The sequence below is a fragment of the Somniosus microcephalus genome, chromosome 13 (genome assembly GCF_052327205.1).
Source record: "Somniosus microcephalus isolate GS21.2 chromosome 13, FLI_Smic_1.0, whole genome shotgun sequence".
NCBI lineage: Eukaryota > Metazoa > Chordata > Chondrichthyes > Squaliformes > Somniosidae > Somniosus > Somniosus microcephalus.
The window spans coordinates 83,228,900-83,300,988 of record NC_140999.1 but is presented as its reverse complement, the minus strand read 5'-3'; the positions used below and the strand labels follow the sequence as shown (position 1 = coordinate 83,300,988).

At 49.7% G+C, this 72,089-nt stretch overlaps 1 protein-coding gene across 1 annotated transcript; it reads left to right on the top strand.

The window, feature by feature from the left end:
• Positions 1-54,114: 54,114 nt before the first annotated feature.
• LOC147108452 (uncharacterized) lies at positions 54,115-70,135 on the top strand. The gene is made up of 2 exons (XM_086005100.1): positions 54,115-54,257; positions 59,221-70,135. Exon 2 carries the CDS (start codon positions 59,549-59,551, stop codon positions 60,581-60,583), a length of 1,035 nt encoding a protein of 344 aa, XP_085861226.1. The 5' UTR covers positions 54,115-54,257; positions 59,221-59,548; the 3' UTR covers positions 60,584-70,135.
• Positions 70,136-72,089: the final 1,954 nt, after the last annotated feature.

The window sequence follows — 72,089 nt, the reverse complement described above, 5'->3', positions numbered from 1 at the left end:
ATACCGCCAGCAGCGCACCTACCTCAACATGAGTGGCGCGAGATGTGTAAAAAGGCTGAGATTCCGAAAGGAGGTGGTTGCAGAGATCTGCCATCTGCTTCGCAGAGATCTGCATCCAAAGCTCAGGAGCAGGACGTCTCTGTCGGTGGAGGCGAAGGTGACGGTGGTCTTGAACTTCTATGCCACCGGCTCCTTCCAATCCGCTGCTGGGGACATAGCTAACATATCCCAGTTCGCCGTGCATTGCTGCATCCGCCAGGTGACCGATGCCCTTTTCAGAAGGAGACGCCAATTCATCTCCTTCCCCATGGCCCTGGAGAGGCAGCATCAGCGTGCACTGGGATTTGCAAGATTCGCGGCCTTCCCCTTGGTGCAGGGCGCCATTGACTGTACGCATGTGGCTTTGCGGGCACCTGTGGAGCATGCCGAGGATTACCGCAACCAGAAGGGCTACCATTCCCTCAATGTGCAGCTGGTGTGTGACCACAAGCAGCGCATCCTAGCTGTCAATGCCCGCTTTCCAGGCAGCAGCCACGATGCCTTTATCCTGCGGCAGACAACTGTGCGTGACATGTCCCAGCAGCTCCACTCCCCTCCGACACTTCCTCTAGGCTCTCCTCCAGGGAAGACGTGTCCACTACTTCGGCATCTGCAGCCGCACCTGACTGCTGCCCTGATGGTCCGCCTTCCTGTTCCTCCTCCTCCTCCTCCTCGGAGGGGCTGTCACTGGCAGCTTCAGGGAGCTCCTCGTCACCAGCTGAAAGCAGGAAGGCACAAGAGTAGCTTTAGAGTGAGGAGAGGGCGTCAGCGAGGGAGGCATGACTGGTGGCATTCAGTGCATTGGTCAGACAATAGCAAAGGAGGTAGATCGGATGCGCAAGTGCGACGAGAGAGGTCCAAAAGGTGATGTCCATACCATTGTGGCCCAGAAGAGGGTCGGCATCTCCACAGGCGACAGGCCCAATCACCCGGGGTCCCATGAGGCGACTCACGTGCTCCTCCAGGGGAGTGAGCTCCTGGATCTGGGGGCGGCCTCCCCGGTCTGCTCCTGGTGCCTTCGGTTGTTGGCAAGTTTAGCCTGCAAGAGAAAGGACGGCCTGTAAGTATGGTGTGTAGCCCTGATGTGGTGTGCGCTGCCTCCCATGGTGGAATAGCTTGGCCAGTGTGTAGCCCTGATGTGGTGTGCACTGCCTCCCATGGTGTAAAGTGCAGAATGTGCAATTGATGTTCATGACTGTCCCATAGCTGCTGGCTGAGGGCTGGCCATTAGGGCTTTCAGGTCCCTTTGCCCATCATGTCAGGTGTACATGCAAGGATGAGGAGGAAACTGGAAAGGGTACTCACCCTGACAATCCTGGTCAGGTCATTAAACTTCTTCCGGCATTGGACATTGTCCCTGGGGGCGTCGCCGGTGGCCGACACCCAGCGGGCGACCTCCCTCCAGGCTTTCCTATAGACGCTGGTGGGAGGCTTCCTGCCAGTGTCCGGGAACAAGATGTGCTGTCTCTTCTCCAAGGCCCTCACCATCACCTTCAAGTCATGGGCTGAGAAGCGCAGGGCACGCTCACGGGCCTTCTGTACCGTTGCCATGGCTCCTTCTGATCACCAGCAGTGTTCAGGCCTAGCTGGAAGGCTGCAGTGTGCAGGCCGTTGCAGCAGAGCAAGTCGATCCTTCCCCCTTTAAGAGCTGGCTGGCGCCACGGTGTCTGCTGTCAATCAAGAAATGACCGCACCTGCGCTGCGCCCGGCCTCGGCGCTATCCCTCTGCACCGCCGGCTTAGCGCCTAAAGATAGGCGTGCAATGCCAGTTTTAGCGCTCAAGCAACCTCTTAGGGCGAAGCTACTGAATATCGGCGAAGTGCCATCGACTTTGCGCCGGGCGCAAACTTTAGCGCCCGCCCGACTTTACCGCCCCAAAAGTGGCTATACTGGATTTCTAGGCCAATACCTGACCCTCATAAATCAAAACACTTGATCCTCATAAATCACAACACGAGACCCTCATAAATCACAACACCTGACCATCATCAATCACAGCACATGACGCTCATAAATCACAACACATGACCCTCATAAATCACGACAACTGACCCTCATAAATCACAGCACCTCACCCTCATATATCACAACACATCACCCTCATAAATCACAGTACCTGACCCTCATAATTCATAACATCTGACCCTCATAAATCACACAACACCTGACCCTCATAAATCACAACAATTGACCCTCATCAATCACAACACCTGACCCTCATAAATCACAATACCTGACCCTCGTAAATCACAACACTTGACCCTCATAAATCACAACACGAGACCCTCATAAATCACGACAACTGACCCTCATCAATCACAACACCTGACCCTCATAAATCACAATACCTGACCCTCGTAAATCACAACACTTGACCCTCATAAATCACAACACGAGACCCTCATAAATCACGACAACTGACCCTCATAAATCAAAAAACCTGAACTTCATAGATCACAAAACCTGACCCTCATAAATCACAACACCTGACCCTCATAATTCACAGCACCTGACCATCGTTAATAACAACACCTGTCCCTAATAAATCACAACACTTGACCCTCATAAATCACCGCACTTGACCCTCATACATCACAACACCAGACCCTCATAAATCACAACACTTGACCCTCATAAATCACACTTGACCCTCATAAATCACAGCACATGCCCCTCATAAATTACAACTAGTGAGCCTCATAAATCACAACAGCTGACCCTCATAAATCACAACAACACCTGACCCTCATAAATCACAGCACTTGACCCTAATAAATCACAACTCGTGACACTCATGAATCACAACACTTGATCCTCATAAATCACAATACGTGACCCTCATAAATCACAACACCTGAGCCACATCAATCACAAAAGTTGACCCTCATCAATCTCAACATTTGATACTCATATGTCGCAACACCTGACCCTCATGAATCACAACATCTGACCCTCATCAATCACAACACTTGACCCTCATAAATCACAGCACTTGACCCTCATAAATCACAACACTTGACCCTCATAAATCACAGCACATGACCCTCATAAATCACAACTAGTGAGGCTCATCAATCACAACACTTGACCCTCATAAATCACAGCACTTGGCCCTCATAAATCACAACACCGGACCCTCATAAATCACAAAAATCTGGCCCTCATAAATCACAACACTTGACACTCATAAATCATAGCACATGACACTGATAAATCACAACAAGTGACCATCATAAATCACAGCACTTGACCCTTATAAATCACAGCACTTGACCCTCATAAATCACAACACTGGACCCTCATAAAACACAGCATTTGACCCTCATAAATCATTACAACTGACCCTCAGATATCACAACACTTGACCCTCATAAATCACAGCACATGACCCTCATAAATCACAAGTGACCCTCATAAATCACAACACCTGACCATCATAAATCACAATACCTGACCCTCATAGATCACCACAGCTGACCCTCATAAATCACAACACCTGACCCTCATAAATCACAACGTGGCCCACATGAATCACAACACGAGACCCTCATAAATCACAATATTTGACCCTCAGAAATCAGAGCACATGACACTCATATATCACAACACGAGACCCTCATAAATCACAACACCTGACTCTCATAAATCACAACACCTGAGTCTCATAAATCACAACACCCTCATAAATCATAACACCTGACCTTCATAAATCACAACACGAGACCCTCATAAAACACAATGGGCTAAAAATTCGGTATCGCCGCGCCAGGTCTTTAGTGCCCGAAATTTTGCGCTCGCCCGGATTCCCGTAGCGCCCGCCTGAAATTCAGTTGCGCCGCCCCAAGACGGAGGCGGGCGCTATTGCAGGGTTTGGCCGCCTCGTTTGGGGCGATGAAAGTCAGTTTCAGGCGTCCAGCTGCCGCTGCGGCACTCGATGCGGTGCGGCAGGCTGGGGTACTGCAGGCCTCCTCCTTCTCTTAAGGAGGAGCTGCCTGCAGCCGTGAGATCGCCGCTGGATTCCCCCGGCAAATGAGCCCGGCACCACAGAGAAGTGCCGGGCTCGCGGGAGTCAGACACCAATGCCGCGGGGGGTGGTGCAGGAGTCCGGGGAGGGAGGTGCGGCCAGGCGGCCGCCGGGAAAGCGGCCGGCCGCCCCTCCACCTTTATGCGCCGGCCTCTCGGAGCTGCAAGGCACCGTTTTTCAAACGCTGTTTGCGGCCGCTACGGGCGAGGCGGTCGCAGCTGAATTTGGCCATCGGCACGGAATAGCATTGGAACCGGGGCGCTGCGCACATCGATGACGTCATCGGTGCCGGCGCAGCGCTACCGGCTAACGCCGATGTTAGGGACCAACTGAATTTCAGGTGCTAAAAAACTTCCGGCGCAAACCACTCTATAGCCAATAAGTGGGCGCAAACACGACTGAATTTCTAGGCCAATGGCCTAGAAATTCAGTTGGTTGCGCCAGCCGTTAGCGCCTTAAGAGAAGTGAATTTCGGGGGCTATGCGTGTAGCGTCCGGGCGCAGTGCGATCTGTGCCTCGTCCCAAATTAAGTACACATTTAGCGCCGGCGCAAAGTTTAGCGCGCGCTCACCTGCGCGCGCAGAAAATGACGTCATATCCTCGTGCAACGCCCTTTGCGCGCCCCGATCCAGAACTTCAGTGGGACCGCCCCATTGTGCGGCCGGCGGCCCGCACGCTTGTTTAGTGGAACGCAACAGAGCCGACGCGGGACCTGGGGAGCGTAAATTAAAGGGCACTTACCCTGCACTATAAAGGGCAGCCATTTTGCAGCAAACACTCTTGTGCAACGGATTTCTGGAGAGAGACCAAGGAAGACAGCTTTCTGGTTTGGGCCCACACTAGCTCAGGTATTTTTGGCTTCAGGCCAGAGCGTTGCAAGTGGCCTCTTGTATATTTGACTGTTTGGCAGCATATTATGGGGGCTGCATGGGGTGCCAACGCTAAGTTTCAGCGTCATGTCCGTAGGGCTTGCAGACGAGGTGTGAGAGGGGCAGCCCTGGCTAGACGCAGAGGGGGCAACAGGCGTCGGCAACATAGGCCTTACCCAGTCAGGGCATACCGCCAGCAGCGCACCTACCTCAACATGAGTGGCGCGAGATGTGTAAAAAGGCTGAGATTCCGAAAGGAGGTGGTTGCAGAGATCTGCCATCTGCTTCGCAGAGATCTGCATCCAAAGCTCAGGAGCAGGACGTCTCTGTCGGTGGAGGCGAAGGTGACGGTGGTCTTGAACTTCTATGCCACCGGCTCCTTCCAATCCGCTGCTGGGGACATAGCTAACATATCCCAGTTCGCCGTGCATTGCTGCATCCGCCAGGTGACCGATGCCCTTTTCAGAAGGAGACGCCAATTCATCTCCTTCCCCATGGCCCTGGAGAGGCAGCATCAGCGTGCACTGGGATTTGCAAGATTCGCGGCCTTCCCCTTGGTGCAGGGCGCCATTGACTGTACGCATGTGGCTTTGCGGGCACCTGTGGAGCATGCCGAGGATTACCGCAACCAGAAGGGCTACCATTCCCTCAATGTGCAGCTGGTGTGTGACCACAAGCAGCGCATCCTAGCTGTCAATGCCCGCTTTCCAGGCAGCAGCCACGATGCCTTTATCCTGCGGCAGACAACTGTGCGTGACATGTCCCAGCAGCTCCACTCCCCTCCGACACTTCCTCTAGGCTCTCCTCCAGGGAAGACGTGTCCACTACTTCGGCATCTGCAGCCGCACCTGACTGCTGCCCTGATGGTCCGCCTTCCTGTTCCTCCTCCTCCTCCTCCTCGGAGGGGCTGTCACTGGCAGCTTCAGGGAGCTCCTCGTCACCAGCTGAAAGCAGGAAGGCACAAGAGTAGCTTTAGAGTGAGGAGAGGGCGTCAGCGAGGGAGGCATGACTGGTGGCATTCAGTGCATTGGTCAGACAATAGCAAAGGAGGTAGATCGGATGCGCAAGTGCGACGAGAGAGGTCCAAAAGGTGATGTCCATACCATTGTGGCCCAGAAGAGGGTCGGCATCTCCACAGGCGACAGGCCCAATCACCCGGGGTCCCATGAGGCGACTCACGTGCTCCTCCAGGGGAGTGAGCTCCTGGATCTGGGGGCGGCCTCCCCGGTCTGCTCCTGGTGCCTTCGGTTGTTGGCAAGTTTAGCCTGCAAGAGAAAGGACGGCCTGTAAGTATGGTGTGTAGCCCTGATGTGGTGTGCGCTGCCTCCCATGGTGGAATAGCTTGGCCAGTGTGTAGCCCTGATGTGGTGTGCACTGCCTCCCATGGTGTAAAGTGCAGAATGTGCAATTGATGTTCATGACTGTCCCATAGCTGCTGGCTGAGGGCTGGCCATTAGGGCTTTCAGGTCCCTTTGCCCATCATGTCAGGTGTACATGCAAGGATGAGGAGGAAACTGGAAAGGGTACTCACCCTGACAATCCTGGTCAGGTCATTAAACTTCTTCCGGCATTGGACATTGTCCCTGGGGGCGTCGCCGGTGGCCGACACCCAGCGGGCGACCTCCCTCCAGGCTTTCCTATAGACGCTGGTGGGAGGCTTCCTGCCAGTGTCCGGGAACAAGATGTGCTGTCTCTTCTCCAAGGCCCTCACCATCACCTTCAAGTCATGGGCTGAGAAGCGCAGGGCACGCTCACGGGCCTTCTGTACCGTTGCCATGGCTCCTTCTGATCACCAGCAGTGTTCAGGCCTAGCTGGAAGGCTGCAGTGTGCAGGCCGTTGCAGCAGAGCAAGTCGATCCTTCCCCCTTTAAGAGCTGGCTGGCGCCACGGTGTCTGCTGTCAATCAAGAAATGACCGCACCTGCGCTGCGCCCGGCCTCGGCGCTATCCCTCTGCACCGCCGGCTTAGCGCCTAAAGATAGGCGTGCAATGCCAGTTTTAGCGCTCAAGCAACCTCTTAGGGCGAAGCTACTGAATATCGGCGAAGTGCCATCGACTTTGCGCCGGGCGCAAACTTTAGCGCCCGCCCGACTTTACCGCCCCAAAAGTGGCTATACTGGATTTCTAGGCCAATACCTGACCCTCATAAATCAAAACACTTGATCCTCATAAATCACAACACGAGACCCTCATAAATCACAACACCTGACCATCATCAATCACAGCACATGACGCTCATAAATCACAACACATGACCCTCATAAATCACGACAACTGACCCTCATAAATCAAAAAAACCTGAACTTCATAGATCACAACACCTGACCCTCATAAATCACAGCACCTGACCATCGTCAATCACAACACCTGTCCCTCATAAATCACAACACATGACTGTGGTAAACCACTGTTTGTATTCCACTGTGTACATGCCTGGACATGCCTCGGCTGACTCCTCCCACAAGTCCTAGTATAAAGGTGACTGCTCCCCAGCCCTTTGTATTTCTGGACCGGTCGACCACTCGAGGCAGACCTTCATTCTTTTGTTAATAAAAGCCTTTAGTTACTCTCTTAACTCTCAGTCTTTTATGAGTAATTGATAGCGCATCAATTTTATTAACAAAATTTTTATAATGTAGAAGATCCTCACACCAGCATGCCTGGACTTAGATCATCGGGAGGCGGACTCATCCACCAAGTTTACTCACTGGCTTAAGTGTTTCGAAAAATTCCTGACCGCCTCCGTAGCAATCAAATCGGACGAGGACAAACTGGATGTCCTGACCTCCAAAGTGAACCACCGAGTGTACTCGGTCATCCAAGGCACGACCTCGTACGCGGACGCTATCAAGCTCCTCAAGGACCAGTACACGCGCCCAGTGAACGAAGTGTACGCCAGGCACCTTCTGGGGAGTCGTAAACAACAACCTGGGGAATCGACCGTGGAATACCTTCAGGCACTGTCTGTGCTTGGCCGGGCCTGTGGTTGTAAGGATGTAAAGGCCGCCGTGTACACAGAGGAACTTATCTGGGACGCTTTTGTAGCGGGCCACAGATCCAATTACACCCAACAGCGACTGTTGGAGCAGAGTGACCTCGACCTCAACAAGGCCTCTGAACTCGCACTATCATTGGATGCAGTCTACCGGGGCATGGATGCCTACTCCTCTGCACCGTGGACGCCGCGGGGAATGACAGCCTGGGACACGGTAGGACCGCCTCATAGCGCCGTGCCACCCCAGCCACACCCCAGCAACGGCCCAACTACCGCAGCAGTGTCCCAAGGCCAGACAGCAGTGCCCCAAGGCCAGAAATGCTACTTCTGTGGCCAGGCAAAACACCCCAGAGCGCGCTGCCCGGCGAAAAACGCGATCTGCTCGGGCTGCGGGAAGAAGGGACACTACACTAATGTCTGCAGGGCCAAAGCCACCCCGAACCCCAGCAGCGCCGCGTGTGGGCCATGCGGGCCGCCATCCTGGGCCTCCCCGGCCATGTGCGAACCACCGGTACAGCAGCCATTTTGGACGCCTCCAGCCACATGGGGATCATGGACGCCGCCATCTTGGATGACAGCCGGAACGCAGCAGGCCCCCAACACCGCCTCATCTGATACCCGCAGCGACACACCGACCCCTACGCTGGCATCCGTTACACTGGACCAAGCGAGACCGCACCAGCTGGCCAGTTCCACAATGGACATTAAGGTAAATGGCCACGATACAATCTGCCTTTTTGACTCTGGGAGCACGGAGAGCTTCATCCACCCCAACACGGTGCGGCGTTGCTCTCTCCCAGTCCTGCCTGCACACCAGCGGATTTCTATGGCCTCCGAGTCCCAGTCGGCGGACATCGGCGGCTACTGCGTAGTGACGCTCGTAGTAGACGGGACCGTGTACGATCATTTTAAACTTCTGGTCCTGCCCGACCTCTGCGCTGCCGTCCTGCTGGGGTTAGATTTTCAGTGCCACCTTAAAAGTGTTACGATGGCGTACGGTGGACCCCTACCCCCACTCACAGTCCGCAGCCAGCAGCTTCCAAATTGCCCGCCGTGCACCAGGTGCAACCTCTCCACACTCAGAGTCACCCCCCCACCACTGTTTGCTAACCTCACCCCCGACTGTAAGCCCATCGCCACAAAGAGCAGGCGATACAGTGCCGGGGACAGGGTTTTCATTAAAACCGAAGTGGAGCGGCTCCTGAAGGAAGGGATTATTGAGGGCAGCACCAGCCCCTGGCGAGCCCAGGTTGTGGTCGTTAAGACCGGCGAGAAGCAGCGCCTGGTCATCGACTACAGCCAGACAATAAATCGCTACACCCTGCTGGACGCCTACCCACTCCCCCGCCTAGCTGATATGGTCAACCAGATCGCGCAGTACCGCGTCTTCTCGACCATTGACCTGAAATCAGCGTACCACCAGCTCCCTATCCGCCCTGAGGACCGCCAGTATACTGCCTTTGAGGCAAACGGCCGCCTCTACCACTTCCTTAGGGTTCCCTTTGGCGTCACCAACGGGGTCTCCATCTTCCAAAGGGAGATGGACCGGATGGTAGATCAAAATGCGTTGCAGGCCACTTTCCCATATCTGGACAATGTGACCATCTGCGTCCGTGACTTGCAGGACCATGACGCAAACCTCGAAAAATTCCTCCGCACCGCCCAACTCCCGAACCTGACATATAACAAGGAGAAGTGCATATTCCGCACAAACCGCCTCGCCATCCTTGGCTGTGTTGTGGAACACGGAGTCATCGGCCCCGACCCCGACCGGATGCGTCCCCTTATGGAACTCCCACTGCCCCACTGCCTCAAGGCCCTGAAGAGGTGCCTAGGGTTTTTCTCCTATTATGCCCAGTGGGTCCCCTACTATGCGGACAAGGCCCATCCGCTGATCAAGTCCACCTCTTTTCCCTTGACGGCAGAGGCCCGCTTAGCCTTCCACCGTATCAAGGAAGACATTGCCAAAGCCACCATGCACGCAGTGGACGAATCCATCCCCTTCCAGGTGGAAAGCGACGCGTCCGACTTTGCCCTGGCCGCTACCCTCAATCAGGCGGGGAGACCCGTGGCCTTCTTTTCACGAACCCTCCAAGGCCCGGAGACCAGACACTCCGCTGTTGAGAAGGAGGCCCAGGCGATTGTGGAGGCTGTGCGTCATTGGAGGCACTACCTGGCCGGAAAACGATTTACCCTGCTCACTGACCAGCGTTCAGTTGCTTTCATGTTTAACAACAAGCAGAGGGGCAAAATCAAAAATGACAAGATCTTGAGGTGGAGAATCGAACTTTCCACCTACAATTACGAGATCTTGCACCGGCCCGGGAAGCTCAATGAACCCCCGGATGCGCTATCGCGTGGCACCTGCGCCAGCGCGCAGATCGATAGACTGCGGGCCCTCCACAATGACCTCTGCCACCCGGGGGTCACCAGGATCTTCCACTTCATCAAGGCCCGCAACCTGCCTTACTCTATTGAGGAGGTCAGGACCATGACCAGGAACTGCCAAGTCTGCGCTGAGTGCAAACCGCACTTTTATAGACCAGACAGGGCCCACCTGATAAAAGCCACTCGCCCCTTCGAGCGCCTGAGCATTGATTTTAAAGGGCCTCTCCCCTCCTCCGACCGCAATGTGTACTTCCTCAATATTATTGATGAGTACTCCCGTTTCCCATTCGCCATCCCCTGCCCGGACATGACCAGTGCCACGGTAATTAAATGTCTGAACGACCTCTTCACCCTGTTCGGTTTCCCCAGCTATATCCATAGCGACCGGGGCTCATCGTTTATGAGCGACGAACTCCGTCAGTACCTGCTAACTAGGGGTATTGCCACAAGCAGGACCACCAGTTACAACCCCCGGGGGAACGGACAGGTGGAAAGAGAAAATGCGACAGTTTGGAAAGCCGCCCTGCTAGCCTTAAAGTCTAGGGGCCTTCCAACCTCCCGCTGGCAGGATGTGCTCCCCGATACGCTCCACTCTATTCGGTCACTGCTCTGCACTGCCACTAATGCCACCCCTCATGAGAAAATGTTTGTCTTCCCAAGGAAGTCCACATCGGGGACATCGCTACCGCCATGGCTGACGTCCCCAGGGCCGGTCCTACTGAGAAGGCACGTGAGGACCCATAAAACGGACCCCCTGGTCGAGAGGGTCGACCTCCTCCACACCAACCCCCAGTATGCTTACATTGCATACCCGGACGGGCGGGAGGACACAGTCTCCATAAGAGACCTTGCACCCTCGGGGGCCGCAGTAGCCCACTACTCACTACCACCCCCCCCCCATGATCCGATATCCAGCCCCAGCAGACGGCAGGCCTGGGCCCCGTGACCCGCTCGACATCTACGAGGACGACACGCCTGTGCCACAGCCCACGCAGGACTCGACGCCGGAAGCTCCACTACCCCTGCCGTCGCCACGCCGATCACAGCGGCAGACAAGACCTCCGGAGAGACTCCAATACACTAACCTTTAATACACTTCACCCCGCCGGACTCAATTTTAAACAAGGGGTGAATGTGGTAAACCACTGTTTGTATTCCAATGTGTACATGCCTGGACATGCCTCGGCTGACTCCTCCCACAAGTCCTAGTATAAAGGTGACTGCTCCCCAGCCCTTTGTATTTCTGGACCGGTCGACCACACGAGGCAGACCTTCATTCTTTTGTTAATAAAAGCCTTTAGTTACTCTCTTAACTCTCAGTCTTTTATGAGTAATTGATAGCGCATCAATGACCCTCATAAATCACAGCACTTGAACCTCATAAATCACAACACCGGACTCTCATAAATAACAAGACTTGACCCGCATAAATCACACTTGACCCTCATAAATCACAGCACATGCCCCTCATAAATCACAACTAGTGAGCCTCATAAATCACAACAGGTGACCCTCATAAATCACAACACTTGACTCTCATAAAACACAGCACTTGACCCTCATAAATCACAATACTGGACCCTCATAAAACACAGCATTTGACCCTCATATATCACAAAAACTGACCCTCATAAGTCACAACACTTGACCCTCATAAATCGCAGACAATGACCCTCATAAATCACACCTGACCCTCATCAAGCACAACACCAGACCCTCATAAATCACAACACCTGACCTCAAAAATCACAACACCTGACCCTCATAAATCACAACACCTGGCCCTCATAAATCACAACACCTGACCCTCATAATTCACAGCACCTGACCCTCGTTAATCACAACACCTGACCCTCATAAATCACAGCACCTCACCCTCATATATCACAACACATCACCCTCATAAATCACAGTACCTGACCCTCATAATTCATAACATCTGACCCTCATAAATCACACAACACCTGACCCTCATCAATCACAGCACGTGACCCTCTTTAATCACAACACCTGACCCTCATAAATCACAACACCTGACCCTCATAAATCACGACAATTGACCCTCATAAATCACAACACCTGACCCTCATAAATCACAATACCTGACCCTCATAAATCACAAGTGACCCTCATAAATCACAACACCTGACCCTCATAAATCGCGAGGCCCTCATAAATCACAACACGAGTCCCTCATAAATCATGACAACTGACCCTCATAAATCAAAAAACCTGAACTTCATAGATCACAACACCTGACCGTCATAAATCACGACAACTGACCCTCATAAATCAAAAAACCTGACCCTCATAAATCAAAAAACCTGACCCTCATAAATCACAGCACTTGACCCTCATAAATCACAACTCGTGACCCTCATGAATCACAAAACTTGATCCTCATAAATCAAAATACTTGACCCTCATAAATCGCAGCACATGACCCTCAAAAATCACAAAACCTGAGCCTCATCAATCACGAAAGTTGACCCTCATAAATCTCAACATTTGATACTCATATGTCGCAACACCTGACCCTCATGAATCACAACATGTGACCCTCATAAATCACAACACTTGACCCTCATAAATCACAACATCTTACATTCATAAATCACAGCACTTGACCCTCATAAATCACAACATTTGACTCTCATATGTTGTAACACCTGACCCTGATGAATCACAACACTTGACCATAATAAATCATAATACTTGACCCTCATATATCTCAGCACCTGACCTGCAAAAATCACAACACCTGACCCTCATAAATCACAAAAACCTGACCCTCATAAATCAAAATAAGCTGACCCTCATAAATCACAGCACTTGGCCCTCATAAAACACAACTAGTGAGCCTCATAAATCACAACATTTGACCCTCATAAATCACAACACGAGACCCTCATAAATCCCAATTTCTGACCCTCAGAAATCACAGCACATGACCCTCATCAATCACAACATCTGACCCACATAAATCACAACACACGACCCTCATAAATCACAACACCTGACCGTCATAAATCATTACACCTGACCCTCAAAAATCACAGCACATGACCATTATAAATCACGACAATTGACCCTCATAAATCACAACACCTGACCTTCACAAATCAAAGCACTTGACCCTCATAAATCACAAAAGCCTGACCTCATCAATCATAACGCCTGACCCTCATAAATCACAACATCTTACATTCATAAATCACAGCACTTGACACTCATAAATCACAACATTTGACTTTCATATGTTGTAACACCTGACCCTGATGAATCACAACACTTGACCCTCATAAATCATAATACTTGACCCTCATATATCTCAGCACCTGACCTGCAAAAATCACAACACCTGACCCTCATAAATCATAAAAGCCTGACCCTCATAAATCACAACACATGACCCTCATCAATCACAACACCTGACCCTCATAAATCACAAAAACCTGACCCTCATAAATCACAGCACATGACCCTCATAAATCACAACAAGTGACCCTCATGAATCACAAAACTTGATCCTCATAAATCAAAATACTTGACTCTCATAAATCGCAGTACATGACCCTCAAAAATCACAAAACCTGAGCCTCATCAATCACGAAAGTTGACCCTCATAAATCTCAACATTTCATACTCATATGTCGCAACACCTGACTCTCATGAATCACAACACCTGACCCTCATCAATCACAACACTTGACACTCATATATCACAACATGTGACCCTCATGAATCAAAACACCTGACCCTAATAAATCACAACACTTGCCCCTCATAAATCACAACACTTGACCCTCATAAATCACAACATCTTACATTCATAAATCATAGCACTTGACCCTCATAAATCACAACATTTGACTCTCATATGTTCTAACACCTGACCCTGATGAATCACAACACTTGACCCTCATAAATCTCAACACGTGACCCTCATAAATCACAACACCGGACCCTCATAAATCATAATACTTGACCCTCATATATCTCAGCACCTGAACTGCAAAAATCACAACACCTGACCCTCATAAATCACAAAAACCTGACCCTCATAAATCAAAATAAGCTAACCCTCATAAATCACAGCACTTGGCCCTCATAAAACACAACTAGTGAGCCTCATAAATCACAACATCTGACCCTCATAAATCACAATACCTGATCCTCATAAATCACAACACCTGACCCTCATAAATCACAACACACGACCCTCATAAATCACAACATCTGACCGTCATAAATCATTACACTTGACCCTCATAATTCACAGCACTGGACCCTCATAAATCACAACACCTGACCCTCATAAATCACAACACCTGACCCTCAAAAATCACAACACTTGACCTTCATATATCACAACACCTGACCCTCATAAATCACACCAGACCTTCCTATATCAAAAACAACCTGACCCTCATTAATCACAACACCTGACCCTCATAAATCACAACACTTGACCTTCATATATCACAACACCTGACCCTCATAAATCACACCAGACCTCCCTATATCAAAAACAACCTGACCCTCATTAATCACAACACCTGACCCTCATAAATCATAGCACTTGACCCTCATCAATCACAACACGTAACCTTGATAAATCACAACACCTGACCCTCATAAATCACAACATTTGACACTCATATGTCGCATCACCTGACCCTCATGAATCACAACACTTGACCCTCATAAATCGTAACATGTGGCCCTTATAAATCACAACACGTGACCGTCATCAATCACAACACTTGACTCTCATGAATCACAACGTGACCCTCATTAATCACAACACGAGACACTCATAAAACACAATACCTGACCATCATAAATCACAGCACTTGACGCTCATAAATCATAACGCCTGACCCTCATTAATCACAACATCTTACATTCATAAATCACAGCACATGACCCTTATAAATCACGACAATTGACCCTCATAAATCACAACACCTGACCTTCACAAATCAAAGCACTTGACCCTCATAAATCACAAAAGCCTGACCTCATCAATCATAACGCCTGACCCTCATAAATCACAACATCTTACATTCATAAATCATAGCACTTGACCCTCATAAATCACTACATTTGACTTTCATATGTTGTAACACCTGACCCTGATGAATCACAACACTTGACCCTCATATATCTCAGCACCTGACCTGCAAAAATCACAACACCTGACCCTCATAAATCACAACAACTGACCCTCATAAATCACAAAAACCTGACCCTCATAAATCACAACAAGTGACCCTCATGAATCACACCACCTGACCATCATAAATCACGAATCTTGACCCTCATAATTCAGCATACTTGACCCTCTTAAGTCACAACACCTGACCCTCGTAAATCACAACATCTGACCCTCATATGTCGCAACACCTGACCCTCATAAATCACAACACGAGACCCTCATAAATCACAACACTTGACCCTCATAAATCACAACAATTGACCCTCATAAATCACAATACCTGACCCTCATAAATCACAACACGAGACCCTCATAAAACACAATACCTGACCCTCATAAATCACAACACTTGACCCTCATAAATCACAACACTTGACCCTCATAAATCACAACACGAGACCCTCATAAATCACGACAACTGACCCCCATAAATCAAAAAACGTGAACTTCATAGATCACAACACCTGACCCTCATAGATCGCAACACCTGACCCTCATAATTCACAGCACCTGACCCTCATAAATCACCGCACTTGACCCTCATACATCACAACACCAGACCCTCATAAATCACAACACTTGACCCTCATGAATCACACTTGAACCTCATAAATCACAGCACATGCCCCTCATAAATCACAACTAGTGAGCCTCATAAATCACAACACCTGAGCCTCATCAATCACGAAAGTTGACCCTCATAAATCACAACATCTTACATTCATAAAGCACAGCACTTGACCCTCATGAATCACACTTGAACCTCATAAATCACAGCACATGCCCCTCATAAATCACAACTAGTGAGCCTCATAAATCACAACACCTGAGTCTCATCAATCACGAAAGTTGACCCTCATAAATCACAACATCTTACATTCATAAATCACAGCACTTGACCCTCATAAATCACAACACCTGACCCTCATAAATCATAATACTTGACCCTCATATATCTCAGCACCTGACCTGCAAAAATCACAACACCTGACCCTCATAAATCACAAAAACCTGACCGTCATAAATCAAAAAAACCTGACCCTCATAAATCACAGCAGTTGGCCCTCATAAAACACAACACCGGACCCTCATGAATCACGAAACTTGACCCTCATAAATCACACTTGACCCTCATAAATCACAGCACATGACCCTCATAAGTCACAACTAGTGAGCCTCATAAATCACAACATCTGATCCTCATAAATCACAACACCTGACCCTCATAAATCTCAACATTTGACACTCATATGTCGCAACACCTGACCCTCATGAATCACAATATCTGACCCTCAGAAATCACAACACACGACCCTCATAAATCACAACACCTGACCGTCATAAATCACAACACCTTACCCTCAAAAATCACTGCACTTGACCCTCATAAATCACAACACCTGACCCTCATAAATCACAACACCTGACCCTCAAAAATCACACCAGACCTTCCTATATCAAAAACAACCTGACCCTCATTAATCACAATGCCTGACCCTCATAAATCATAGCACTTGACCCTCATCAATCACAACACGTAACCGTAATAAATCACAACACCTGACCCTCATAAATCACAACATTTGACACTCATATGTCGCATCACCTGACCCTCATGAATCACAACACTTGACCCTCATAAATCGTAACATGTGGCCCTTATAAATCGCAACACGTGACCGTCATCAATCACTGACGCATGGGTGCATTGATTTCGGAGAGGCTTGGGGCAAACTTGGCTAAGTAGTTAACCATGCCTAGTACTGTCTCTAGCTCTGCGCGGTTCTTCAGCGGCTGTATCTTCTTGATGGCGGAGATTTTCTCTGGATCCTGCTTAATGCCATCAGTTGAGAGGCGATGCCCGAAATAACTGATCTCAGTGGATCCGATTATGCTTTTCTCGGGGTTGAGCCGGATACCTTTCTCCCGTGATCTTTGTAGCATCGCACGGAGGTTCTGTTGTGTATGTAATATGTGTGCTACTTTAAACCTATGGACAGGACTGCACTACTTGTAGGGCGTAGTGATACGCAGTACCACTCCTGGCCATAGGGGTATAAATAGTACTGTGGGTACTGATCTCCCCTCAGTTCCCGCCTGTGGGCATGAAGTAAAGACCTACGTATAGTCCCTACCTCCAACCAGTAAAGACCTGTTTTTATTGTTACTCATTAGTCTGTGTCTTAATTAACTAAATAATTCACAGACTTAACACTGGCGACGAGTCAGGTTCTTACCCTGCGGCAGTTATTCCACGGCGGTTGAAGAGAGGTTTCAAACCACACCACCCCACTGGAAGCGACAGGCATTAGGACCCTGAAGCCTCCATCAGCTTGTGAACCGGAGTAGAAGACAGGGCTGGGAAAGACAGAGGTACAGGGCGATAGCGATCGGCAGATAAGGGCCGGGCCACTTTGAAGTGAGGGGCGCAGCCGGGCCATCGATTGCAACCACCGATAAGGGCCGCACTCGGGCTGAAAGGGCAGCGGCTGCAGAAATTGAAGGCGCGAGAGCCGCGGTGCACAGCGCGGGCCATCGATCGCGATCGGGAGATAAGGGCTTTGGAGTGCGAGGCGCAGCCGGGCCATCGATCGCAAGCACTGATAAGGGCCAGACCGCTTTCAAGTGCGATGCGCAGCCAGGCCATCGATTGCATCCGCTGATAAGGGCCGCACTCGGGCGATCGCGGCGAAGATAAGGGCCGCACTCGGGGGCTGAAGGGAGACGGCGTCGGGGGACGGGTGAAGACCGCCAAGCGTGGGAAAACCGCCATTTTGTGGGCGGAGGACGACGGCAAGAGCGGGAAGCCGCCATCTTTGATAACAAGTAAAGAAAATAAAATCTGAGAAATTGCAAATCTACAATGCCTAAACACGGGAATATTAGCACCTTTGATAGTGACCTCGAAGATTGGGCCATATATGTTGAAAGAGTAAAAAATTATTGTAAGGCCAATAAAATTCGTGACCAAGATAAAGCTCTAACATTATTAAATTTAATGGGTGCGAAGACATACGGGCAATTGAAACACCTGTTATCACCAGATGAACCGGCGGATAAGACGTTCGATGAGATTGTTACTGTCCTGAAAGATCATCTAAACCCCACGCCGCTGATGCTAGCGGAACGATTTAAATTTTACGACAGAAGGCAGCTACAGCATGAAAGCAATGCTGAATATTTGCTGGAATTGCGTAAATTAGCGAAATATTGCCAGTTTGGAACGGGTCTGACAGATGCACTACGAGACAAATTTGTGTGTGGTTTATTTAAACAGGATACACAAAAGCGACTGCTCGAGGAGAATGAGCTGACGCTTGAGAAGGCGGTCACTATGGCAGCAGCACACGAAGCCGCAGCGAGAGGCACGGCAGTAATGCAGCTACGGTCACCGGAGCTCAGTGCACACAAATTGGGTGTGAGTCCTGGCAAATGTTATCGTTGTGGAAAGACAACGCATGATCAGAACCAGTGTTGGTTTAAAAACCAAGAATGTAGAACTTGTGGTAGGCTTGGACACATAGCTAGAGTATGCAGGTCAGGGAAGAAGACCAGCAACAAGAAGTCACCGCAAGGAAAATACGCAAAAGTACACAAGGTGGCCGGACAGGAGTCCGATTCAGACGCTAGCAGTAATGAACTGGCTGTCTTAAGCAGTATTGAACTGGCTAGCTTAAGGGTACTCAACGTTGGTAGGGGTGCAGACCTCCAGACAATTTGGGTCACTCTTCAGATAGAAGGACTCCAAGTAAAACTGGAATTGGACACTGGATCGGCATTGACGGTCATAAATAAGAAAGATTATGGAAGGTTATTCCAACATATTCCCCTACAGGATACGGAGCTCATATTGAAAACATACACGGGGCAAAGAGTGTACCCCATCGGGAAAATTGAGGTCACAGTGGTCCACAAGGGCGAAGAAAGTCAAATAATGGACTTATATGTGCTATCTGAAGGAGGTCCTCCACTACTAGGACGGGAGTGGATTAGGAAAATGAATATCGACTGGCATTTCCTACAAACACTAACGAGTGAGAACTCGGTGAACATAATCAACCCAGACTCTGGAACTGATGATGGTAAGACCAACCCGTGTGCAAAAGACAAAGTTTCAGCACAGAATTCCACTGAGATAGAGAATTCTGAGTCTGTCCAGTCTACTGACATGCACATTTCTGAGGGACACCGGGCTCGAACTCAACTCCATTTCAAACTGCAACAGCAATTAGAACAAATGATTCGCCGTTTTGAGCAAGAGATGAATGCGACGATAGAGTTCTTTGATATAGAGTGGGAACATCTGGAAAGACAACAGAAGCAGCTGCTGGAGCAAATGGAGCAGGAGCACACAAAACGTCTGATGTCAGAGGAGTTAACGGTCAGCCAACTCCTGCATATGCTGAAGGACAGGACTCTGGAATGGGAAAAACTTGAACACGAACTTCAATATTCAAACGAAAGGGGTTCGGAGCTCTCAAAGGTTATTGGAAGAGCTGAGGTGGCAACACAGACTGAGATGACTGCAACAGAGCAGCCCTTGGATGCCAAAAGTACGCTGACTCACGTCAACGTAGAACAACAGACCGCTGAAACAGCTGCTCCGGTAGAGAGATTGAATAGTCCGATCAATCAATCTCCAAAAGAAGTTGAAGTAGCAAAATCTCAAATGAGGTCATTAGTAAACGACTTGCTGAAAGCCCAGAAAAAGCTGGATGAAGAGGTACGCATGAAGAAGTCTCTTCAGGAAAGATGTCTGGACTTGGAACAAAAGCTGGCTAACGCCCAGCTGGGTATGGAGGAAATAGAAGACCCTCTCGCTGGCCTAGATCAGGATGACACCGAATATTACCATGACCTATTGAGTGACACTGAATATTATAGTGACCTGGTCTGCCCAGCTTGTGATGAAAACTCCCAAAGTGCAGAAATCAGGATGAATCACTTAAAGTCTGAGGAACATAGGGAGATGGTGGCGCTACAGCTGGCAGCTGACAGGGGAGCCCAGAGAGTCTCTAAGAAGCAGAAAAGGAAAAGACGAAGCAGAAGATGATAACCATCTGAACCATTATCACCCCTACCAGATCACACACGTGGTCCCTCCGAACGGAGCCAAATCAGTTCGGAAGTTCAAGCTGTTAAATCCATGGAAGGACTATTGAATGAGTCACTCCAGCAACGTGAACCGACTACACCACAGAGACTGAATCTGTGAACTATTTTCCGCAGAGATTGAATCTGTGAACTGTTTTCCACAGAGACTGAATCTATGATCTGTTTTGACATGAAGTTATCTATGTACCTATGTTATTCTGTTATGTAAACCTGAAGTTATATATGTATATATGTTATTACGTTATGTTAAATGGGGAGATGACTGTTAAGCTAAGAAGGGAGGAATGTTGTGTATGTAATATGTGTGCTACTTTAAACCTATGGACAGGACTGCACTACTTGTAGGGCGTAGTGATACGCAGTACCACTCCTGGCCATAGGGGTATAAATAGTACTGTGGGTACTGATCTCCCCTCAGTTCCCACCTGTGGGCATGAAGTAAAGACCTACATATAGTCCCTACCTCCAACCAGTAAAGACTTGTTTTTATTGTTACTCATTAGTCTGTGTCTTAATTAACTAAATAATTCACAGACTTAACAGGTTCCTGTCATGTTCCTCTCTATTCCTGCCATAGATGAGGATGTCATCTACGATTGCGACTACTCCGTTGAGGCCTTCATAGGTTTCATCGATCTTCCGCTGGAATTCATCCTGAGCTGAGATAAGACCAAATGCTAAACGTAGAAATCAGTAGCGTCCAAATGGTGTGTTGAACATTGTTAGCTTAGATGACTCTTCCGTGAGCTTGATAGTCCAGTATCCTGATCGTGCGTCCATTATACTGAAGTAACGTGCTCCCACTAGCTTGGGTGTGATGTCATCTAGTGTTGGTAGAGGGTAGTGAGGGCGTTTGATAGCCTTGTTCAAATCTCTGGGGTCAAGACAGACTCTGAGCTTGCCTGTCCGTGGTTTCTCAACCACTACTAACGCGTTGACCCATTCTGTCGGTTCTGTTTCCCGGACGATGATTTCTGTATACTCCATGCTCTGCAGCTCCTCCTTCAGGCGACTATGTAGAGCAAGGGGTATCCTTCTCGGTGGGCAAACCACAGGGGTTGCTGCTGGGTCAAGGTGAATAGTGCATTCACCTGGGAATAGTCCGATTCCTTTGAAAACATCAGCAAACTCCTCCATGACTGTCTGCTTCTCAACTGGTGCTGTCAATGATAGCACTAGCTTGATGAGGTCCATGTCTAAACATGCCTTTAGACCTAGCACTGGAGGTGCTTGAGTGTCAATAACGTAAAAGTTCAACTTCATGTCGCTTTCTTTGTACTTGCATTTCATCACACATGTGCCCTTTACAATGAGCTGCTCACCCCCATAGCCAGTCAGTCTGCGGGAGGTGGGCTGTAGCTCACACTCATTGTAGTGGCGCTTCTTAATTTCCAAACATGCAGCCACTGAGCTTTGAGGCTTTTAACAACGAGTAGACGCGTGTCGAAATAAAACGTTCCCAAACGTAGCTTTGTCTTTTAAACTGTTTACTATAACACCTTACAAACAGAATTACAAAGCAAACACGTATAAACGAACACGGTCAAAAACTGTATTGCTCCAGCCCTCAAAGCTTCTACCTTCTGCCTCGTGGAGTTTAAACTGTAAAATGGCTGTATACCATGTGACAATCTTAAGGACTGTACCATTGTAGCAAGAATGAAGGGGGTATCTCAGACTATACTACTGGAGCAAGAAAATATGGAGTTTCTCAATACAATAAGTCAGTCAGGTAAATTAACTGTATTATACTATTTAACCAATATTTAAAGTATTTTCTTAAACTTTTATGGCTCTTACATTCCGGCCCCTAATTGACTAGGCACATGGAGCATATCAATTACTCAAACATTCTTAAGAGTCATAGACTAATGAGTTCAACATATTTACAATATAAGTGTCCACTTTTTTCGTTCAGGAACTTTTCACGCTGCTTCTTGTAGCAGGCAAAGCTTTGTGATCGGTCTTTCCAGGGTACTGGTCTTGGTTTGCAAACAAACGCGATGAACAACGCCTCTGGAGTCTGGCATGGTCTTAATTATTTTTCCCATCAACCAAGAATTTCTAGGGGCTGAATCATCCACGATTAAGACGATGTCTCCGACAATGAAGTTCCTCTTTATTTTGGACCATTTTTGACGCTCCTGTAGCAGAGGTAAGTATTCTCTTGTCCATCTGGTCCAGAAAAGGTCTGACATATACTGAACTTGCCTCCACTTCCGACGGGCATACAGATCTTCCTTTTTGAAGACTCCCGGGGGCATGACTGGCTGTGTTTTCAACAACAACAGGTGGTTCGGAGTTAGGGCTTCGAGGTCATTGGGATCATCTGATGTCTTAGTTATCGGTCGGTCATTAATGATGGCTTCGACCTCACACAGAACGGTTTGGAGTCCCTCGTCGTCAAGCACTTGCTGCTTCAGTACAGAACTGAGTAGTTTTCTTATGGTGCATATCTGTCTTTCCCAGACACCTCCATGGTGGGATGCAGCCGGAGGATTGAAGATCCACTTAATTCCTGTTTGCATCATGGCTTCCTGTATTTTAAGCTGATTCCAACCTTCAATAGCTTCCCGTAGTTCTCTCTCCGCTCCGACAAAATTAGTGCCATTATCAGAACGCACAATGGACACCTGTCCTCTTCTACAGACAAAGCGCCGCAGGGCGTTAATACAGGAATCAGTGTCAAGTGTGTGTGCCACCTCAATATGAACTGCTCTGATGGTCAAACAAGTGAAAAGCACGCCATATCTCTTGACAAGGCTCCGTCCTCGCTTTACCTCGAAAGGCCCGAAATAGTCCACCCCTACGTTTGTAAATGGGGGCTTGTCTGGTAACAAATGGTCTTCAGGCAGGTCTGCCATTTTCTGCTCCCCAGCTCTAGCGTGTAACCGTCTGCAAACAATGCATTCAGAGAGTATTTTTCTTATTACAGAATTAGCTCCTGGAATCCAGTATCTTTGTCTTAGCTTCGCAAGCACGTGATTCCTCCCACTGTGTCCAATACGCTGGTGTATATGCTGAAGAATGAGAGTAGCAACCCGGAGGTCCTTAGAAAGGATAGCAGGATGCTTGGCCTCCTCTGGCATAGCAGATTTGTTTAGTCTCCCTCCCACCCTCAGTACTCCATCTTGCAGTGTAGGGTCCAGCTTGTAGATATTCCTCCGGGTGCTCCGGTTTCCTCCCACAGTCCAAAGATGTGCGGGTTAGGTTGATTGGCTATGATAAATTGACCCTTAGTGTTAGGGGGATTAATTATGTGGGGTTACGGGGATAGGGTGGGATATGTGTTGGTGTAGGGGTTACGGCGATCGGGTGGGATATGTGTCGGTGCAGGCTCGATGGGCCGAGATGGCCTCTATCTGCACTGTGGGGTTTCTGTGATTATTTCTGTGATATGACTACCTTTCTTGATTGGAGTATTTCGCTGTAAAGCTTCGATTTCTTCTGGGTATCTTTGTCTTTGACTGAAGCAAACTATCTCCATCTCGGCCTTGGCCAAATCCTCCACGGTCAATTAATTCTTATCCAATGTGGTCTTGTGCTGATGCATATACTGCTGTAGAAGCATTCTCTGCTTATCAGGGTTACTTTCAGACTGACTGATAGTGGCTCGGTACTCTTTTCTCTTACCGCTCAGGTGTAGCAGCAACTCTTTCAACCTTAGAAACCATGCAACTGCTTTCCTCAACTGGTGCCATCCTGAGAAATGGTTAACAAGCTTGTTCACTGTGTCAAAGTTCTCTTTCGTAGTTATGAGATTTACTGTAACTGATCTCTTGACTTCGACGTCGTCTTCAGCAATCTGACTTGGCATATCTGGTCTTTCTGGCCATGATCTCTCTGTTTCCAGCAGATAACTTGGGCCTTGTATCCAAGTTTCACTCCTCATGAAGTTTTCAGCCTTCAATCCCCGTGAGGCTTGATCTGCTGGGTTTAATGAGGTGTTTACATGCCTCCATTGAGATGGTTGTGTAGCTTCTCTAATGGATGAGATTCTGTTTGCTACGAAGGTCTTGAAGCGTATCTTCTCATTCTCTATATACTTCAGCACCGTCGTGCTATCCGTCCAGAAGACAGATTCTTCTAATGGGAGCTGTAACTCTTTCCGCATCACCTGGTCAACTATAACTGCAACAACCGCTGCCGTCAATTCCAGTCTCGGGATGGTGACCTGCTTCAGCGGAGCCACCCTGGATTTCCCCATGAGGAAGGCACAATGTTTCTGGCCCTGTTGATTTGTCAGCAAGAGGTAAGTAGCCGTGCCATAGCCGTCCTCGCTGGCGTCCGAGAAATGATGTAGTTGAGCCGTCTTTGTAACTCCAAAACTCACAGGCTTGATGCATCTGCTGACGTTGAAGCTAGAAAGTTGTTGCAAATCTGTCAACCATCTGAGCCATCTCTGAGCTTGACCTTCTGGGATATCTTCATCCCATCCTCTCTTGTCTCTACACAGCTCTCGTAGGATCAGCTTCACCGGCAGAATGAGTGGTGCCAGGAATCCAAGAGGGTTGTAGATGGAACTGACCACGGAGAGAATCCCTTGTCTTGTGGATGGTCTTTCGTTCACCATTATTTTGAAGTTGAACGTGTCTGACTCAATGCACCATTGTACACCAAGAGCTCTCTCAATAGGAAGGACATCGTGGCTCAGGTCCAGATCTTTGACTTCAGTGGCTCTTTCCTTTTCTGGGATAGAAGCTAGAACTGCTCTGCTGTTGCTTATCCACTTAGTCAGATGAAATCCTCCATTCGAACACAGAGTCCTAAGGTCTCTTGACAGTGCGATGGCATCGTCTTCTGTTGACACGGACTTCAGACAGTCATCGACATAAAAGTTTCTGAAGATTGTCTCCACAGCCTCTGATGGTGCTTTGCCTTTGCCATCTTCTGCAGTTTTTCTGAGAGCGTAGCTTGCACAGCTGGGAGATGATGTGGCTCCAAACAAGTGTACAGCCATTCTACATTCCACCATCGCTTGACTAACGTCGCCATCTGGCCACCCAAGGAAACGCAGAAGATCAGCATCTTCATCAGGGATTCTGACTTGGTAGAACATTGATTCTATGTCTGCCATCATGGCAACGAGCTCTTGTCTAAACCTAGTCAAGACGCCAATGAGGGTATTAGTAAGATCAGGACCTTGAAGCAGCTGGTCATTCAGTGAAGTTCCTCTGAATGAGGCGGCGCAGTCAAACACTACACGGATCTTTTTCTTCTTTGGGTGATACACACCGTGATGAGGAATGTACCAGACCCTTCCATCGACTCTGTTCAACTGTTCCTCGGGCACTTTTACAGCATAGCCTTTCGCTATGATGTTTCTCATGAAGCCTTTGTAGTCTTCGTGAAAGTCGGGGTTCTTGTTCAGCTTTCTCTTTAGACTGATGGCGCGTTGCTCTGCTATGCAGCGATTGTTCGGCATCTTCGCGGTCTGTCTTCTCAGTGGCAAACCAATGTGATAGTGGCCATCAATGAACTGTGTAGACCTTGTCATCAAATCCATGAACTGATGGTCTTCTTGTGACATCTCTGTCTTTTCCTCACAGCTGCGTTCTGAAAAGTCTGCGTTGAACTGCTGTATCAACAGCTCTTCAATGCTTGCGATAGAGATGCGATTAACTGTGACATTTTGTCGTTCCTCCTTGTTCGACTTGTTTCCATCATCTCTCCTTACCGGTCCATTGACTACCCATCCAAGGGCTGTCCTGACGGCATAGGGTCCGTCATCCTTGCTGTTTATCACCTGCCATGGCTCCATAGTTTTGTAGGCATTGGTTCCAATTAATAGGCCAATTTCTGCTTCAATGTATGGGAGACGCACCTTTTCCAGGTAAGGCCATCTCTCCACATCCTTCTGCAGGGCTAAGTTTCCTATTTTAACAGGAATCTCCCTCTGTGTGAAAACATTAGGCAGGTCTATGAAGTCCTTCTCTTCAAGTCCACACACTTCTAAGTCTGACAGGATATAACTTTGCATTGACTTCTCATGACCCATGGTGCGTAATAGGATTTCTGTTCTTCTGCCTCTAACGTTCAGCTGTCGCATGAGTGATTCTGTGCAGAACGTTGCTGAACTACCTGGATCCATGAAGGCGTAAGTCTCCACAAGCTTCTCACTCCTCTTAGACTTGATCTTTACTGGTACGATGGCAAGAATACAATCACTGTCACCGGCCCCAGTGAATCCACAAGTCTCTGGTTCTAGCGACACCAGAGCACTTGAAACAACCTTCTCGTCGGTATTGTTTTCTTCACTCTTCTTAGAGGCTTGTTCTTCTTTGTGGATATGCAGCAGACTGGGATGTTTCCGAGTGCACTCTCTGCATGTTGTTCTTTGCTTACAGTTTCTACTCAGGTGCCCCTGAGAGAGACATCCAAAACATAGGCCATTGTACTTCAGGAATTCGATTCTGTCCTTATGTGGCTGTGCTTTGATGTCACTGCAGAAATCCAATGTATGATTCTTCTGGCAGAATAAACATGGCTTCTGAAAGGCATTAGCAGGCATCACTGTGCTGCTCTTTTTGGGAGATGAGTTCTGAGACCTTTCTTCCCCAGCCTGAGTGACGATAGTTGCGAAGCTGCTTCCCCTGGAACCACCTTTCCTGAGAGTCTTTGATTCAGCAGGCTTGGCTTTCACTCTTCCATCAGTAGTCGGGCTGACATCCTGGATGTTTCCAAACAATGGGTCCCTAGCAATTTTAGCCTGTTTGTCTATGAAATTCACTAAGTCTGCAAACCTGGCTCTACTTTTCCGTCTCTCCATTATCTCAAAGGCTGTTCTTCTCCATTGTTCTCTCATCCTGTAAGGAAGCTTAGAGATGATGATTCTCATAGTCGTAGGATTGTCCATCTCTTCCATGAATTCAACATCCTCCATGGTGTTGCGACATCCTATGAGGAAAAGAACATATGCGTTCAATGCCTCTCCGTCCTCCAATCTGATCTGTGGCCACTTGGTAGCCTTTTCAATATATGCAGTGGCTATCTTCAGCTCATTACCATAGTGCTCCTGCAGCAACTTCCTGGCTTCTATGTATCCCCGGTCCGGTCTCATGTGTTCACAGCTTCTGACCAGGTCTTGTGGTTTACCACTGGTGTACTGTCCCAGGTAGTACAACTTATCACTGCTGCTCTCTGTTTTGGAGTCAATGGCTTGTTCGAAGGATCTGATGAAGGGCTTATACTTGAGTGGGTCGCCTTGGAACACTGGTATGTCTCTTTGAGGGAGGCGAAACAGATTCTGTTGTTTTACAAGCATCTCTGTAATTTCGTTCTGACGTTGCATCACTCGGTATAGGCTTCTCCCTGTGTCTTCAGGCCTCTGGTGGTCATCAGCAGGGTCTAGTCTAGACCGTCTGACGTCTGGGGTAGCATCACGTGCTCCTGTTAGTGGAGAGGCCACTCTTCCATGCTGTAATGCCAGGAGATGGCCTTCGGACTCTCTTGTAACTCTTGAAGGTGCCCTGGATCCAACTCTATGTGACAACATTGACTGGCAGTATTCGCTCACGCCATCCTGTGAGCCTTCATAATCTGCATACACACCCAACTTGGCATCTGAGACCGCAATAGCTGTTTTTATCTCCAGCTGTTCTTTCTTTGCCTGCACTTGGGCCTGTTGGGCCTGCAGTTGGGCCTCTTCCCGTTCAAGGGCTTGCTTCTCCACTAAAGATGCTGCGCGCGCCATCAACGTTGCCCGTTCAACCTCCTCTCTCTTGCGTCGCGACAAGCTTGTGGTAGAAGCGACTGACCTGTGTCCAGAAACAGAGCTACCTTCTTTTCGATTTTTGCTCAGTCTGGCTGAAGTCTCTGAAATGCTATCATCTGGTCCGACTTCATCGTCAACTTTATCTTTCTCTGCTGTATCAGCATCTTGACAAATCCTTAACATCCACTGTTCCGTGGCCTTGGCATAGTCCTTAATGCTGGATGATTTACGATCAAACCAGTTGTGCTGATCAGCTTTTCCCTCTTCTTCAGACAGAAGTGCTAATACATCTTCATTGAGTACATTAAATTCTTCATGCAGCTTGGAGAAATCGTAATGCATTATGTCTTCAGCTTTCTTAATATTAGCATTATCTTCCATGAGACAATCAATTATCTTCATTTTTTCAGTTATCTGAGCTAATTTAGCCTTCCTTGCACCTATGCTTCTATGTAACTTCTCTTCCATTGCCTTTGGGGTGAGCTTTATTTCCCTCTTTTGGCCAACAATCCTTCTGGCTGGGGGAAGCTCCTCACGGCTCCGTAAGGCCTCGGCCATTTTACCCACAGCTCTTATTTAGCTTCTCAATAGAATGAACAAAGCAAGTAACAGTCACTGCACCTTCGCTTTCTTATATTGTCGTCTGGCTCCGTGACCATTCATGTATACGTTCGCCGACAATTCCGTCCTTTCCTTCTTAGGGAGCAAGTTTTTGACTAATGTAGTGGCGCTTCTTAATTTCCAAACATGCAGCCACTGAGCTTTGAGGCTTTTAACAACGAGTAGACGCGTGTCGAAATAAAACGTTCCCAAATGTAGCTTTGTCTTTTAAACTGTTTACTATAACACCTTACAAACAGAATTACAAAGCAAACACGTATAAACGAACACGGTCAAAAACTGTATTGCTCCAGCCCTCAAAGCTTCTACCTTCTGCCTCGTGGAGTTTAAACTGTAAAATGGCTGTATACCATGTGACAATCTTAAGGACTGTACCATTGTAGCAAGAATGAAGGGGGTATCTCAGACTGTACTACTGGAGCAAGAAAATAGGGGGTTTCCCAATACAATAAGTCAGTCAGGTAAATTAACTGTATTATACTATTTAACCAATATTTAAAGTATTTTCTTTCTTAAACTTTCATGGCTCTTACACTCATCCTTCAAGCTGTGATACTCAGAGGAATTACATTAACCTGAGATCCAGTGTCTAGTTTAAACTTAAGCTCTTTGCCCTGTTTTCCTATCTCAATATCGGCATAGGCTTGCTCAGTCTCTGAAATCTGTTTTTTCTGTGACACAGAATCAATAAACAGTTCCTCTGCATTTGGCTCTCTATCTGGCATTTGGCTGTCACTCACTGTGTGTACTGTTTTTCCGAAAACAGTCCTGCAAACTTTAGCAAAGTGGTTCCGTTTACCACATTTAGTACATTGCCTTTCTTTGGCAGGGCAGTACTCCTTTTCTCCATGCCAGTTGTTTCCACAATATCCAGTGTTTTTGAAGCGTTTTATGTCTGTGTCGCCCGTTTTTAGAACTCTCGCTGTTCTTTCTGTTCTGAAACACGCTCTCTGGGCAGTGTTCTTTGGAGTGTATCTATTAACTGTGTGCACTGTCTGTTCACTCGAGCTGCTCGTGGCGCCGGTTATGGTTTTCAACTGTGCTTGGGCTATCTCGTGCGATCTAGCTATGTCTATAGCTTTGTCCAGTGTTAGCCCGGACCCAACATTCAATGGTTTCTCTCTCACTTTAGCTGAATGTATTCCAAACACGATGCAGCCTCTGACCATCTCATCTTTATCTGCATATACACAGTCTTTTAACAGCAGTTTTAACTCAGTCACGAACTGTTCAAACGACTCACTAGCTCCTTGTACATCCATTTAAAGGAGGTCATTGCCGAATTGGAAAAGCATGCCAGGGTGATCAATGAGTTGATCAGGGAAGATAGGAATGCGTCAGGACAGGCTGCCCAAAATGAGGTTTGTGTCCTATATGGGGCCTGGCTGCTGGGAGAGGGGCAGAGCAATTTAGAGGACCTGAAACAAGGCCTCGTCCCCTCCTGGATCAGCAATAAGCACCTGGAGGCACTCCACCCGTTCAACCACTCATTGAGCCCATGTCAGCTCCGTTTGGCCTCAGAGACGTACCCTGTTCCTGTAGATTGCGGGAAGTCGAACCACACCATCATGGGGATAATAGTGAGGATACCTGTACTGGGGGAGGCAGCCGTGCCTGCGCCCTTGTACAGGGTAGAGAACATTGGAGTTATCCACGGAGGGGTACATGTCCGGTTCCACACGGTCCCCCCCATGTCATAAGGTGGGAGCACTCTATAACAGGGACAGACCTTTCTGGGTGCCGAAGCAAGGGGTCACATATAGTCTTGTGTCCCCAGCACTTGAACAGTTTTGCTAGACCCCAGTGTGGGTTCAAGGCTGCCAACTCCGCACCTATAAATTGCACCATGGAGGTGATGGCCGTGGACCATGTACCACCCCAGGTGGCATATGTAGGGGGTGGGACCTATTGTGTTACCACCAGCGTGAAGCACTACCGGTACGGACAGAACGTGTCATGTCCGGTCAGTGACAGCAGTTTCTGCTTCAAGCCACAGGCTGAGGTTCAAGTGGCCCAGGAACAAATTACCCCGATCCCGGACCCCTCCACGGTTCACCTCACTATAAAACACAACACCTCTAACTTGCAGGATTATGCTGCACATTTTGGATACCCTATTCCCTTCCTGCCTGAACACTTAACCACATTATTGAAAGCAGTTGCATTATCACAGAAACATTTTTATACCTTACTACAAAAACGATAGAGTTGGGGGCAGAGATCGAGGAAATTGCGGCTAGACCATGGTGGGACATAGGGCTCGACGTAGAGACCACCCCCTGGGAATGCATCGCATCTCATGCCCTGGTGATCGGTCAGCTAGTAGTAATGTTTTATTTAATATTCATCACCTGCAAGATGAGAAGAGCAAACCGTCAGGCCCGCTATGTACACGCGATGGAGGGATTAGGGGCCAAATAGGACTGTGACGCAAAGCAGAGAAAAGTCGTATATGGAGCAGTGTATAATGAAAATAATGTGTGGAGTGATTTGGTGTATTGGGAAATGTTATTTGGATATTGTGTGTGTACCCTAGATATGTACATTTGTAATTAGAGTGTTAACAAAATGTCCGTTTACTTTGTAAGGAAACCAGGATCCTTGCTCCCGCGCTTGGTGACACTCTATATTGGAGAGTGTCAAATGGGGACCTGTAAGGGTCACAAGGATCCCAAGGACACAGCAGGGTCCCAGAAAGCTGCGGATTGCCCGAGCTAAGAAGGGGGCATTTCCCCAGAAACCTGTTTAAACTGTGTGATTTTGAATTGTGTGTGCGTGGTAATTTCTAGTTTAAGCTGAGGGGAAGGTGGGGGTCTCCCAGTTGGGGAGAGGCCATACGAGAACCTCTACCCAGAGTTGGAAGGGGTCCCCGGACCCCGGAAAGGAGGAATTTTTGGATCCCATGAAAAACATTTTCTTTAAAAAGGCAACACATCATTCTCAACCGACAGAACATTCCAGAAGGAAGGGTGAACTGGGGGCCATTAGCATCTAAAGGCCCTGGTCACCCCAACCCAAAACACCAGATGCAACACCTCTACAGGGCAAGAGCTCAACCCAAAACAAACCTCACAAAGAGGGAACAGACTGGTCAGAGCCAGGAGCTTCCAAAGCCAAACAAGACAAAGGAAAAGGATTAACGGACAATCTAGTCTACACTTCGCACCTACTCACACTTTGAGCACCGGACCGGACACAAAGGGACAGCCATCATCGGACCATTATTGGTATCTAAAGACAAAGGACCCTCAAGCCCAGATACAGTATAACTGGGGTGAGAATCTCACAGACAGCATGTGCGTGTGGAGGCAGAGTCGAAGGAACGCCCGACAAGAAGGAAGGAAGAAGAAGCCCGTGGACCACGGAGGCATCGGAACCAGAGACCGGAGAGCGAGGGGGGAGAAAAGCGCGCTGTTCCGGACCGAAAGCGTTTTCAAAACCGTATGGAGTATGAGTATGAGCTTTCCTCAATGAGGATCACCCCACTTAGTGATAGGAGGATGGGAGGCTTGTGGTAATAGGAATAGGGTTTAAGGTCATTTTAGTTCGGTTTCACCCTATGTTTTCCCTTCCCAGAACGATTGGTTAAGTTTAAAGTTCTATGTTTAAGGTGCTGTTTTAAGAACTTGTTCAGGTTTAAAGACATCAAGGAACTTTCAGTGGGAAGTGCTGTGTGGAGTTCGGTACTGAGATTATTGCCTTGCTTGTGTTTCACGTGTCCAAATAAAGTGAGTTGTATCTTTTATCCGGTGTCTGCTTCTGGTTACTGCAATTTGAATCTGTCACAAATGTCCAAGCTGTAATTCGCGTTGTAGAACAGTAGTGGGGGAAGTGGGATTCAAAACCTCACGCCAGTAATTTGGGGGATGAGCTGCAATTGGGAATGAGCAGTTAGATTAAGTGGGACAGGCTGAAACTCTGCCTGGGGTTGTATCTGGTATAAACAACCAAGAAGCACTTACTCAGAGAAATTCTCTGAGGACTGTGATTTGCTATAAACAGTCAAAAGCCCCAAACTCCTCAGGGACTGTACATCAGCCTGAGGTACCCAGGACTACCTGGGTGTAAGATAACCCCCCTTACACCACACGAATCCTGAACGATGTGGGAAATTGATGCAATTTTGATTTTATAGCCCAATTGATTCCCCACGTGTGGGAACCCCTAGCCGGAGAGCTTTTCAGGTGGGAAGTTCGCCTCCGATGACATCATCACTGCTGCTTCATTTAAGGGCTTCCACAAGCCTTGCTCACTTCAGCAGACTGCCAAGCTTCTGGCCCTGGCAGCTGCTGCTACCATCATCAATCATGGCGACACATCGGAGTAAGGTATCCCCCAGATTTGACGAGGCAGCCCTCCAGGCATTGGTGGAGGGAGCGACAGAGAGCAGGGAGGTGCTCTACCCCTCCTCGGGGAGGAAGAAGCCACCCCAGCAAACCAAGGCTGTGTGGCTGAGGGTGGCAGAGCAGGTGAACGCCAGCTCGAATACCAGCAGAACATGGATCCAGTGTCGGAAACGCTTCCATGACCTTCTGCGCACTGGAAAAGTGAGTATGATGTTCCCATCACTCTTAATCTGATCCCCATTGCCTTTCCTCACCAGCTCTCAGCTTTACCAATCTCTTCCTCCACATCCCACTTGACACTGACATCCATGCACCCTTTCCCACTCCCTCTCTCTCTATGGTCACATTCACCTAACTAATGGACTATGCAGCCCTCACACTCCCTATCACTGTTATGCTATGAAAACAACTTACATCACATAGGGAGGGCCCTTGGTCTTGCCATCTCACTCCATCTTTCTCTCCTTCTAAGCATCTATGCCATCGATTCTCTACACTCACTCCTTCATTCTCGCTCAAACTCCACTTGTCTCCCCCATTGCAGGAAAAGAGAGCTCACAACCGAAGAGAGCGAGCCAGGACAGGGGGAGGGGCAGCCTCCTTAGCCCAGCTGACCCCATGGGAGGAGGCGATCCTGGAGATCGTCGGCATTCAGGACGACACACAAGTGGGGGACGGAGAGACCGGTGCAGCAGAGCAAACTGGTGACAGAAGAGTTTTCCAACTCTCTCAATTGCATTGCATGACTCGCTGATAATGACTTGGAAGCTCTAACAGATGGACCTCTGATCATCTGCAATAAGCACTGTGCAGGTAACCCTGGCCTCTCATCTCTGACACTTTCCTTTACTCCCCCACAGGTCCATCGCAAGCTCCCGTCTCCAGGACGCAGGAGGAGGTTCAGCCTCAGCTACCAGACTCCTCAGAGGAAGCTGCAACCTCTGAGGGCGCAGCGTCAGCAGAACGCAATGCACCCAGCACCAGCGCAGACACTGACACCTCGGTGGGACCTTCGGGACATAGAGTAGTGTCGTCACCTGGTGTATCACAGCTCACAAGTGAGCCTCAGCAGATGGTGGAGACAGGGACAGCAGTGGAGAGTCCTAGTGGGAGGGCGCAGCACTCTCCCAGCTCGGCTCAGCTGCATGTCGACCCTCTGCCTCTGGGTCCATCCACAGTATCAGCGGTGATGGCACTCCAGGAAAATATGCAGGAGTCTCTGGCAGGTTTTGTCTCCAGGGTTGCTGCGAGTGTGGAGCGAATGGAGGAGTCCGTCGCTAACATGAGGAGAGCCTTTGTGGAGTCATTGGCGCATCAACGCATTACCACGGAAAGGATGGCAACCTCCGTGGAAAGGCTGGCTACGGCCATGGAGGAGATAAGTCGCACGAGTGTTGAAAACATGGTGAGTGTTCAGACTAGACTGACATCTCTGGAGGAGCGATGGGCAGCTATTGAACAGAGAAACCAGACCTTCATGGCAGTCCCTCTGAGAAGGACTGCCAGTCCCGACACGGGTCCCCATGGCTCCCCTGATGTGCAGCAAGGTGCTCTCTCACCACTTGCAAGCGCTGAGGGGGACCTGACCCATGAGAGGGATGATGGTGGCAGAGAACAAGGAGGTGGGTGCTCCTCTCCAAGCGCTCAAACTTCCATGCCACTGACAAGTCCTCGGTCAGAGCCCCACCTGAGTCAGCACGCAAGTGAGAGCGGCGTCTCAACCCCTGCACAGCCGCAGGAGCAGCAGACTGTTGCGCAGCCCTTACAGGCTCGCAACCCCAGAGGACGCCCACCAAAGGTGTCCAGACAGGAGCAGCAAGGAAGTGAGCAAGGGGCCTCCACATCTGCTGATGCCACTGGGGAACCACTACGTAGGAGCACGCGTAAGAGAAAGAAACTGCACAAATAGTCACAAGGGTAGTCACTTAGGTGGAATTTAATGTGTTATGGTTGAAAGCCATCAGAATAATGTTAATAAATCATCTGTTGGCTACTGCTGTAGTTGTGGCGTGTGTCATTTCGCGAATGGGACTTTCACTTTGAGGTCAGTATGGTGGTCACATCGCTAGAAGTCAGCTGGTTCCTGGCTATTGTCAGTGCTCAGGATGCGAGGCAATAGTCCCTCATGGGCGAGGCTCAGCAAATCTGCCAAATCAATCACAGAATCACAGAAACCCCACAATGCAGATAGAGGCCATTTCGGCCCATCGAGCCTGCACCGACACATATCCCACCCGATCCCCGTAACCCCACGTATTTAATCCCCCTAACACTAAGGGTCAATTTATCATAGCCAATCAACCTAACCTGCACATCTTTGGACTGTGGGAGGAAACCGGAGCACCCGGAGGAAACCCACGCAAACACGGGGAGAATGTGCAAACTCCACACAGACGTTCCTTATATGAGCGCGTTCCTTGCATGCCGGCCACCAATGTTCTCGCGCACTGCTGCCGCTGGTTGATGAGCCTCTGCAAGATGTTCGTCTTCGCTCTCCTCCTCCCCCTCCTCCTCCTCCTCATCTGAGGAGGATATGTCAGGAGCCACTTGGTCCTCGGCCATCTGCAAGCCACGACGCTGTGCCATGTTGTGAAGCACACAGCAAACCACAACGATTCTGGAGACCCTGGCTGCTGAGTATTGCAGGGCTCCACCTGATCTATCCAGGCATCTGAAGCGCATCTTCAGCAGACCAATGGTCTGCTCGATCATGGCTCTGGTGGAAAGGTGGCTGGAGTTGTAGTTCTCCTCAGCTGCGTTGGATGGGCTCCTCAGCGGCGTCAATAGCCATGTCCTCAAGAGATAGCCCTTGTCTCCAAGTAGCCATCCGTTAAGTTGGTGTGGCGGACTGAATAGCGGAGGCACAGTAGACTGGCGCAGTATGAAGGAGTCATGGCAACTGCCAGGGTACTTGGCACAAACATGCAAAATTTCCTTCTTGTGGTCACACACCAGCTGAACGTTGAGGGAGTGGAAGCCCTTGCGGTTGACAAAAATACCAGGATTGCGATGGGGAGCCTTAAGGGTGCAATCAACGATGTGTGCAATCAACGATGTGTGCAATCAACGATGCCCTGCACCCTTGGAAAGCCTGCAAGATTAGCAAATCCAATAGCTCTCGCCATGACACTTGCTCGATCCTTGGTGAAATGGATGTGATTGTGCGCGATGGCAAAGAGGGCATCGGTTACCCGCTTGATGCAGGTGTGTGCGGCCGCCTGGGAGATGCCGCTGATGTCTGCTGCTGATCCCTGGAATGAGCCTGAGGCAAAAAAGCTAAGTGCGATGGTGACTTTGACGGCCACTGATAAGGGGTGTCCAGCTGCTCATCTGGGCTCCAGGTCTTGCTGCAGCATTGCGCAGATGTCAGCCACTATCTCTCGTGAAAGTCGGAGCCGCCTTTGGCACTGCTGCTCAGACATGTTGAGGTAGCTGGCCCTGCGTCTGTAGACCCTGTTTGGGGGGTATCTCCTGCGCCAACGGCCTTCCATGCACTGGCCCCTTCTGGCCTGTGCATCCTCAGGTGGGGCAGCAGCAGCTTGGCGCAACTGTTGTTGCTGCTGCTGTTGGGCGGCCTCATGTAATATCCAGAAGGGCAGGACAAAAATGGCTCCCATGCTTCTGGTAGATGCCTCAGTTGAGGAAGCGCTCAGTGAAGGTGGTGAGAGGGGTTTCCCAGGAGGTCACACTGGAGATGGTTGTCAGGCTGCAAACTTCCAGAGCTGTGGGTATGCCTTCTGAAAGATCCCCCAGGCCTGAGAGAGCAAAGTTATGCCACCTGCAATTAAAGCCTGTTCAAATCTGCCATTTAATGGTTGAGCTGCAGCTGCTACTCCGCAAGCCAGTTGTGCTCCCGCCAGGTTTCAGATGTGTGTTTCCCACCAGGCGTGTTTCACGTGGGAAAATGAGTAAACTTGCAAGTGGTTAGGAATATGGGATTATAGAGCCAATTGAGGGCTTGTTAAGGGTCTTAAGGGCCTATCCCACCTCCTGGAGGCGTGATGGAGTCGGGACCAGCAGACACAAATTTAGGAAAATTGCGTGGAGGCGGGATGGAGGCGGGTTTGGGCCCGCACGCCAGTTTTGCAATTTTTATCCCCCACACGCCTCCAATCCCGCCTCCCCGGCCCTGGCAAAATCCAGCCCCATGTGTTAAAAATGTCTCTCCCTTTTTCTTCGATCCACAGGAGTTGGTAGCTGCATCTTTCTTCCTCTCCTTTGCTTCTCAGTGGACCCGAAAACATCAACTCCACGTGTTGCTTGAACTTGCTCCACTCTCTAGGTAAGTTCAAAGATTCCCAATTCATTCGGGGTAAGGGAGGTCCAACGATATCCACTTCAAATCCCACTTCTGACACCATGTCTTGTTTTGCACACTTTGTACAAAAATAATAAATTGCAGGACAATGGAGTATTACAGTTTAAAGTCTTTAATGAAGCATCAGGTCTGCAAGCTTTCTCAATCAATACAGCGCTGTGTGGACCAGATAAGTCAGGGTCCCTGGGTCTTCTAAGTAATAGCAGTCCTTACAGATACCTGCAAGCCAATGACCGCTCAGCATGTGATCACATGTGAATATAATAGGTATTCCTTACAGATGCCTGCGGGCCAATGATAATTCAGTATGTAAATGTTACACATGTGACCCTCATAAATCACAACACGTGACTGTCATCAATCACAACACTTGCCTCTCATAAATCACAACACGTGACCCTCATAAATCACAACACCTGACCCTCATCAATCACAACACCTGACCCTCATTAATCACAGCACTTAACCCTCATTAATCACAACACATGACCCTCATAATTCACAGCACCCAACCCTCATTAATCACAATACGTGTCCCTCATACATCACAGTATCTGACCCTCATATGTCACAACACTGGATCCCCCTAAATCACAATACCTGACCCTCATAAATGACAACACCAGACCCCCATATATCACAATACCTGACCCTCATAAATCACTACAATTGACCCTCATAAATCACAACACCTGACCTTCATCAATCAAAGCACTTGACTCTCATAAATCACAACACGTGACCCTCATAATTCACAGCATAGGACCCTCGTTAATCACAACACCTGACCCTCATAATTCAAAACACCTGACCCTCAAAAATCACAACACTTTACCCTCATATATCGCAACACCTGACCCTCATAAATCACCCGACCTTCATATATCAAAAACAACCTGTCCCGCGTAAATCGCAACAACTGACCCTCATAAATCACAGCAACTGACCCTCATATATCACAACACGTCACACTCAGGAATCACAGCACCTGACCCTCATAATTCACAACACCTGGCCCTCATAAATCACAACACCTGACCCTCATATATCACATCACCTGACCCTCATGAATCACAGCCCTTGAACCTCATAAATCACAACATCTGACCCTCATAAATCACAACACTTGACCCTCATATATCACAACACCTGACCCTCATAAATCACACCTGACCTTCATATATCAAAAACAACCTGTCCCGCGTAAATCACAACACCTGACCCTCATAAATCACAGCACTTGACCCTCATCAATCACAACACATGACCTTAATAAATCACAACACCTGACCCTCATAAATCACAACATTTGACACTCATATGTCGCATCACCTGACCCTCATGAATCATGACACTTGACCCTCATAAATCACAACACGTGACCGTCATAAATCACAACACTTGACCCTCATAAATCACAACACTTGACCCTCATCAATCACAACACGTGACCCTCATCAATCACAGCACCCGACCCTCGTTAATCATAACACCTGACGCTCATAAATCACAACACCTGACACTCATCAATCACAGCATGTGACCCTCATAAATCACAGCACTGGACCCTCATATATCGCAACACCTGACCCTCATAAATCACAGCAACTGACCCTCATAAATCACAGCAACTGACCCTCATATATCACAACACGTCACACTCAGAAATCACAGCACCTGACCCTCATAATTCATAACACCTGGCCCTCATAAATCACAACACCTGACACTCATCAATCACAGCACGTGACCCTCATAAATCACAACACCTGACCCTCATAAATCACAATGCCTGACCCTCATAAATCACAGCACTGGACCCACATAAATCACAACACCTGACCCTCATAAATCACAGCCCTTGATCCTCATAAATCACAACATCTGACCCTCATAAATCACAACATCTGACCCTCATAAATCACAACACCTGACCCTCATAAATCACAGCACTGGACCCACATAAATCACAACACCTGACCCGCATAAATCACAATGCCTGACCCTCATAAATCACAGCACTGGACCCACATAAATCACAACACCTGACCCTCATAAATCACAGCCCTTGATCCTCATAAATCACAACATCTGACCCTCATAAATCACAACACGTGACCCTCATAAATCACTGCACCATCTGTTGTCCTCAGTGTTACTGAACCATCAACTGTCCTCGGTGTTACTGAACCATCTGGTGTCCCCGGTGTTACTGAACCATCTGTACTCCTCGGTGTTACTGATCCATCTGTTGTCCTCGGTGTTCGTGAACCATCTGTTGTCCTCAGTGTCAGTGAACGATCTGTTGTCCTCAGTGTTACTGTACCATCTGTTGTCCTCAGTGTTACTGTACCATCTGTTGTCCTCGGTGTTACTGATCCATCTGTTGACCTCGGCATTATTGAACCATCTGTTGTTTTCAGTATTACTGAACCATCTGCTGTCCTCGGTGTAACTGAACCATCTGTTCTCCTCGGTGTTACTGATCCATCTGTTCTCCTCGTTGTTACTGAACCATCTGTTGTCCTTGGTGTTATGGAACCATCTGTTCCCCTCGGTGTTACTGAAACATATGTTCTCCTCGGTGTTACTAAAACATATGTTGTCCTCTGTGAAACTGAACCATCTGTTGTCCTCAGTATTACTGATCCATCTGTTCTCATCGGTGTTACTGAACCATTTATTGTCCCCATGTTACTGAACCATCTGTTGTCCTCGGTGTTACTAAACCATCTGTTCTCATTGGTGTTACTGAACCATCTGTTGTCCTCGGTGTTACTGAACCATCTGTTCTCATCGGTGTTACTGAACCATCTGCTGTCCTCGGTGTTACTGAACCATCTGCTGTCCTTGGTGCTACTGAACCATCTGCAGTCCTCGGTGTTACTGAACCATCTGCTGTCCTCAGTGATATTGAACCATCTGTTGTCCTCGGTGTTAATGAAACATCTGTTGATCTCGGTGTTACTGATCCATTTGTTCTCCTCTGTGATACTGAACCATCTGCTGTCCTCAGTGTTATTGAACCATCTGTTGTACTTGGTGTAACTGAACCATCTGTTCTACTCTGTGTTACTGATCCATCTGTTGTCCTCGGTGTTATTGAACCATCTGTTGTCCTCGGTGTTAATGAAACATCTGCTGATCTCAATGTTACTGATCCATTTGTTCTCCTCTGTGATACTGAACCATCTCCTGTCCTCGGTGTTACTGAACCATTTGTTCTTCTCGGTGTAACTGAACCATCTGTTGTCCTCGGTGTTATTGAACCATCTGTTCTCCTCAGTGTTACTGATCCTTCTGATCTTCTCGGTGTTACTGATCCATCTTGTCTCCTCGGTGTTACTGAACCATCTGTTGTCCTTGGTGTTACTGAAACATCTGCCCTCCTCGGTGTTACTGATCCATCTGTTGTCCTCGGTGTTACTGAACCATCTGTTGTCCTCTGTGTTACTGATCCATCTGTTGTCCTCCGTGTTACTGAACCATCTGCTGTCCTCAGTGTTACTGAACCATCTTCTGTCCTCGGTGTTACTGATCCATCTGTTCACCTCGGTGTAACTGAACTATCTGTTGTCCTCGGTGTTACTGAACCATCTGCAGTCCTCGGTGTAACTGAACCATCTGTTCTCCTCGGTGTTACTGATCCATCTGTTGTCCTCGGTGATATTGAACCCTCTGTTCTCCTCAGTGTTACTGATCCATCTGATCTTCTCGTGTTACTGATCCATCTGTTGTCCTTGGTGTTACTGTACCATCTGTTGTCCTCGGTGTTACTGATCCATCTGTTGACCTCGGCATTACTGAACCATCTGTTGTTTTCAGTATTACTGAACCATCTGCTGTCCTCGGTGTTACTGAACCATCTGCTGTCCTCGGTGTTACTGAACTATCTGTTGTCCTCGGTGTTACTGATTCATCTGCTGTCCTCGGTGTAACTGAACCATCTGTTCTCCTCGTTGTTACTGAACCATCTGTTGTCCTTGATGTTATGGAACCATCTGTTCTCCTCGGTGTTACTGAAACACATGTTCTCCTCGGTGTTACTGAAACATATGTTGTCCTCGGTGAAACTGAACCATCTGTTGTCCTCGGTATTACTGATCCATCTGTTCTCATCGGTGTTACTGAACCATTTTTTGTCCCCATGTTACTGAACCATCTGTTGTCCTCGGTGTTACTGAACCATCTGCTGTCCTCGGTGTTACTGAACCATCTGCTGTCCTCGGTGTTACTGAACCATCTGCTGTCCTCAGTGTTATTGAACCATCTGTTGTCCTCGGTGTTAATGAAACATCTGTTGATCTCGGTGTTACTGATCCATTTGTTCTCCTCTGTGATACTGAACCATCTGCTGTCCTCAGTGTTATTGAACCATCTGTTGTACTTGGTGTTACTGAACCATCTGTTGTACTTGGTGTTACTGAACCATCCGTTATCCTCGGTGTTACTAAACCATCTGTTTTCATTGGTGTTACTGAACCATCTGTTGTCCTCGGTGTTACTGAACCATTTTTTGTCCCCATGTTACTGAACCATCTGTTGTCCTCGGTGTTACTAAACCATCTGTTCTCATTGGTGTTACTGAACCATCTGTTGTCCTCGGTGTTACTGAACCATCTGCTGTCCTCGGTGTTACTGAACCATCTGCTGTCCTCGGTGTTACTGAACCATCTGCTGTCCTCAGTGTTATTGAACCATCTGTTGTCCTCGGTGTTAATGAAACATCTGTTGATCTCGGTGTTACTGATCCATTTGTTCTCCTCTGTGATACTGAACCATCTGCTGTCCTCAGTGTTATTGAACCATCTGTTGTACTTGGTGTTACTGAACCATCCATTATCCTCGGTGTTACTAAACCATCTGTTCTCATTGGTGTTACTGAACCATCTGTTGTCCTCGGTGTTACTGAACCATCTGCTGTCCTCGGTGTTACTGAACCATCTGCAGTCCTCGGTGTTACTGAACCATCTGCTGTCCTCAGTGTTATTGAACCATCTGTTGTCCTCGGTGTTAATGAAACATCTGTTGATCTCGGTGTTACTGATCCATTTGTTCTCCTCTGTGATACTGAACCATCTGCTGTCCTCAGTGTTATTGAACCATCTGTTGTACTTGGTGTTACTGAACCATCCGTTATCCTCGGTGTTACTAAACCATCTGCTGTCCTCGGTGTTACTAAACCATCTGCTGTCCTCGGTGTTACTGAACCATCTGTTCTCCTCGGTGTAACTGAACCATCTGTTCTACTCTGTGTTACTGATCCATCTGTTGTCCTCGGTGTTAATGAAACGTCTGTTGATCTCAGTGTTACTGATCCATTTGTTCTCCTCTGTGATACTGAACCATCTGCTGTCCTCGGTGTTATTGAACCATCTGTTGTCCTCTGTGTTAATGAAACATCTGTTGATCTCAGTGTTAATGATCCATTTGTTCTCCTCTGTGATACTGAACCATCTGCTGTCCTCGGTGTTATTGAACCATCTGTTGTACTTGGTGTTACTGAACCATCCGTTATCCTCAGTGTTACTGAACCATCTGCTGTCCTCGGTGTTACTGAACCATCTGCTGTCCTCGGTGTTACTGAACCATTTGTTCTTCTCGGTGTAACTGAACCATCTGTTGTCCTCGGTGTTATTGAACCATCTGTTCTCCTCAGTGTTACTGATCCTTCTGATCTTCTCGGTGTTACTGATCCATCTTGTCTCCTCGGTGTTACTGAACCACCTGTTGTCCTTGGTGTTACTGAAACATCTGCCCTCCTCAGTGTTACTGATCCATCTGTTGTCCTTGTTGTTACTGAACCATCTGCTGTCCTCGGTGTTACTGATCCGTCTGTTGTCCTCGGTGTTACTGAACCATCTGCTGTCCTCAGTGTTACTGAACCATCTTCTGTCCTCGGTGTTACTGATCCATCTGTTCACCTCGGTGTAACTGAACTATCTGTTGTCCTCGGCATTACTGAACCATCTGTTGTCCTCGGTGTTACTGAACCATCTGCAGTCCTCGATGTAACTGAACCATCTGTTCTCCTCGGTGTTACTGATCCATCTGTTGTCCTCGGTGATATTGAACCCTCTGTTCTCCTCAGTGTTACTGATCCATCTGATCTTCTCGGTGTTACTGATCCATTTGTTGTCCTTGGTGTTACTGAACCATCTGCTGTCCTCAGTGTTACTGAACCATCTTTTCTCCTCGGTGTGACTGAACCATCTGTTCTCCTCGGTGTAACTGAACCATCTGTTCTCCTCTGTGTTACTGATCCATCTGTTGTCCCCGGTGTTATTGAACCATCTGTTCTCCTCACTGTTACTAATCCTTCTGATCTTCTCGGTGTTACTGATCCATCTTGTCTCCTCGGTGTTACTGAAACATATGTTGTCTTTGGTGTTACTGAACCATCTGCTCTCCTCAGTGTTAGTGAACCATCTGTTGTCCTCGGTGTTACTGAACCATCTGTTGTCCTCGGTGTTACTGAACCATCTGTTGTCCTCGGTGTTACTGATCCATCTGTTGTCCTCGGTGTTACTGATCCATCTGTTGTCCTCGGTGTTACTGAACCATTTTTTGTCCCCATGTTACTGAACCATCTGCTGTCCTCGGTGTTACTGATCCGTCTGTTGTCCTCGGTGTTACTGAACCATCTGCTGTCCTCGGTGTTACTGAACCATCTTCTGTCCTCGGTGTTACTGATCCATCTGGTCACCTCGGTGTAACTGAACTATCTGTTGTTCTCGACATTACTGATCCATCTGTTGTCCTCTGTGATATTGAACCCTCTGTTCTCCTCAGTGTTACTGATCCATCAGATCTTCTCGGTGTTACTGATCCATCTGTTCTCCTCGGTTTTACTGAACCATCTGTTCTCCTCAGTGTTACTGATCCTTCTGATCTTCTCGGTGTTACTGATCCATCTTGACTCCTCGGTGTTACTGAACCATCTGTTGTCCTCGGTGTTACTGAACCATCTGCTCTCCTCGGTGTTACTGAACCATCTGTTGTCCTCGGTGTTACTGATCCATCTGTTGTCCTCAGTGTTACTGATCCATCTGTTGTCCTCGGTGTTACTGAACCATCTGTTCTCCTCGGTGTTACTGAACCATCTGCTGTCCTCGGTGTTACTGAACCATCTGCTGTCCTCAGTGTTACTGAAACATCTGTTCTCCTCGGTGTTACTGAACCATCTGCTGTCCTCGGTGTTACTGAACCATCTGTTGTACTCGGTGTTGCTGAACCATCTGTTGTCCTAGGTGTTACTGAAACATCTGTTGTCCTCGGTGTTACTGAACCATCTGTTGTCCTCGGTGTGTATATCCTTGGTGTGTCCTCAGTGCCAATATGTCCTGCCACCTTCAGGGACCTGTGCACATTAGCTCCCAGGTCCCCCTGTCCCTGCACAGTCTTTAAAACTGTGCCATTAAGTATATATTGCCTCTCTCTGTTCCTTCTGCCAAAATGCATCACCTCACATGTCTCCTTATTAATTTCCATCTGCCACTTGTCTGCCCATTCTGCCAGCCTATCTATGTCCTGTTGCAGTCGATTAGTATCATCATCACTGTTTGCCACACCCCCAAGTTTGGTGTCATCGGCAAATTTAGAAATTCTACTCTGTATTCCAATATCCAAGTCATTTATATATATCAAAAAAGCAGTGGCCCTAGCACTGACCCTTGGGCAAAAGCAGTCTGAAAAACAGCCATTTACCACAACTCGCTGTTTTCTGTCCTTAAGCCAATTCCTTATCCAAGCTGCCACTATTCCATGAGCCTCAATTTTGTTAACCAACCTTCTATGTGGTACTTTGTCAAACACCTTCCTAAAATCCATGTAGACAACATCTATTGCATTCCCTTCATCAATCCTCCCTGTTACTTCATCAAAAAATTCAATTAGATTAGTCAAACACAATCTGCCTTATACAAATCCATGTTGGCTCTCTTTAATTAGCTTAAACCTCTCCAAATGCCCGTCATTTTTTCCTTGATTATTGTTTCTAAAAATTTACCCACCACTGACGTTAAACTGACTAGCTTGTAGTTACTAGGATTGTCCTAACACCCTTTCTTGAACAATGGTGTTACATTTGCCACTTTCCAATCCTCAGGCACCTCCCCCGCATCTAGGGAAGATTGGAAAATTATGGCAAGCCCTTCTGCTATCTCCTTCTCCAATTCCCTTAGCAACCTGGGATGCAAGCCATCTGGACCAGGTGACTTTTCCACTCTTAAGCATACCCAGCCTTTCTAGTACATCCTGTCCATCAATTTTTACCCCTTCCATTGCTTCTAACTTTTCCACTTCTACCGATATTTTGTCAGCATCCACCTTCTTAGTAAACACCGATACAAAGTACTCATTGAGTATTCCAGTCTTGCCCGCCCAGCGGGCTCAGCAGGCCAATTAAGGGCCACCCGGCAACAGGTGACGTCACAGATTGACATTTCATCTGTCAAGAGCTTTTGACAGGTGAAATATCAGCGTTTGACAGCTCTTTGAAGCTGTCAAACACTGACAATCTGTACTCTAAGTTAATTCCTTCCTCTCAGGCTGATTTAGAGATCTCTCCAGAACAGAAAGCAGAGGCTGCAGATTTTGACAGCTCACGGCCACTCTGCTTTCTGTGCTGGTGAAATGAGGGACTCCTGAGACCTGAAGGAAGGCAGAAAGGAAGGAAGGCTGCATTAGTAAGAAAAGGTAAGTAAAACTTATTTAAACACTTTACACACACCAAACACACTTACCTCTGCACTCATGTACCCATCACTCACCTGAACATCGGACATCTCAAACCATCCAAGTCCTTCAGCCCGATGGTCCGCCTCGCTAACTTTGCATGGTTTGGAGCCGTCGGGAAGCCCACACTTCAGGGATAAAAACAGGGATTAGGCTAAAAACTGCCTGTTAAATACCTGTTAACAGGCAGTTAATTGGCACTAATCCCCTTCCCGTCTTGGGGAGGTGGCTCCCAGCACAGTCGGGTACCCGCCTCCTGTGAAACGGGCATGGAGGCGGGTTGGGGGCGGGATGGGTTCGTGCCCCCCCGATTTCGCGATTTTAACCCCCCACACGCCTGCAATCCCGCCTCAACGGCCCGATGAAATTCGAGCTCTATGCCTCTATTTATAAAGCCCAGGATCCCATATGCTTTTTTAACAGCCTTATCAACTTGCCACCTTCAAAGATTTGTGTATGTGCACCCCCAGGTCTCTCTGTTCGTGCACCCCCTTTAGGATTGTACCCTTTAGTGTATATGTCCTCTCCCCATTCTACCCACCAAAATATATCACTTCACATATATAAATAATATATAGCTGACATTCCAGTGCAGTAGTGAGGAAGTTGAATTGTTGGTAATGTCTCCCATCGGATGAGCTGGTGCGGGTGAGTTGGCAGGGAAGCAGACCCAACCGTGCTGTGTTCCAGCATCTTGGAAAACAGAAAATAGGAAAGCCCAGATCCGCTGTTGGGTGAATGTGGAACTGTTGTGAACACTGCAAGGTGCTCTCTTACGATAGCAAAATACTGCGGATGCTGAAAACCCGAAATAACAGAAAATGCTGGAAAAACTCAGCAGGCCAGGCAACATCCGTGGAAAGAGAAAAAGAGGCAACGCTTCGTCAGGACTGAAAAAACACAGGAAATTAAACAGATTAAAAGGCCAGTTTGGGGGCTGGGAAATGGGGATGAAGGAACAAAAGAGAAGAGTGTAGGGGGTGGTGTGTGTGGTCAGCTTTGCCTCTGACTCGTGAGCGGTTCGAATCGCTCCCACTCCCTTGGTTCTAGACCTTGGACTTATTTGGGGGTTGTAATGAAATTGCAGCAGACAACTGAGTTGGTGAAAGAACTTGGATTTTATTTGAGACAAGAAAATATACACAACACAACAATCTTATCACTCTAAAAAGGTGGAACACTTTGGAATATACGAGGGAGAATAACAATAAACAGAATACTTCACCAATCCCACTACACTAACTAAGTTGGACTCCAGAGGACCAGGGATAATGCTCACCAAACGACTTCTTTCCACAGTTGTAGAGGTTTGCGATTTCGGGGTTCTCTAGGTGTGGCAGTTGGGGCCTGCCGTACCCCGGACACGGTAGAAGACTTCACCTGCGTTGCTGTTTGTCTCCGCGTGTCCGCTGATGCGGTCGGGTGCATATTGGATCTATCGGGTAAGTACCCAATTTCTTTTGGTCAGAAATAGGGTCCAGAGTCTTTTCATCAAATCTTACCCAGGGGTAAGTCAGAATAGTTTGTAGAGTGGAAACAAATTTGCGAATCTTCGGTTTCTTCCAGGTTGGTTTCTTGTCGGTCGCGTTGGCCCAATATTACCTAGTTGCTGATAATATTTTTGGTTGTTTGTTTCTTGGGGCTTTTGGTTGCCGCGAGGCGTTTGATGATGTCTTCTCCCGATTCGGATACTCTTGTGACTTGATGTAGATTTTGAAGTTTCTTTCTTCTTCTCTTCTACACGAGCCATGCTGTATCGAACGGGCCGAAACCGAACTGCTCTCTTCTTCTGTACTGAACCGAACCGAACTCCTTGACCGAACGAACCAACTCCCCTCAACTGAAAAAGCAGGCCCCAATTATACTGTTTGAGGCCTTGCTTATCTGCCCGCCAAATCTTCTCTGGCCCATTGTCATTTTTGGTGGGCTGGTTAACATTAATAACTTTGAATTCTTTAACGGGTTTCGAGCTGGTCCTATCTATCTTAATCGTTTTAAGTTGGTGTGAACTAGTTTCGGGATGGTCCATTGAAACCTAAATTGGCTTTAAATGACTGTTTAATCTCTGGTTTTTGATGAGTAAGATTTGTCTTTTCCTGCTGGGGTCAGGGTCCCTTTTGTTGGTCAGTGGCATGTTCTGCATTATGCATACTTTGGATGGCTCTTCCGCTGGTCTTTTATCATTATGTAAAACGACTGAGACAGTCCAGAATGTTCCCAGTTTGGCTTATGCCAATACCCAAACTGCTCGTTTTACAGAGGCCCATCCCCAACCCCTTTGTCGCAGCCTTTCACAGGCCTGGACATGCCTTTTAAAATAACCAAAATCCTGGGGTTTTGACTTTAAGCCCCTTTTAGGCCCAATATTCTTTTACCATTCTGACATGGTTTTTAAACAGTCCAAAAATCTCTTCTTTTGGGGTAATCTTCTTGGTTTGGGGGAGCTGCAGAATTTTGCAAATCTTACAACAGACATTAAGAGGTATTCAAAGTGAGATGAGATGGTGATAGGACTAGTAAAGAGACAAAAGACGGCTCTAGATTAGGTGTGAAATGCGCTGGCAGAATGAGACGGCTGGCATGTGGGAGAGAAAAAAAGGGGGAAGGGCACAAAACAAAGGTGTGGATAAAAAATATATGTAAAAATGTAATGGGGGCCGAGGTTATGATCTGAAATTGTTGAACTCGATATTGAGTCCGGAAGTCTGTAAAGTGCCAAATTGTGCTGTTCGAGCTTAAGCTGGGTTTCCGTGGAACAATGCAAGAGCCCGAGTACAGCGAGGTCGGAGTGGGAATGGGGCGGTGAATTAAAATGACAGGCGACCGGAAGCTCGGGGTCACCCTTACGGACTGAACAAAGCGGTCACCCAATCTGCGTTTGGTCTCCCCAATGTAGAGGAGACCACATCATGAGCAGCGAATACAGTATACTAGATTGCAAGAAGTACAAGTAAATTGCTATTTCACCTGGAAGGGGTGTTTGGGGCTCTGGACAGTGGGAAAGGGGGAGGTATAAGGGCAGGTGTTGCATCTCCTGCGCTTGCACGGGAAGGTGCCGGGCGAAGGGGAAGGGGTGCTGGTGGTGATAGAAGAGTAGACTAGCGTGTCTCGGAGGGAGCGGTCCCTATGGAATGGTGAAAGGGGAGGGACGGCTGACCTCCTCTCTCCCCGCCCCCCTCCCAGTTCCAGGCCTCCTCTCTCCGCTCCCCCTCCCAGTTCCTGACCTTCTCTCAGCCCCCCCCCCCAAGTTCCGGACCTCCTCTCCGCACCCCCCCAGTTCCTGACCTCCTCTCCACCCCCCCCCAGTTCCTGACCTCCTCTCCACACCCCCCCAGTTCCTGACCTCCTCTCCCCCCAGTTCCTGACCTCCTCTCCGCCCCCCAGTTCCTGACCTCCTCTCCGTCCCCCCAGTTCCTGACCTCCTCTCCGCCCCCCCAGTTCCTGACCTCCTCTCCGCACCCCCCAGTTCCTCATCTCCTCCCCCCCGTTCCTGAATACCTCTCCTCCGCCCTCCCAGTTCCTGACCCCATCTCTCCCCCGCCCGCCCAGTTCCTGATCCCCTCTCCCTCCCAGTTCCTGACCTCCTCCCTCCCCCGCCCTCCCAGTTCCTGACCTCTCTCTCTCCCCCGCCCTCCCAGTTCCTGACCTCCTCTCTCCCTCCCAGTTCCTGACCTCCTCTCTCCCTCCCAGTTCCTGACCTCCTCTCTCCCTCCCAGTTCCTGACCTCCTCTCTCCCTCCCAGTTCCTGACCTCCTCTCTCCCTCCCAGTTCCTGACCCCCTCTCCCTCCCAGTTCCTGAACTCCCCTCCCTCCCAGTTCCTGACCTCCTCCCTCCCCCGCCCTCCCAGTTCCTGACCTCCTCTCTCTCCCCCGCCCTCCCAGTTCCTGACCTCCTCCCTCCCCCGCCCTCCCAGTTCCTGACCTCCTCTCTCCCCCGCCCTCCCAGTTCCTGACCTCCTCTCTCCCCCGCCCTCCCAGTTCCTGGCCTCCTCTCTCCCCCGCCCTCCCAGTTACTGACCTCCTCTCTCTCTGCCGCCCACCCAGTTCCAGACCTCCTCTCTCCCCCGCCCTACCAGTTCCCGAGATCCTCTCCGCACCCCCAGTTCCTGACCGCCTCTCCGCCCCCCCAGTTCCTGACCTCCTCCTCCCCCCCAGTTCCTGACCTCCTCCTCCCCCCACAGTTCCTGACCGCCTCTCTCTCCCCCGCCCTCCCAGTTCCTGAGCCCCTCTCCACTCCCCTCAGTTCCTGACCGCCCCCCCAGTTCCTGACCTCTTCCCCCCATTTCCTGACCTCCTCCTCCTCCCCCCCAGTTCCTGACCTCCTCCTCCCCCCCCCAGTTCCTGACCTCCTCCTCCCCCCCAGTTCCTGACCTCCTCCCCCCCGGTTCCTGACCACCTCTCTCCCTCCCAGTTCCTGACCTCCTCTCGCCCCCGCCCTCCCAGTTCCTGACCACCTCTCGCTCCCGCCCTCCCAGTTCCTGACCTCCTCTCGCCCCCGCCCTCCCAGTTCCTGACCTCCTCTCTCTCCCCCGCCCTCCCAGTTCCTGACCTCCTCTCCCCCGGCCTCCCAGTTCCTGACCTCCTCTCTCCCCCACCTTCCCCTCTCTCCCCCTCCCAGTTCCTGACCTCCTCTCTCTCCCCCTCCCAGTTCCTGACCTCCTCTCTCTCCCCCTCCCAGTTCCTGACCTCCTCTCTCTCCCCCTCCCAGTTCCTGACTTCCTCTCTCTCCCCCTCCCAGTTCCTGACCTCCTCTCTCTCCCCCTCCCAGTTCCTGACCTCCTCTCTCTCCCCCTCCCAGTTCCTGACCTCTCCTCTCCCCCTCCCAGTTCCTGACCTCTCCTCTCTCCCCCTCCCAGTTCCTCACCTCCTCACCCCCCACCCCCAGTTCCTGACCTCCTCACCCCCCACCCCCAGTTCCTGACCTCCTCACCCCCCCAGTTCCTGACCTCCTCTCTCCCTTCCAGTTCCTGACCTCCTCTCTCCCTCCCAGTTCCTGACCTCCTCCCTCCCTCCCAGTTCCTGACCTCCTCCCTCCCTCCCAGTTCCTGACCTCCTCGCTCCCTCCCAGTTCCTGACCTCCTCTCGTCCCCTCCCTCCCAGTTCCTGACCTCCTCTCGCCCCCGCCCTCCCAGTTCCTGACCTCCTCTTGCCCCCGCCCTCCCAGTTCCTGACCTCCTCTCTCTCTCTCCCCCGCCCTCTCAGTTCCTGCCCTCCTCTCTCCTCCGCCCTCCCAGTTCCTGACCTCCTCTCTCCCCAGCCCTCCCAGTTCCTGACCTCCTCTCGCCATCCCAGTTCCTGACCTCTCTCCCTCCCAGTTCCTGACCTCCTCTCGCCCCCGCCCTCCCAGTTCCTGATCTCCTCTCTCCCCCGCCCTCCCAGTTCCTGACCTCCTCTCTCCCCCGCCCTCCCAGTTCCTGACCTCCTCTCTCCCCCGCCCTCCTCTCTCCCCTGCCCACCCAGTTCCTAACCTCCTCCCCCCCCCCCCCAGTTCCTGACCTCCTGCTCCTCCCCAGTTCCTGACCTCCTCCTCCTCCCCCCACCCAGTTCCTGGCCTCCTCCTCCCCCCCCGAATTCCTGACCTCCTCCCCCCCAGTTCCTGACCACCTCTCTCCCCCGCCCTCCCAGTTCCTGACCCTCTCTCTCCCCCGCCCTCTCAGTTCCTGACCCCCTCCCCCACCCTCCCAGTTCCTGACCTCCCCTCTCTCCCCCCCGCCCAGTTCCTGACCTCCTCTCTCTCCCAATCCCAGTTCCTGACCTCCACTCTCTCCAAATCCCAGTTCCTGACCTCCTTTCTCTCCCCCTCCCAGTTCCTGACCTCCTCTCTCTCCCCCTCCCAGTTCCTGACCTCTCCTCTCTCCCCCTCCGTTCCTGACCTCTCCTCTCCCCCCCTCCCAGTTCCTGGCCTCCTCACCCCCCCAGTTCCTGACCTCCTCTCTCCCTTCCAGGTCCTGATCTCCTCTCTCCCTTCCAGTTCCTGACCTCCTCTCTCCCTCCCAGTTCCTGACCTCCTCTCTCCCTTCCAGTTCCTGGCCTCCTCTCTCCCTTCCAGTTCCTGACCTCTCCTCTCTCCCTCCCAGTTCCTGACCTCCTCACCCCCCCAGTTCCTGACCTCCTCTCTCCCTCCCAGTTCCTGACCTCCTCTCTCCCTCCCAGTTCCTGACCTCCTCTCTCCCTCCCAGTTCCTGACCTCCTCTCTCCCTCCCAGTTCCTGACCTCCTCTCTTCCTCCCAGTTCCTGACCTCCTCTCTTCCTCCCAGTTCCTGACCTCCTCCCTCCCTCCCAGTTCCTGACCTCCTCTCTCCCTCCCAGTTCCTGACCTCCTCTCGCCCCCGCCCTCCCAGTTCCTGACCTCCTCTCGCCCCCGCCCTCCCAGTTCCTGACCTCCTCTCTCTCCCACGCCCTCCCAGTTCCTGACCTCCTCTCTCTCCCCCGCCCTCCCAGTTCCTGACCTCCTCTCTCTCCCCCGCCCTCTCAGTTCCTGACCTCCTCTCTCCTCCGCCCTCCCAGTTCCTGACCTCCTCTCCCCAGCCCTCCCAGTTCCTGACCTCCTCTCTCCATCCCAGTTCCTGACCTCCTCTCTCCCTCCCAGTTCCTGACCGCCTCTCTCCCCCGCCCTCCCAGTTGCTGACCCCCCTCCCGCAGTTCCTGACCTCCTCACCCCCACCCCCAGTTCCTGACCTCCTGACGCCCCCCAGTTCCTGACCCCCTCACCCCCCCAGTTCCTGACCCCCTCACCCCCCCCAGTTCCTGACCCCCTCACCCCCCCAGTTCCTGACCCCCTCACCCCCCCAGTTCCTGACCCCCTCACCCCCCCCAGTTCCTAAACCCCTCACCCCCCCAGTTCCTGACCCCCTCACCCCCCCAGTTCCTGACCCCCTCACCCCCCCAGTTCCTGACCTCCTCACCCCCCCAGTTCCTGACCCCCTCACCCCCTCCAGTTCCTGACCCCCTCACCCCCCTCCAGTTCCTGACCTCCTCACCCCCCAGTTCCTGACCCCCTCACCCCCCCAGTTCCTGACCTCCTCACCCCCCCCAGTTCCTGACCCCCTCACCCCCTCCAGTTCCTGACCTCCTCATCCCCCCAGTTCCTGACCCCCTCACCCCCCCAGTTCCTGACCCCCTCACCCCCAAGTTCCTGACCTCCTCACCCCCACCCCAGTTCCTGACCACCTCACCCCCCAACCCCAGTTCCTGACCTCCTCACCCCCCACCCTCAGTTCCTGACCTCCTTACCCCCCACCCTCAGTTCCTGACCTCCTCACCCCCCACCCCCACCCCCAGTTCCTGACCTCCTCACCCCCCCAGTTCCTGACCTCCTCACCCACACCCCCCCACTTCCTGACCTCCTCGCTCTCGCTCTCACTCCCCCTTCTCTCTCTCTCCCTCCTCCCCTCTCCTCCCGTCTCCTCCCCCCTCTCCATTCCACTCCCGTCCACCAACAGAGCCAGTGACCTTCTCCGGAAGAAAGCTTGGTCGACTGCAGACCACAAAATGGGAGGTACTGCGCGCGCGGTTTTGGTATCCATCGCGCTTGCGCAGGAGCGGCCAGTGTGCGCAGGCGCAGCTCCTGGACCCTGGAAATAATCAGGGCGCTGAGCAATCGGAGTGAAAGCCCGATGTGATTGACGTGGGCTTTGGGCCAATAGGGCCAGGAGATGTCATGTAGACTTGCAACCAATTGCGGCGCGGTGGGCGAACGCTGGGCGGGGCTCTAGTTGGTGGGCGGGACCTGGGCAGGCGGCGGTTGGTCTTTGTTCGAACGGTAGCGGAGTTTGTCTCGCTGGTTGTCCTGGTCCCGCGTCTTTCGCTACAGATTTGCCGGCTTGTTTATAACTTTGGGCCTTTTGATGTGGAGCAAACGCGGTGATATTTGTGAGTGACTTTTTCTAGTTACAGATCGGGGAGTGGGGGAGGGGCGGGCTCTTAAAGGGGCCGTGCGACTGCAGGGCTGCAGTTAAAGGGTCAGTGACGGCGGTCGGCCGACCTGCTAAATGGGTCTGAAATGGCTGCAATCCGGTTTCATTTAAGTGGCTTCAGTCTTTTAAAAAATAATAGACTTGCATTTACATAGCGCCTTTCACGACCACTGGACCTCCCAAGGCGTTTTATAGCCAATGAAATAACAACAGAAAATGCTGGAAAAACTCAGCAGGTCAGGCAACATCCGTGGAGAGAAATTTGAGTTGACGTTTCGGGTTGGACCCTTCTTCAAAACTGGAAAGAAAAGAAACTAGATCGGAGGCAGGGCTGCGATCGGACAAAAGAATAAAAGAAACAAAAGAAGTAAAAGAGATTAGAAGCTAGACGAGATGGTAATAGGCTGGGATTAGGTGTAAAGTGTACTGGCAGGGCAAAAGATAGCTGCCAGGTGTGAGAGAGAAACAAAAGGAAAGGGGGGGGGCGGGGAAAAGGACTGGAACAATTACAAGAGAAAATGAAATGGGGGCCGAGCTTATGATCTGAAATTGTTGAACTCGATATTGAGTCCGGAAGGCTGCAGACTGCCTAATCGGAAGATGAGGTGCTGTTCCTCGAGTTTACGTTGAGCTTCCGTGGAACAATACAAGAGGCCAAGGACGGTGAGGTCCGAGTGGGAATGGAGCGGTGAATTAAAATGACAGGCGACCGGAAGCTCGGGGTCACCCTTACGGACTGAACGGAGGTGTTCCGCAAAGCGGTCACCCAATCTGCGTTTGGTCTCCCCAATGTAGAGGAGACCGCATCGTGAGCAGCGAATACAGTATACTAGATTGCGAGAAGTACAAGTAAATCGCTGTTTCACCTGGAAGGGGTGTTTGGGGCCCTGGACAGTGGGAAGGGGGAAGGTATAGGGGCAGGTGTTACATCTCCTCCGCTTGCACGGGAAGGTGCCAGGCGAAGAGGAAGGGCTGTTTGGGGTGATGGAGGAGTGGACTAGGTTGTCTCGGAGGGAGCGGTCCCTGCGGAATGCTGAAAGGGGAGGGGAGGGGAAGATACGTTTGGTGGTGGGATCACTTTGGAGGTAGCGGAAATGCCGGAGGATGATCCGTTGAATGTGGAGGCTGGTGGGGTGAAAGGTGAGGACAAGGGGAACCCTATCGTGGTTCCGGGAGGGAGGGGCAGGGGTGAGGGCAGAAGTGCGGGAGATAGAACTGACACGGTCGAGGGCAGTGTCAACCACAGTAGAGGGGAATCCTCGGTTGCGGAAAAAGGAAGACATGTCTGAAGCACTGGTGTGGAAGGTGGCGTCGTCGGAGCAGATACGGCGGAGGCGGAGAAACTGGGAGAATGGAATAGAGTCCTGACAGGAAGCGGGGTGGGAGGAAGTGTAGTCCAGGTAGCTGTGGGAGTCGGTGGGCTTGTAGTAAATATTGGTCGATAACCTATCCCCAGAGATGGAGACGGAGAAGTCGAGGAAGGGAAGGGAAGAGTCCGAGATGGACCATGTGAAGGTGAGGGAAGGGTGGAAATTGGAGGCAAAGTGAATGAAATTGTCGAGTTCAGGGCGAGAGCAGGAAACGGCACCGATACAGTCATCAATGTATCGGAAAAAGAGGTGAGGGAGGGGACCCGAGTAGGACTGGAACAAAGATTGTTCCACATAGCCCACGAAAAGGCAGGCATAGCTAGGACCCATGCGGGTACCCATGGCAACACCTTTGATTTGGAGGAAATGAGTGGAGTTAAAGGAGAAGTTGTTCAATGTGAACATTGTTTTCTTTCCAGTTTTGAAGAAGGGTCCAACCCGAAACGTCAACTCAAATTTCTCTCCACGGATGTTGCCTGACCTGCTGAGTTTTTCCAGCATTTTCTGTTGTTATTTCGGATTTCCAACATCTGCAGTATTTTGCTATAAATACTTTTGAAATGTGGTCACTGTTGTAATGTTGGAAACGCGGCAGCCAATTTGCGCACAGCAAGCTCCCACAAACAGCAATCTGATAATGACCAGTTAATCTGTTTTAGATGTTGATTTACGGATAAATATTGGCCAGCACACCAGGGATAACTCTCATACTCTTCAAAATAATGTCATGCAATCTTTTACATACACATGACAGAGCAGATGAGGTTTAATGTCTCATCTGAAAGACGGCCCCTCCGACAGTGCGGAGCCCCCTCAGTACCGCCCCTCCGACAGTGCGGAGCTCCCTCAGTACCGCCCCTCCGACAGTGCGGCGCTCCCTCAGAACCGCCCCTCCGAGAGTGCGGCGCTCCCTCAGAACCGCCCCTCCGAGAGTGCGGCGCTCCCTCAGAACCGCCCCTCCGAGAGTGCGGCGCTCCCTCAGAACCGCCCCTCCGAGAGTGCGGCGCTCCCTCAGAACCGCCCCTCCGAGAGTGCGGCGCTCCCTCAGAACCGCCCCTCCGAGAGTGCGGCGCTCCCTCAGAACCGCCCCTCCGAGAGTGCGGCGCTCCCTCAGAACCGCCCCTCCGAGAGTGCGGCGCTCCCTCAGAGCCGCCCCTCCGAGAGTGCGGCGCTCCCTCAGAACCGCCCCTCCGAGAGTGCGGCGCTCCCTCAGAACCGCCCCTCCGAGAGTGCGGCGCTCCTTCAGAACCGCCCCTCCGAGAGTGCGGCGCTCCCTCAGAACCGCCCCTCCGAGAGTGCGGCGCTCCCTCAGAACCGCCCCTCCGAGAGTGCGGCGCTCCCTCAGAACCGCCCCTCCGAGAGTGCGGCGCTCCCTCAGAACCGCCCCTCCGAGAGTGCGGCGCTCCCTCAGAACCGCCCCTCCGAGAGTGCGGCGCTCCCTCAGAACCGCCCCTCCGAGAGTGCGGCGCTCCCTCAGAACCGCCCCTCCGAGAGTGCGGCGCTCCCTCAGAACCGCCCCTCCGAGAGTGCGGCGCTCCCTCAGAACCGCCCCTCCGAGAGTGCGGCGCTCCCTCAGAACCGCCCCTCCGAGAGTGCGGCGCTCCCTCAGAACCGCCCCTCCGAGAGTGCGGCGCTCCCTCAGAACCGCCCCTCCGAGAGTGCGGCGCTCCCTCAGAACCGCCCCTCCGAGAGTGCGGCGCTCCTTCAGAACCGCCCCTCCGAGAGTGCGGCGCTCCCTCAGAACCGCCCCTCCGGGAGTGCGGCGCTCCCTCAGAACCGCCCCTCCGAGAGTGCGGCGCTCCCTCAGAACCGCCCCTCCGAGAGTGCGGCGCTCCCTCAGAACCGCCCCTCCGAGAGTGCGGCGCTCCCTCAGAACCGCCCCTCCGAGAGTGCGGCGCTCCCTCAGAACCGCCCCTCCGAGAGTGCGGCGCTCCCTCAGAACCGCCCCTCCGAGAGTGCGGCGCTCCCTCAATAGCGCCCCTCCGACTGTGCGACGCTCCCTCAATAGCACCCCTCCGACTGTGCGACGCTCCCTCAGTACCGCCCCTCCGGCAGTGCGGCGCTTTCACAGTACCGTCCCTCCGACAGTGCGGCGCTCCCTCAGTACCGCCCCTCCGACAGTGCAGCGCTCCCTCAGTACCGCCCCTCCGTCAGTGCAGCGCTCCCTCAGTACCGCCCCTCCGACAGTGCAGCGCTCCCTCAGTACCGCTCCTCCGACAGTGCAGCGCTCCCTCAGTACCGCCCCTCCGACAGTGCAGCGCTCCCTCAGTACCGCCCCTCCGACAGTGCAGCGCTCCTTCAGTACCGCCCCTCCGACAGTGCAGCACTCCATTTGTACTGCCCCTCCGACAATGCGGCGCTTACACAGTACTGCCCCTCCGACAGTGCGGCACTCCCTCTACTGCCCCTCCGACAGTGCAGCACTCCCTCTACTGCCCCTCCGACAGCGCAGCGCTCCCTCAGTATTGCCCCTCCGACAGCGCAGCGCTCCCTCAGTACTGCTCCTCTGACAGTGCAGCACTCCCTCAATACTGCCCCTCCGACAGTGCAGCACTCCCTCAGTACTGCCCCTCCGACAGTGCAGCACTCCCTCAGTACTGCCCCTCCGACAGTGCAGAGCTCCCTCAGTACTGCCCCTCCGATAGATCAGAACTCCCTCAGTATTGCCCCTCCGACAGTGCAGCAGAGGCTCCCTCAGTACTGCCCCTCCGACAGTGCAGCACTCCCTCAGTCCTGCCCCTCCGACAGTGCAGCGCTCCTTCAGTACAGCACCTCTGACAGTGCAGCGCTCCCTCAGTACTGCTTTGGAGTGTCGGCCTGGATTATGTGTTCAAGTCTCTGAAGTGGGACTTTGTATCCACGACCTGCTGATTCCGAGGCGAGAGTGCTACCCACTGAGTTGAGGCTGACACTTTTATCTTTTTATAAGATTTGTTTGGCTCCCATGATTAATGCTTAAAGATGTTTGCACTAGCTTTGCTTAAAGACATAGTGGCATTTGTTTAAATGTAGGCTACCCTCAACATTCCCCCTCTCCTTTTAAAGTACCCTTTGCTACAGATCAGCAAGGTCCAGGGTTTGTGCTGAATTGACTGCTCTCATCAAGGGTCTCGGAGAGCAGGGCAGGAGTAGGGGAACAATCAGCCAGGGTTCCTGCTCCTGGCAGCTATCCAGTTTCAGTGACTGGAAAGTATGAGCGTGGCATCAGTTAAGGACAGAGTGTTCTCATCTGCGGTCTCATTTCCAGCCAATACTCACTGTCCAGATTATAGATGAAGAACAATCACTTACCCACGTACGGGGCACATGTGATGGTAGATTTTTTATCCCTGATCAGTCTGCACCTGCAGGAGAGGATGAGAGGCAAGTAGAGGGGAGGACAAAGTGTCTGGATTTCAAGCAGTGAGGATGGAGGGAGAGTTTGTAGGATGTGAGATTTACAGCTTTGGAGAAGCTAGAGAGTAAGAATGTTCCAGAGAAACTAGAACTGCCTGTTCTGAACTTCTAACCTGTCCTTACAGTTAAGACTTTTGTAAATTCATTTCACAGGGTATTACAAGTGGAAGATTTACAGACGGTAAGCTCAAACCAAACATCACGTCAAGATCTGACAGTAGCTCGATTGATCAGGACCTGAACATCGTTGACTTCTGAATATAGAAGGAAAAACGTTTGTCTGTTCTGTCTGTGGGAAAAGATCAATGTGACTGGAAAAGCACTGACACACACACACACCCGAGTGAGCGTGTTCCAGTGCACTGACTGTGGGAAGAACTTTAACCAGTTACACAGTCTGAAGCCACACCGTACCATTTACAACGGGGAGAAACTGTACACGTGTTTGTGTGTGTGGAAATAATTTTCAAACTGGCCACTGATGATCCACCAACTCATTAGTGCCGAGGAGAGGCCATTTATGTGCACTCACGATGGGAAGAGGTTTAGGCAGCAGCCCAACCTGCTGGCACACCAGCGAGTTCACACTGGAGAGAGGCCGTTCATCTGCCCCATGTGTGGCAAGGGCTTCTCTCGTTCATCGAACCTGCTGGCACACCAGCGCGTTCACACTGGAGAGAGGCCATTCACCTGCTCCATGTGTGGCAAGGGCTTCTCTCGTTCATCGAACTTGCTGGCACATCAGCGCGTTCACACTGGAGAGAAGCCGTTCAGCTGCTCCACATGTGGGGAGGAATTCACTCGGTCGTCTAGTTTGCAGACACACCAGCGAGTTCACACTGGGGAGAGGCCATTTAGTTGCTTCACGTGTGGGAAGGAATTCACTCGGTCATCCCATTTGCTGAGACACCAGCGCATTCACACAGGGGAGATGCCTTTCACTTGCTCCATGTGTGGGAAAGGATTCACTCAATCTTCCAACCTGCTGACACACCAGCTTGTTCACACTGGGGAGAGGCCATTCACCTGTTCCATGTGTGGGAAGGGATTCACTCGGTCATCCCACCTGCTGACACACCATCGCATTCATGCTGGGGAGAGGCCGTTCACCTGCTCTGTGTGTGGGAAGGGATTTATTCAGTCCTCCAGCCTGCTGACACACCAGCGAGTTCACACCGGGGAGAGGCCGTTCATTTGTTGTGTGTGTGGGAAGGGGTTCACTCGGTCCTCCAACCTGCTGTCACATCAGAGTGTTCACACTGGAGAGAAGCCGTTCACCTGCTCAGTGTGTGGGAATAGATTCACTCGGTCCTCCAGCTTACTGGCACACCAGCATGTTCACACTGGGGAGAAACCGTTCACCTGCCCCGTGTGTGGGAAAGGATTCACCCGCTCATCCAACCTGGTGACACACCAACGTGTTCACACTGGAGAGAGACCATTTACGTGTTCTGTGTGTGGAAAAGGATTCACCCGTTCATCCAACCTGCTGACACACCAGCGGGTTCATATTTAACTACAGTGGCTGGGTTCTGCTGTTAATCACATCCAGGACTGAACCATGTTTATTCTGGCAGTTGGGTTTGTTTATGCTGATCTTAATAACCCCTCGAACTGGGCTAGATTTTAGTATTCTGTATATATGTGTCATAGTTTTCAGTTATGTTAAATTTTCTCTTGTGTTTAGCATCACTAGCCACTCCTGTAATTAGACCTGACATAGCTATGGTCTGGAGTGTTCCCTTTCTGGCCCAATATTTAGGTAACCAATAGCAAGATGCAGGGATTGTAACAGAGACCCTTCCTGTGTACCCAGCTACGTGTGATTCTACTCATCCAATCTTCCCTCTAATTTTTTTTTAACTGAGCGGGCCACAAACTCCTCTGAGCATGCGTGACCTTTTCTTCCATGGGCAAATTTTACAACAACAACCACTTAAAAGCATATATACAGTAATGCCATATTGCCACCCCACTGTCTCATTGCCATCCCACCATCTCTAATCATGAGACGATCAGACAAGGTTCTATACAAATTTAACATAACTTCTCTGCTTTTGAATTCTGTTCCTCTAGAAATGAGCCCCAGAGCTTTATTTGCACTTTTATGGATTTTTTAACTTGCGTTGCTACTTTGTGATTTCTGAATCTATACCTCTAGATCTCTTTGCACCTCTACTCCATTTAGTCTCTTATTTTCCAAGGAGTCGGTCGCCTCCTTATTCCTCCCACCAAAATGCACCACCTCACACTTATCTATATTGAAATTCATTTGTCATTTACATGCCCATTCTGCAAGTTTGTTTATGGTAAAATTATCACTTTCCTGTATTTTTTTCCGCCTTTAAATAATTTTCCAAATTAAAAAAAAATCTCATTTTTGTTTCTGACAAAAGCAACCTTTGTTGCCCCAGGCAGTTTGAATCCTTCAGCAGACAGATGTGCTAATTGGATTGGCCTGTAGAAAGTGAGGTGCCTCAACATTTCTAAAAATATAAACCTGACACCAGAATTCTGATTTTCAAAAGTAAGCTCCAATTTTCCCCACTTTTTCTGTTAAGGTTTTTATTAACTTATCAGCAACAAGGCTAAAACCATAAATGCACCCTGTTCCAATATTGGATTTAGTAAAAAAGTAGCAAATAAAAGTAAGTTAAATTTGTGTCAATCACTCTTCTTCTGCTAAAATGCTTCCTTGCTTCACCTAATGATTGAAAGCCTGATCTTACAAACCCATCTGCAGTAGGATCATTTTATTTTAAAAAGCAGATTCACGTACAGCTCAAAATTCACACAAACTCGTTTCTCATTTTCTCTCCTAAAACATGTCACTGACAGCAACGAAGTCCTTTCTTACTCCCCTGTTGCAGGTACAACTCGGCGACTCACTCGCCTGTAACAAGTTTAATAAGATGAGGTACACATGGATTATCCACCAATCTCTCCCGTCAATTTTTAAAGCATTGTCCAGCCCCATAGCAGTGGCTGGCTGCACTGAGCTTGCCCCGCTCCGAAGGCTCCATTCCGAAGGCCCCACACGGACCGGCCATACTCCGAATGGCCCCGCTCCGATTTGACCCGTGGAACTGTGGCGCCAAAGGAAAAGAAGGGACAAGCTGCTCTCATCACCATGGTAACTGGGTGAGCGCAGCTCCTCTACAGCTTTTGTCTGCAGCACGTGGAACTTCCCAGAGAGCGACACAAACAACCCCTCGCCCTTATCATTTGGCCGCTGCCCCAACTCTTTTGTTAATTTCCAATTGGGTTCGGCTCTGAGGTCGCAAGACTCGCAAACGACTCTGTCTGCATTCCGGGCCGTTGTGTATTGGGCCCCTCCCCCGTTCCGGATGTCCAGCTCACTGCACGGCAGCTCAAGGACGGATTACGCAGCCGCGCACCTTAGAGGGTACAGTGTTCTCATCAAGAATGTACTGGATATTCACTCTCGCCCAATCGGGCTTTGAACCAGCATTTTACCATGTTTCCTGAGGCAATTCCAACACCTTTTGACTGCTACCCAAAGGTTGCCTGTGGGCTGCCAATATAATTCTATAAGATGGTGTCTTTTGCCCACCCAGCTGTCAATCACAGATGACTCCATCTGATCAGAGGCCCTGCCCAACAACCTGACAGCAGTGGCAGCTGGTGAGATTCTGGATAACACTCGCAGACTGATTTCAAATTTAAAGTAAACCGTACAGTAAAAATAATGCTATTGGAAATGTCAACAAGATTTAGACAGAGATGGAGGCCGTCTGCTTAGTGGCGGAGGGAAAAGACAAAGAGCAGCCGTTTTAGCTGGAAATGCTACAACTTGAGACTGCAAGAGAACATGAGTGACGTCGACAAGAAGAAGATAGAGCGTGGCGAGAATTCCATCGCGAAAGAGAAACTGCCAGCGTGAAACAAAAGAGAATTTCACCAGTTAACCTGGTAAAGAATCGCATTTAACCAGCGAGCGCCATAGGTGAAGGGATGGGACCCTTTGTCTAACTGAATCTGGAGGAGATGGTAATTTTTTCTGGGTGCGCCAGTTATTCGCTGTCGCCATATGTGGAGCAGAGGTGCCTGGACAAGTTGCCTCGTACCATCACTTTAGCAGGAGAGCATTATGGCCCGTTCTGCTGATCCAGTGATCACACAAACTATGATGTTGTAAGAATGGGCTATTTATCATTTAACGTCTGAAGCTTAGAAGCAAATGTTTAAGAAATTATGGAAAACTGCTTAGAATAAGTCATTGAGCTAAAAAAAAATGGAAACTTTGGTTAGAGAGTAAAAATGTAAAAGATACAAGGGTCTTTCTCATTTAATGTTAAGGAGGGGTTCCAGATTATTTAAGAATGGAGTTGCTTGAGCAGGAGAATCAAGTGCTGGTAAATTGTCACACAGGCGGGGGTAGGGTTTCTAACCCTCCTGGATTGTTCTGGTGTCTTAAATAATTGAAGATTAATCTCCTGGACACTTCTGGGAGAAACCGGGGAGAAAAATCATAGGGGCATCAATATCATCTGTATCAATAATATTGGAGATGGGGGAAAGGCTGTTTAACTGATGGTCAAGAATCATCCAATCAGGTAATGAAGAGTCTCTTCGTCTTCCAATTGGTGGGAAAGGCGGGGTGCCACAAGATGGACGTGTTGGACAACCAATGGTGGGGTAGTTGGAGGTCATGTGACGAAGCCTCCCCGAATACGTCCAACCAGAGTTGTTAACTCGAGGGTTGGGTGGAGTTCGATGCCCACCTGAATCTACTGGTGAACAGGGAGCCAGCTGTTCATCCCATCTGTGGTTAGTCTGGGACAGTGCCGCTAAATGGAACACAGGTGGGTGCGAACAGGGCAATGAGGTAGTTTAAATGCAACAGCGGGTCACCAAACCAACAACTGCTAGTCTCTTAAGAGTCCCTTTGATGCCGTGGGTGAGACCAAGTGAGCAGGTGAGATATATATGAGACTGTTAGCTGTGGTAACAGCAGATTTACACAGGACAGTGGGATGGTTTCTGCTTCTGTGTTAGCCCACAGTCCGTGATTTGTTGCCACTTAAATTGAGTGGTGTGAAATCGCGGCTGATGAGTACAGAAGGTCTCGTTACCCATGGCGGATGACTGTGAATTGGATACTGACAAAGGGGCTTCAGTGTTACTGTAATGAATCGGGCGTCCTTGCCCGGTACAGGAGCACGCCTGAGAAGGGCTAAATTACTCACATTTGGGTGAATCACAGAGGTACCTGTGGCCAGGGTTTGGCTGGAATATCTCCCACGGGGAGGGGTTGGAACCAATGGCGAGGGTACAGTGTTTGTTGGAGAGGCCAAAGACAATGGCCTCAGTTTTCCGAATGTTTAACTGGAGGAAATTGTGACTTGTCCAACATTGCCTGATACATTACAGTAACACCATGTTCTGCAGCCTCTTTGGATATCAGATAAGCAGCCTGATAACAGCGGAAGTGGAGGGGAAGAGCTGGGTATCATCAACGTACCTGTGGTGGCTGACCCCTTGTCTGAGAGGGGATTGCATTGGATGGTCTTAATTCGAGTGACAAGTCCATGAGGAATATAGGAATTGCTAGACCAAAAAAGACCACGGTCCAACTAGTTCGCCTTCTACTATCCTGGTAGTCACATGATACAATGATAATGGAGTTGTTGACTAATCAAAGCAACCAATCTCTGTCAATTAGTCTACAATGGATCCAAACATGAGCTCCTCACATCTGATAGAGGTGGCAGGGATGAGGGTTTTAAGGAGACAGTTGGTAGTGGAGAAAGAAGCCCGGGGTTATCTTTGCTCTGATATCTCAGACAGATGGTTGTGGGTTCAAGTCCCACTGCAGGAACTAGAGCACAGTGTGGTGTATGTAACTTGTTCCACCTTAAGAGAACTTAAACCTGTTCCACCTTAAGAGATGTACTACTTTCTCTGGCTGCTGTATACGGTAATACCGGTGGTGACCACACCGGTATATAAGTGCTGTGTAGTAATTTGCTGTCTAGTTCAGCCCTGATCTTCGACTAGTAAAGACCTGTTAAAGTTATTCTTGTGGTCTGTGTGCAGTGATTCATATTAACCATAACTGGAACACACAGACTTAACAGTGGCGACGAGTATGATCTTACCTTGCGGCAGAGATACATCCAAGGCAGTTTAACGGGCGTCGAGAAGAGGCATCCGCCCTCATCATCCTGCTGAGAAAAGACTCGGGTCTGAAGAGCAAAGGAAGAATCCTGACATGAAGCCTTCCATCAGCGACAGGCAGTGATCATCCCTTCTACCACGGTGGTGGGTAAGCCGATCAGCGACGAGCAGCAAGTCGGCCACATTGGCTGTGGAGTAGGGGAGGGAAAACGGAGGATATAAGGGCGGAGAACTCGACCACGGCCGGGGAAAAGAGCCGGACAGAAGTCGGGGCCAGAGGCGCTGAGACTGGGTCAGCGTAAGGCACGGGAGCCGCGGTGAATGCAAACGCAGCCGGTGTAAAAGACCGGGTTGCAAGCGGGCTGGGAGACGCAACAGCGTCGAGAGAGAGCTCGACCGCGACCGGTGAAAAAGGCCGGGCAGCTACCGAGGCAGCGAGGCGCAGCGACCGGGACAGCGTAAGGCGCGGGAGAAAATAAAAAAAAATTTTTTAAAAACCGCGGAGAACTCAGCCGCAGCCGGTGGAAAGGACCGGACTGCAAGAGGGGCTGGGAGGCACGAATTGAGAACCGCTGGGGAGGCGCGAACGGCAGCAATACGGCAATCACCATTACAGCCAGCGGGGGAGAAAGGCAAACGCGGGAAGCTGCCATTTTCGTAGGCAGGGGAAGAAGACAAGCGCGGGAAACCGCCATTTTAAAATAAAAGAAAAAAAATTAAAAATTTTTTTTTTGTTTCTCAAGAAGATTGCAAGGATGCCTAAGCATGGTAACATCAACGATTTCGATGCCGATGTTGAAGATTGGGCCACGTATGTAGAACGCATAGAAGTTTATTGTAAAGCAAATAAGATATCAGATGAGGATAAAGCACTAACCTTATTAAACTTAATGGGTGCGAAGACATACGGGCAATTGAAACACCTTCTATCACCAGAGAAACCGGCGGATAAGACTTTCGCGGATATTGTTACCGTCCTGAAAAATCATTTAAGCCCCACGCCGCTGATGCTAGCGGAACGATTTAAATTTTACAGCAGAAAGCAGCTGAAAGATGAAAGCAATGCTGAATTTTTAATTGAATTGCGTAAGCTAGCAAAGTACTGTCAGTTTGGAACAGGACTAACAGATGCGCTAAGAGATAAATTTGTGTGTGGATTGTTAAAAGAAGAGACACAAAAGCGACTGCTTGAGGAGAATGAGCTGACGCTTGATAAAGCTGTCGCTATGGCAGCATCGCACGAAGCCGCAGCGAGAGGCACGGCGGTAATGCAGCTACGGTCACCGGAACTCAGCACAAATCAAATGGTCTTGGGTACAGTAAAATGTTATCGTTGTGGAAAGACAACGCACGATCAGAACCAGTGCTGGTTCAAAAATAAGGAATGCAGAAAATGTGGCAGGCTTGGTCACATAGCTAAAGTATGCCGGTCAGGAGAGAAGACCAGCAACATAAAGTCACCACAGGGAAAGTACAGAAAGGTACACAAGGTGACAGAGAACAGTTCGAATGAACAGAAGTCAGATTCAGACGCCAGCAGTAATGAACTGGGTAGCTTAAGAGTACACAACGTTGGTAAGGAAGCAGACCTCCAGACAATTTGGGTCACACTTCAGATAGCAGGAGTCCAAGTGAAGATGGAATTGGACACTGGATCGGCATTGACGGACATGAATAAGAAAGATTACAAAAGGTTATTCCAACATATTCCCCTACGGGATACGGAGATTGTATTGAAAACATACACGGGGCAAAGAGTATACCCCATCGGAAAGATAGAGGTAAAGGTGGTCCACAAGGGCAAAGAAAGCCGAGGAATGGACTTATATGTGCTACCTGAAGGAGGTCCACTACTACTGGGACGGGAGTGGATTAGAAAAATGAATATGGACTGGCATTCCTTAAAAGCACTAACGGTAGATGCCAGGGAAACCGATGTCAAACCTAAACGATTGTCCAGAATATTGGACGATGCTAAAGAGGTGTTCCAGCAGGGACTGGGAACATTGAGAGGAATTATAGCAAACATCAAGATTGAAGAACATGCACAACCAAAATTTTTCAAAGCCAGACTGGTACCCTATGCGATACGACCTGCTGTGGAAACGGAGCTGGAAGCGCTAGAATGTTCAGGAGTACTGTCTAAGGTAGACTGGAGTGAGTGGGCTACGCCCATTGTTCCCGTGATGAAACGTCCTTTGAGCAACAAGCCGGGAGAACCAGGGAAGGTTCGCATCTGTGGAGATTTCAAGATCACTGTTAATCCGGTGCTTCACGCGGTGCAGTATCCGCTTCCGCGGATTGAGGATATCTTCGCTTCATTGTCGGGCGGGAAACACTTCACCAAGATAGACCTGGCGCAAGCGTACTTACAGATGGAAGTTGAGGAAGAGTCACGCCAGTACCTCACGATCAACACGCATAGAGGCTTGTTTTTGGAGTGGCATCGGCTCCAGCAATTTGGCAGAGGACCATGGAGCAGGTATTACAGGGAATTCCAGGCACACAATGTTACCTGGACGATATTCTGATTACAGGAGAGGGTGACGAGGAACACCTCGCAAATTTGGAACTGGTGCTCATCAGATTGAAAGAATATGGACTTCGAGTTAATCGGCAGAAATGTGAGTTCTTTCAGAAGCGGATCTCGTACTGTGGCCATAAGTCTCCTGACAAGAGCGAAGCGGTTGTGAAGGCTCCCGCTCCGGTTAATGTATCTCAGTTGAGGTCGTTCCTAGGATTGATTAACTATTACCATAAGTTTCTGCCAAATTTATCCACGGTACTGCACCCGCTGAACGCTCTTTTGCAGAAGGGAGTACCATGGGAGTGGAGTGAGGACTGTAAGAAGGCCTTTCGCAAAAGCAAGGAATTGATAACCTCAGAGGAAGTGTTGGCTCACTTCAACCCAACACTGCCTATTCGTTTGGCTTGTGATGCTTCTCCATATGGTATTGGGGCAGTACTCTCACACAAGTTGCCAAATGGCACGGAGAGGCCAGTCGCGTTTGCATCCAGATCATTGACCTCCGCTGAGCGCAACTATGCTCAGATAGATAGGGAGGCTCTCAGCCTTGTGTGGGGAGTAAAGAAGTTTAATCATTACCTGCAGGGCCAAAAGTTTATGCTTCTGACAGACCATCAGCCGTTGGTATCCATTTTTAACCCTAAGAAGGGTGTGTCAGTGATGACAGTACAGAGACTCCAGAGATGGTCCCTTTTCCTAGGGGCACATCAATATCAGATAGAATTCAAAGGTACAAAGCAGCATGGTAATGCTGATGGGCTGTCGCGCCCGCCACTACCTGAAGAAGAGGAGACAACGAAGGTTGACCCTGTTGAGTTATTTCACTCAACCATCATCGAGTGTTTACCAGTCACCAATGCAAGTATTGAAAGAGAAACCAGGAATGACCCGACACTGTCCCGAGTCTACGAGGTGACAGTGAAGGGATGGCCAGCACATGGTGATTCTCTGTTACCGGTATTCTCGGCAAGACGAGACCAGCTGTCCGTCTGTCAAGGAACATTGATGTATGGAATGAGAGTGATTATTCCTCCTAAGTTAAGGGAAAGAGTTCTAAAGGAACTGCATGAAGGTCATCTGGGGGGAGTCAAGATGAAAAGCCTTGCTAGGGCTTATGTGTGGTGGCCGGGTATCGATCAACAGATAGAGGAGCTGACAAAAAGCTGCTCAGGGTGCCAAAAAGTGCAAAATGCACCTCCGATTGCACCGCTGCATCCATGGGAATGGCCTTCAGCCCCATGGCAATGCGTACATATTGACTGCTGGTCCATTCGTGGACTCCATGTTTCTAATTGCGGTGGACGCACATTCTAAATGGCCAGAAGTGATCAAGATGACTACCACTACTTCAGAAAAGACAATTGTGGTGTTAAGAACGATATTCGCAAGGAATGGATTGCCAGAACAAATATGTTCCGACAACGGACCACAGTTCGTGTCAGAAGAATTCCAAAAATTCTTAAAGAAGAATGGGGTGAAACATTATACCTCTGCCCCATATCATCCGGCTACAAATGGGTTGGCCGAAAGATTTGTACAAACATTCAAAAAGGCAATAAAGGCCATGAGCGAAGATCAGATTCCACTACAACATAAGGTGGACAAGTTTCTACTGGCATATCGAAACGCCGCTCATGCAGTGACAAACCAAAGTCCTGCCATGATGTTTTATAACAGGAGGTTGCGGTCCAGGTTGGACTTGTTAAAACCAAATGTGCGGAGGGAAGTTGAAAACAAACAGTTCCAGCATATAAATAACAAGACCACTCGGAGTTTCGAGGTAGGACAACCAGTGTTGGCCAGGGACTATGGAAACAAGAAATGGCAATCCGGAACAATTCGGGCCAGACAAGGACCCCTGATGTACACGGTAGATGTTGGTAAAAATGTAATACGGCGTCAAGCTGACCAACTGGTAGAATCAAGAACAAGGGTCGAACCCATGGTTACGACAGAGACAGCCGTGGAAGAAGTTAGCGAACCTGAAGCATCTACCTCGGCAGTGAATGTACCTGATGATGATGTCCAAGACAAGAGACCAACTAGAGGAGTCACCTCAGGAACAAGAATCAGAGACCCCTGAAAGGCGTTATCCAACTCGAATCAGGAGGCCTCCTGAGAGACTGAACCTTTGAACTGTTTCTACATGAAGTTGTATGTGTATATATGTTATTATGTTATGTTAAATGGGGATATAACTGTTAAGCTAAAAAGGGAGGATTGTGGTGTATGTAACTTGTTCCACCTTAAGAGAACTTAAACCTGTTCCACCTTAAGAGATGTACTACTTTCTCTGGCTGCTGTATACGGTAATACCGGTGGTGATAATATAAGTGCTGTGTAGTAATTTGCTGTCTAGTTCAACCCTGACCTTCGACTAGTAAAGACCTGTTAAAGTTATTCTTGTGGTCTGTGTGCAGTGATTCATATTAACCATAACTGGAACACACAGACTTAACACACAGAATCTAGGCTAGCACTCCAGTGCAGTATTGAGGGAGTGCTGCACTGTCGGAAATGCCGTCTCTCAGATAAGATGTTAAACTGAGGCCCCGTCTTCCCGCTCAGGTGGGCATGTAGACCCCATGGTGCTACTTCAAAGAAGGTCAAGGGAGTTATTCCTGGTGTCCGAGTCAATATTTATCCCTCAATCAAAATCACTGAAAAACAGATTACCTAGTCATTATTGCATTGCTGTTTTGTGGGACCTTGCTATGCGCAAATTCTCTGTTACGTTTCCTACTTTACAACAGTGACCACACTTCAAAGGTACTTCATTGGCTGTAAAACACTTTGGGACATTCTGAAGTCAAGAAAGGCACTATAGAAATGCAAGTCTTGTCTTTTCGGGATGTTCCTGGAATAGTGGGTGGTTTTGGTAGAGGAGGGTAAGGCCTGATCAAGTATGGATAACTAAACCAGTTGTGCATCAGATATGCTGAAGTCTGTGCCCCTTGGACTTGAGGGAGTGACGATTGGGGCCGTATCAGAGGAAATGACAGGATGAGCGAGAGTAAATGTTTTACTGGGGACAAGGGCATCAAAGGTGGCGGTGAGGGAGTGGTTAAGCAGATCGACAGTTGCAGAAGTATTGTCACATTGCTGTTTGTGGGACCTTTCTGTGTGCAAATTGGCTGCCGCGTTTCCCACATTACAACAGTGACTCCACTTCAAATAGTACTTCGTAGGCTGTAAATTACTTTGCGACGTCCGGTGGTCGTGAAAGGCGCTATAGAAATTCAGGGTTTTTTTGTAGTTGGGAGTTTGGAAGTGCAGTTGCAAGTGACTTGGGGGAGTGTTTTTTTTTCTAGAGATGGATGCTGAAATAGGATTGGAAGGGGGATGTGGGTGGTAATTGATTGAGACAATGGGATTAGAGAGGTCACCTGAGATGGCAAGGTTAAAAGGATAGCTGTGAATGTGGGTAGGAGAGTTTATGTGGAGGTAGAGGTTTAGGTAGGGCAGTGAAATGCGAGGAGAGAAGGCAAGGGGAGCCGAGATGGAGATTGAAATCACTGAGAATGAGGAGTCGCTCAGTGCAAATGCTGAGCGTGGAAAGGAGGGAAGATACTTTGGTGAGAAACTTGGAGAGGGAGGTAGAGAAAGAGAATCTTAAAGGAAAGGTGAGACTGGTACAACAAGGTGGGCTGCTCAAAGGAGAAGGTGCCCGAGTAGGGGAAAGACAAAGGAGTGATTTGGTGATGAGGGCCACAAAATCATGTTGGCGGTCTGGGTGGAGCAGGTGGTGGAAGGTATAGCCAAGTGGGGAAGCTCCAGTAAGGGGCAAAGTGTCGCCACCTGTGAGCCAAGTTTCAATCAAAGCCATAATGTCAATCAATGATCCACAATAAGGTCATGGATGGCGCAGGCCTTGTTTGTGAGGACTGGACACTCTGGAGGGAAATATGGAGAGGGACAGTGTTGAATCTTTTAGCAGAGTCCCAGGATATAGTGGTAGGTGGGGTGAGTGGAATAGTTAGCCCCCGGTAGGTATGCTGGTCTGGCAGGTAAGTGAGAGCTGGATGGGACGGTTGGGGTTGCTGCTCTTAAAGAGGCAGCAAAGCTTACATTGACAAGCCCTTCAGAGAAAGCTAAGACACACAGAGGGAAGGGGATTTAAGCCTGGAATGGCAGCAGTAGAGTAGGAAGGCAGAAGAATAGTGATGGGTTGGGGTAGGGAATTGAAGGGGCAAAGTACCTGAGAGGGGAGAAATGAAAGATGTCATGACTGGGTGACGGGGAGGGGAGCAGAGAGAAGGGCTTGAGAGGAAAATAAAGGGAGGTATTAGTAGTGGGCTCAGGTTTGGAGTGGCAGCCGACGTGTGCCTGCAAATGGACGTGGGAAATTCAGGTT

Excerpts from the sequence above, each read along its gene's own strand:
- LOC147108452 (XM_086005100.1), top strand. The coding sequence starts at position 59,549 with ATGATCCACCAACTCATTAGTGCCGAGGAGAGGCCATTTATGTGCACT.